Source organism: Pinus tabuliformis, chromosome Q (assembly GCF_031772625.1).
Source record: "Pinus tabuliformis cultivar Carrire ecotype Pingquan chromosome Q, CPIR1, whole genome shotgun sequence".
Taxonomy (NCBI): Eukaryota; Viridiplantae; Streptophyta; class Pinopsida; order Pinales; family Pinaceae; genus Pinus; species Pinus tabuliformis.
The window spans coordinates 565,422,644-565,494,732 of record NC_142296.1 but is presented as its reverse complement, the minus strand read 5'-3'; the positions used below and the strand labels follow the sequence as shown (position 1 = coordinate 565,494,732).

General features: G+C 34.2%; 2 protein-coding genes across 2 annotated transcripts; both read left to right on the top strand.

The window, feature by feature from the left end:
* Nucleotides 1-30,524: 30,524 nt before the first annotated feature.
* LOC149220701 (uncharacterized) lies at nucleotides 30,525-40,313 on the top strand. Its single transcript, XM_089384875.1, has 3 exons — nucleotides 30,525-31,575; nucleotides 39,687-39,736; nucleotides 39,822-40,313. Exons 1-3 carry the CDS (start codon nucleotides 31,473-31,475, stop codon nucleotides 39,978-39,980), a joined length of 312 nt encoding a protein of 103 aa, XP_089241001.1. The 5' UTR covers nucleotides 30,525-31,472; the 3' UTR covers nucleotides 39,981-40,313.
* Nucleotides 40,314-54,645: 14,332 nt separating this feature from the next.
* LOC149220700 (L-type lectin-domain containing receptor kinase VIII.1-like) lies at nucleotides 54,646-57,439 on the top strand. The gene has a single exon (XM_089384874.1). The coding sequence runs from the start codon at nucleotides 55,063-55,065 to the stop codon at nucleotides 57,193-57,195; it is 2,133 nt and encodes a 710-aa protein (XP_089241000.1). The 5' UTR covers nucleotides 54,646-55,062; the 3' UTR covers nucleotides 57,196-57,439.
* The last annotated feature ends 14,650 nt before the right edge of the window (nucleotides 57,440-72,089 follow it).

Here is a 72,089-nt window from a genome sequence, read left to right as displayed (position 1 = left end):
CATTGAACCGTTTTCAAGCCGTGGAGTTTAATAGTTATGGACAACATTAATCAGTTCATTTTTCATGCTTCAGATTCCAGAGTAGTCATTGATTCTAAGAAATTTCCTCACAGTCACATAAACTTCACAGTTATTTTTTTTTTTTTGTGATCTTTCACACAGGGCGTGAATTACCTTATTTATTTATTTATTTATTTTATATAGTAAAATCTAAACAACGGGGAAACTGCTTATACTATATTTAATTAAAGTCCCATCACTGCGTTACAACTATACGAAAGCGACCACTAATGAAAACTTTGCATTATCCAATGATATTAATGTTAATTATTATAATGCGAAGACTTTAGTCTTTTGGATAAAATTTTGACATAAATATTAATGGAGGTCCTATGGACATGGCATCCCATTATTTTTTCCAAACAATAACGTAAATACAAGCAGTCAAAGGCAGCATTATTCCTGTGCGCGTGCCTTCACGTTAGTTTCGCACCAAATAATCCAAAAATAAAAAATTCCTCGTGAAAGGCTCTCACATTAATTTTTCATCTAGATTTTTGGTAAATTGATGCAGTAAAATCAACGGAATTTAAGAGCAAGGAATAAGGTCGGTGGACCGCGGGGCACTTAACTGCTGAAATGCAGTGCTTCACCTGTTTCACGCCACTCAAGAAAATATTTATAAATATTTATTTATTTTGGAGCCTGAAGATGTTTCTATTTTCACCCACACCAGAAGGAAAAGTCCTTTGATAAGGGCGATAGAGCTTCGCCTTTGTTCATATTTGAGTGTGCATGTTTAGAAAAAACTCCCTCTAGCCGGAAACACCCAATGACAATGAAACCCTTAGTCCCTCCGCTTTCAAATAACAGATTCAGATTGGCCCTGTCGAGTCAAAACACTCCATCGCCATCGCATAAATCAAGAGGGGAATCATACTCCCCTCGCCTTGAGACGATAAAGCTACCAGAGGAAAGGACAGGCAATCCGGATTTTGCTCCGTTGGTTTTGAATCTGGATAAGTATAAGGAAAGGATACTGCGATTCGAATGCAGGCAGATTGTTGCCCTTTGGTTTTCAAAAGGGCTTCAGAGCACACGTTTGTTCGAATCTCTGGAAGGAAGCTCTGTGGGATGCTATTGAACCCGCACAGAGAGAGAGATAGAGGAAAAGCACCATGCCAAGATGCATGCACTGAGGGAGAGTGACAGAGACCCGGTTCGCAGTAGCAGCAGAGGGGAAAGCTCTAGAGAAGATAAAAACCTAGACCCCATTTCAAAGTATTCGAATCGCACCAAGGCAGAGATAAATAAATAGCTCTGATACCAACTGTTAGACATTCTACAATTTTAACAATGATTCTGCATGCGGAATAAACTCAAAGAATCATTAAACCTTGTTGCCCAGGGATACGAGTTACCTCCAGCCATCGGTGATGTATTGATGCAGGCCACAATCCACAAGCTTCTCCTTCAGCACTCCAGCTTCTGTCCAAGCAAAAGAAAAAGAACACAAAAGATCTGAAGGCACTTCCGAGCTCTGCTATCTCAGCTAGATGGTGTAGAACTGAAGGGGGTTGAGAGAGGAGCTTGGGGACCAAACAGATGAACATATAGCTAAGCTTCCATCAAGCTTCTAAATGCTATGTGTTAGAAAAACCACAAATCAAGGTAGAGATGAGATCAAAGTAATGGACCACTTTAGTAGCTCCCAATTATTAATTTAGTAATTGCAGTTGATTTTCTTAACTTAAGGAAACTACTGCAGTTGGTTTCCATAAGTTAAGAAAAGCTGCAACTCCATAAATCAAGGTAGCTTTTGTGTTAAATTAATGGAGCTTAACAACAAATGGCCAGCAAATTCTGGCAGAATCAATTTCTCTGGGCTTCGCAGGTGAAGGATTTGGCAGAATGGCTACAAATGGTTGGTTAAAAAAATTTCAAGAAATTTGACTGTTTGAATCATGTTTTTCATTGTGGAAATAGATTAGCATAATCAAAAATATGTGGGGCAACCAAAATCTTAAAATTTGACTGCTATAATATGGATTTACAAAAATTTCTACTAAATTTTTTCAAAATATTACCAAAATTTCTTTGATTTTCAAAAATAATAAACTTATAGTTTCATGCAAGGGCAAGACAATTTTATAGTTGATAAGTTTCCTGTCTTCTTTTTCAGCTCTCTTTCCACCTATCCATTGAATGCAGTCCATGTGAAGTTCAATTTTGGTCTATATCCTTGTTGGTTCTGAAGGCTTCTATCTTTCGGTATTTTGTCCTTATCCTTTAATGTCACTGTTATGCTGAATTCTTCAATCCTTCTCAAGCGATCTTATTATCAAATCCATCAGAACATTTTGTATATATTGCCTCAATATAATATAGTGCTTTTCTTTCTGAAAAAAAGTTTTATAGTTTCATGTAAGGGCAAGACAAATTTATAGTTGATAAGTTGATGACGATTAAGTGGTTTCCAATCAATATTCAAAAGTCGGTTTTACCATTTTCAGCTTGAGCCGCTTCCTTCTTGTGTTCTAGTAATTTTCATATCATATATGTTCTCTTGGCAATATGGGTAGTGATTTTCGACCACCTATTTCTGAAAAGATTTTGCACCTGGATAATGGTATCTTGTTCCTGCAATTCGGAACCAATGCGTTTGATAGTACACTGTACTTTGTTATTGAATGGGCGTAGAGGCAAACACGTTAATTTTGGTTAAACTTTATTTATTTCAATTTCATAAGTAAATTGATTGAGAATGACCTAAATCAAACATGCCAAATTTTATTAGAGCCTTAGTTTTTCAGATTGCAATACATACATTACAACAAATTCATGGACCAAGCCTTAAATGTATAGTGAAACAAAATCAGATTAGTACCAGAGTTAAAAGGAAACAAGGAAATATTTTGCTCGATCTATTTATAATGCATAGTAAGATTTGCTCATTCAATTTGTCCTGACGATGAACCACCACACTGGTTGGTTCGGAATGCATCGACAAAAATTATCTCTATGTAATTTTCGCTGAAAATTTTTCTTTAAATTAATGTGGATCACAGAAGCTCAAATTCAATAAATAACCAGAGAAATTGTTGTTAGCGCGCTGATAGACAAATTTATTTATATAGTGGCTGACACAATCAATATCAATATCAATATCAATATCAATATCAATATCAATATCAGTTGCGGAGGTTATAAATTGTCGTGTGGAAGCTTTGGCAGACAAAGCCAATAATAACATTAACGTTTTAAATAATCAAAATTCTAATTTTCAACGTGTAATCCGTAAACAGATGATTGCGTAAGCACGTCCATAGTTGAAGGGGTGAATCTCAACGTTATGCAGAGCTTTCTTTGTGCGGAGGAATCTGCACAGCTGGAAACTTTTTCAGAATACTGTAAGCTCTGCATTCATGATTCTAATGGGAGATTTTTTCACTTCTCTCTGTTTATAATGACTTGTAATTGGGTCAGTTCTGATATTATTGAGAAGAGTAGTAGCATAATAATTGGGTCAGTTTTGATATTATTGAGAAGAGTAGTAGCATAATAATTGGGTCAGTGACATTCACTAATTAAATTGCTACTCTTAAAATTAGTTTTTTTAATAAATTGTTATACATTAAGAAATAATTAATTTTAAATATAAGGAAAATAAAAATATTCAACATTTTTCTAAAACTTTAATAAAAATTACAAAATATGCAAAATTAATAACCATTTCAGCACTTCTGTTTTGGTAAAGATTACTAGTTGACCATGCAAATAAGATGTTGAAGATTAAGGAAACCTATTGAAATCTCTCATCGAATTATGATATATTAGTAATATTGAGGTTGTAAAAAAGTTTAAATGTTTAATAATTATTAAAAGAAATTTAGTGATCTGAATTTAAAAATGGAAAGCTGAGAGAAATATAAAAATTGGTATTAAAAAAGTTTTATACAAATTATTTAGTGGGTAGAATTAGTATGGGAAGAAGGGATAAAATGGTGAAATAGAAATTTTCATGACTTAAGATTAGCTTTTAAATAGTTGTCACAATGTTATTTATTATTTAGTTAATTTTTTTTTTCCACTGGAAAAATGGTAATCTTTCATTATGATTGAAAAATTACATGTTGTAGATGCCTTCCGGCATATGCAATAAACAGATTTCAAAAATGGTGCTCAGAGAATATGCAAAGATCCTTCATCACCACGCAGGGTGTACGGATTCAAGAAATAACATGTGACACAGAAAAAAAGAATTATGTACAGGTGGAGAAAAGTCAGACTTTTCGCCATTTTTTCTTCTCAACTTTTTTCCAAACCCCCTGTGGTTCTGTTGGAGTTATAATTGCTAGTGTTGTTTCAACCACAGGTTGTGGATTTTCCTTATCATAATCTGGCGATTCTGATATGTGTTGACGTTTATTTCTTCCCATATCCATAGTATCTGTTGAAACTGCCCATGCTGTGTCTATATGTTCCTGTGGATTTATGTCTTTCTCTGTTGGTTCTTTATTCATCTGATTAGTCTGGTTGAGGTTAGCAAACTCCATCTCTTCTTCCTCCTCGTCATCTGAAGCAGGTGGGGGAAATTGCCATCCCTTTGCTTGCTTTTCTGCTTTCTTCTTTCTGCGATTATCTTTTTTGGCTGCTGGACACTTGCTTTGAAGATGTCCTGTTTGTCGGCATATTCGGCATCTGAAGGCAGTGTTTTCATAGTCTAGAATCTGTGTCCAGCTCCTCTGTTTATGCTTCAGCTGAATCTGATCTGGCAGGCCTTCGCTGAGATCAACTTCCACACATATTCATGCAAAAGTATAAATTCGTTCTTCCACTCGCTAGGTGTCCATTTTGATGTAGCGTCCAATAGTATTTCGAATTCCAGCTAGTACTTGATCATTCCAGAGATGTATTGGGAGATTGTGTAATCTCACCCAAACTGGCATCTTGGAAACGACCATTGTGTTTGCATCAAATTCTGGGAACCAAGGTGTGATGAAGAGTCCTGTGGATCCCCAGAACCAAGGTCCTTCCTGCATTACTATGTCTCTGTCGATTGCTGATAAGAATTTTACTATGAAAAATCCTTTGGAACAGAGATGTATTTCGCATTGCATGGTCCAGTTCGTGAAGATCCAGTGGAATAGATCCATCGGTTTGGGCCAAAAGCTATTAAATCTGCATATTATTGCTTGTCTTTCATATGTATTGCAGTGCTCATCTATTTCTGGTGTATCTATGTTGTATTCTGGAGTATGATTCAGCTGTTCCACAATGTAGGGCTTGGCATCCATACCTGATTGATTTGGTGCTGCTTCTTCTGTGTTTTTCCCTTGTAGGATGTTTTTGAAGGATATGCTACCTGGTTTTTTCCCTGAACCAGTACCACTTCCTTCAGCCCTGTAAGGATTTCTGTCCTTGACGGATGCGCCCCCTCTTATTCTCAGATTGAGAATGATTGTTGACAGAGGTACAATTTGGTATTCCCAGAGGTATTTTGTATCTTGAAGTGCTCTGCCCCCATGTATCAGATTTTGTGATCTGATGGGGTATCCCAACTGTTGCATTATAATTTCCTGCATTTTCTTAACAGTATCATTTTCTTTTACCCAAATTAGTTTCGATTTTCCTTCTGGGAGCTTTAAAAATACTAGGTATCCTCTTATTGGGGTTCCAAATCTTGTATATGGCGGATCTATAGCAAAGGTTTTGCACCGCGCCTTTTGTTTACCCCTAATCAGTGGTTGGGCTTCCGGATCTGACCAGAGATGGGGTCGATCTACCATGCGGTGGTCAAGATCGGAGAGCCCAAGGCTCGATCTGTGCATAGGCAGGATAAATGTTGCCCAAGAGAGTCGATCTGCCACAGGATTATCCAGATCTAACTACCCGGGACTCGATCTATACATGGTGCCACAGAGCGATGGGTATGGTGCCCAATCAGGGCTCAATAGCAGCTGAATATCCAGATCGGCGTCATAATAAAATAGATCATCAATCTGATATGCAAAGAACTGGGATTTTCCTTCATACCTTTGACAGGATCTGCGATTTACCATCCTGGGGGCTTCATTATTGCTTGAGACAGTTCCTCCGTCAATCATGTTTTCGCCAGCAGCTGCGGCTTTGGGGCGGACTGTCCTATGGCCGATCCATTTCATAATCTCTTCCCTCTCGCCTGCACCAATCAGGGGTTTACCGGTTATCTTCGCCTCCTGAGGAAGACCCTTATTCACCAGATCTGGGCAAGATCATGCCTCCGATTTCCTTATACTCCCTGACTGCTGTAGATAATAAATAATCCTTACTCTCTGTGCTCCGAGTATGGCCCAAGCAGCACCAGAGGGTTGTCGACGCGAGAGGAAGCCATGGTTATCGCAGAGATCCTTGGTCCGTCTCTCCTCTCCGAGTCAGTTGAATCCTTCTGTCCTTTAGTTAATTTTATGTTAATAGGTATTTAGATTTACTCATTTTTTATAAAGTGTATTAGTGTATGTAAATAATTTTAAAAGGGATTTCATTTATGAATATGGGGAAGTATTTATTGGATTTCATCGTAAGGTTTTTAGAGAGATAATTTGTTATAAAATTATTTTATTAAAACTATATCTTAACAAGATGCATGGTTGTTACAATGTGGTTTCCACCTAAAACTCTTCTCTATGCATGGTTGTGTCGGATTTACTAGAATTAGGAATGTAAATAACATGATCATTTGATGACAAAGACATTTATAATAAATCATGGTGGAAGTAAGCCCAGTGGATTAGCTCAATCAATTAAAATAGATTTTTTCAAGGTAGAATTCATGGTCAATTCTTTAGTTATACTTTGACTTAGATTAGATTTCGACCACGTCTTACTAGCTTACTAACCACTATTGTGGTTGGGGGTTGAGCTACCCTCCATCCAATTATTGCATAGAAAACAGAGGGATTTGGTGATTTCTTCCTTGGAAATAAAAAATAAAACATGGTACATAAGATTCCACATAAGCCTTCCTCTCTACTACTTCTAACATTTATTAAAATAAAGGAACAAAACATCTATCCATCATAACACTAACAAATTTAAAATATATGGACATACAATTGTGGCAATAGAAATGGTTGATAAAATTATAACTTGGATTTCTCAAATCTAACACACCAACTATAAGAAAATGGCAATGACACTTATTTGATATTTTTTCTTCAACTTAAGCATAAAATTTAGAGAAACATATAAGTGAAAATATCATATGGGAAGCTTTCGAGATGGTGACACCCTTAAACCATCAAGGATTTGGTCATTCTAATTAAGAATCAAGTAAATAAATTCCAATATTTAAGGTATATAAAAGGTTCATTAGGCTACAACTTCTAAAATGAAATTGAGGAATGTAGAGAAAAGAAAGAAAAAGAGAAAGAAATATGGAATTTGGCATAATGAATAGAAAGAAAGTCCATTATAGATGCTAGAATAGTGTGGAAAAAATGAATAAAATAGTAAAAGAGAAATTATCATGAATTCATTATACTCAAACTATATCTTAATAAGGTGAATAGAAAGAAAGTCCATTATGGATGCTAGAATAGTGTGGAAAAAATGGATCAATTAGTAAAAGAGAATTTGCCATAAATTCATTATACCTAAACTATATCTTAATAAGGTGCAAGGTCATGTCCTGCATACTCTAATTAGGATTATAAAGAACATGATATTATTTAATGACAAAGAAATATGTAAAAAAACATTGTAAAATATATACAAAATTCCACAAAGAATTTTATAAGATTTTTAATGTACATTAAATAATGGAATGGGAGATTCATTCATAGTAACACGAATGAATCCAAAACATGTGGATGTATAATAGTGAAAATTAAAATACTTTGTATAACACTATTAGACTATTCAAATTCATCATTAAATTTAACACAATAAGTTGAATAAAATAGAACTTATGTTCTTTTGAGATTATTTCATTAGACATATAAAAATAAAATAAAAAATAAAAATTCATCATTTAAATAGATCAATGAAAAGTTTGAAAAACTTGAGTACAAAAAAATCATGATCAACAAGATTAAAAATACATACTTTTCAAATATGACAATTTTGAAGAATAAAAAGTTCATTAATCTTAGTAGTGTAGATTGGGACAAGTATACCAGAATTGGAAAAAAGAAAGCATTCATTACCAACAAAGATTAATGACAAGCTTGAAAAACTTAAATAAAAAAGAAATACAACAATCAACAGCACTAAGCAAAATTAGGAATACATACTTTCCAAATATGACAATTTTGAAGGGAAAAAACTTAATTAAATATAATGAATTTGTACTACAGATAAAGACAAGTATAAAAAAGTTGGAAGAAAAGACATTCATTATTAAAAATAATATATATATATATATATATATATATATATATATATCCCACACACCACAATCAACCATATTAATGAAGATTAAGAATATATACTTTCCAAATATGACAATTTTGAAAAGAGTAAGAAAAAAAAACATTATTTACTAAAAATGATCCATTAAGAATTAAAAAAACTTGAATTAAATAAATTCACAATCAACATTATTAAGTAAGAATAGAAGTACATACTTTCAAAAAAACAATAACTTCATTAAATGTATTGAGCTATGATATAGATAATTACAAGTACAAAAGAGTCTGAAGAAAATACATAAGCTAATTTTAACAAAATAACAAAATTATTTTATAGATAGATATTGGTAATTTTGCTCATAATGTCATAATTAAATATTACTAAAATATTATTTAAATAATTTATTAGACAAATAAACTAACCATAGCATTGACAAAAACACTAACCTAAAATATAATGTATTTTTATTTCTCTATTCCATTTTTCTAAATAAGATAATAACTTAGAATGCTAAATAAGATAATAAATTAGATTTACATTTCTGGTTAAACGTTTAAAAGACCTTGAACTCCCATATATATATAGATATAACTATAATAGCAACTAAATAATGAAATGTAATTCATAACAAAAATTGTTAATTATTTCACATTCTTTTATTTCTTATTACATGCCAGCATTGAAATTGGTTTATTCCCTTATAAATAAAATTTATAAAAATATGGATTCCAAATTAAAAAGTACAAAGGTACAATCTGTACTGTAAAAGGTTTATTTCTTATTACATGCCAGCATTGCAATTGGTTTATTCCCTATTTCTTATTACATGCCATAATACTTTAATTTTTATTTTAGAAAAAAGTTTAGTTAAATATAAATTTTAAAAAAAATCATTATATTTAAACACAAAATTTGCTTGAAAAATAAAGCAGGGTTATATTCAACAAAGTAGTGTTGGGAAGACGACGACGATTAATTTAAAATAACCCTACCGAAATTATATTTTTTAAGAGTAGTCTAAAGAGGTTACAAATTTATTTTGAAAATAGTAGAAATTTCGGCAAGATTTTGACAAAAATTTGGCAGAAATTTTGGTAAATCTGCTTTACGTGGTCAAGCTTAAGGATTTTGGGTGCTCAAGAGATTTTTCTGGTGTTGAATCCATTTTGACCATCAAAAACATGTTTAAACTATCATACCATTGAATTTTTAGAAAAGAAAAATGACTAGATTCTAGCAAAAAATCAGTTTCTAGATAAAATTGTGGTCTTGATAGACAAGGCCTATTTCTTACCTATAAACAAGAATGAACTTTGGCTAAAAGTACAATGAAAAATAATGTAATATAATATATAAAGTATGTTAAAACCTTAATAACAACAAGGGTTGCATGGCAACGTAGTCCCTACCACACAAGTTTAGAAAATAGATATGGAGAAAGATATTACTATTTACAAAGAACTAAATGAACTTGAACCATGAGTGATATAACTACTTATAAGATTATTATGATATCATAGTGAAGCATGCAATCCAAATCTTTGCTCCTAGATATGTGTATGAAATGATTACTATGTTGTGTCATTCAAAGGTTTAGTTGGTGTTGGCGGAAAAAGTTGTACCAGAACACAATCCTAAACCGTGCTTGGAGACTCTCACTAGGATTTGTCCTGTGGACAATATGGAAAGAACAAAACAACCTGATCTTCAAAGAAGAAAGAAGAGCAAAAGCATAAAAATGGAACCAGATAACCCAAAATATATGAGAGACTATACTGGCAGAGAAATGGTTCGAGGAGGATTGGAAAACTAATCCACAGGAAGAAAAGGTAATGACACGCCTGAACCTGAAACCAAGTATGCTGAACACATCTTCGTGGAAGCACCATACCACCAAAGGAGAGGAAGAAAACCAATTCAAAAGGCCTCTGAAGGAATTCATCAAACTAAATTTCGATGGGGCTGCAAAAGGGAACCCTGGAGAGGCGGGGACAGAGATGACAGGGGTAAGACTCTTAGAGTCTACTCTATGGACTATGGCAACGCAACAAATAATGAAGTAGAGCTTCATGCCCTGAAAAGAGGGCTGGAAATTGTGATAAGAGAGCGATTTCAAAAACAACAGGTAGAAGGAGACTCAAAAATGGCGATCGAAATAGTGAAGAAGCTACAGCAAGGAACACAGTAGGAGAAGATCAGCCAAAGCTGGAGAACTGCATGGCTGGTCCAAGAGATCAGTGAGCTAATCAGAAAAATAGACTACATCATCCCTACACATGTCCAAAAGATGGGCAATGTGGCAGCAGATAATCTGGCAAACTGGGGATGCGGCCAGGTAGGCAGAACTTTAGATATAAAAGTGGAAGAGCTATCTCAGATGGAGGAAATGGAGAACTTAGTGAAAATCCTAGAAAAAGACAAGGAAGAAGAGGAGAACCCCCAATCGGGGTGTAGCAACGTGGAGGAGGTGGGTCAGCGGAGATGGGACTGGGAAGTGGTAGGCAGTGTCCACACAAGTGCAAGGACAGGAATAAGAGTGGGAAGTGGAGGGAGAGGACAGGGGGAAGGGCAGGTGGACGGATAGGGCAAGGAAGGAGCAGACCCCAAGAGCAGGCCAGTGGAGATGGGAAAGGAAGATAGCGAGGATGGCAAGGGGCCAGCGGGAGTGTGGGCAGGAGGATGCCAACAAGTGGCAGGACGAGGGAAGAGGACACGTGGCAAGAGCAGCCAGGAGCAAGCGAGAGTTAATGAGAGCTAGTGTGAGAAAGGACGGAGGGTCATCATTCCAAGGTGATGGCGTAGGGAACAGTGTGGGGAGTAAATTCAATATACAGGTGGTAGAGAAGTGCAAGGACATAATGGGAAGGGGAATAAAACATAAAGGAAAAGAGACAGTAGGTAGTTGTAGAGGGCGAGAACGAGAGCAGGAGAGAAGAAAGGTGGCCGAGGAACGACGACGCAGCCCGGGGATAGCAGCGGAGCCAGCTCTGTTAGTCGGTATGTTGCTCTTCTGGCCCTGAACCTCATAAGAATTAGGATGCCTTTCTTCATAAAACTAGGGAAAGTGTCCAGGATAGGTAGGGATTCTGTTAGAGATGAATCCAGGAACTCCTGGAACCCTGGATGGGTGAAGATTATAGATTTCTTAAGGAGAGATGAGAGAATGAAAACCCTGGCGCCGAAGAAGGAGCCCAGAGAGAAAGGAGCAAGTAGAGGAAAGACGAGCAAACCTAGTAAGGATACTAGGCTGGGGAAGCTCGCTTTGGCCAGGTGGTGCCTACGGCTAGGAGAGGATGGTGCAGGTACTAGGAGTGGAGAGGATTCCACCATGGTAACCTCAAGAAATGAAATTCGAGAGATTGCGGCCCTTGTGATTCCTATTGGGAACTCCTCAAGTAAAACAGAGGGAAAAAAGGGAGAGTTACATAGAATAAAGAGGATAGAGAAAAGAGGAAAAAGAAGGAATTTACCTGGTGCTGTGAAGAATAGGGCCAGGGTCCTGCTGTTTAGACCCCCGGATAAATTCTCCATGGCCAAGCTTCCCTGCGAAGTACAGAATAGTAATTCTGTTTACCCTGGTGGTAGTCCTATGTGGATGCCTCTGTCGCGCTGTCTGAGTGACGGACGATAGAGAGAGACTAACCCAAGGGTAAAAGAAGAGAGGGCCAGTAGAACCCAAAACCACGAGACGATTGGGGGAAAGCTAAAAGGAACCTTAAAAAGTCTCAGGTCTGGCCTTGAAAGGGATACCAAACATGGCTCAGGTAAATGGAAAATTGTTTGGATGTCAGTACAACATCAAACTGATACTTTTTATGGTTATGTGATAGGTCTCACCACAAACTACGTCCAGTACAGAGTGGAGGCTAGCAAAAAGAAAGAAGCAAACAGTAACAGCGACGAAGACAACATGGCAAGAGATGGAAAAGAGGCGACCAGGAAGGGTAAGAGAGACACAGGAAAAAATATTGTTGAGGGGGTGAGAGGCCCCAACAGAGAGCAAAGCAAGAGAGGGAGAAAGACAGGATGAGAACACATGAAAACCCTCATCGACGCATACATGGCAGGGAACCCACCGGAGGTCAGAGCCCAAATAGCTGGCTGGGAGCGAGAACTAAATGACAACATAAGGAACCAAGACATTCCCATGGAAGAATGGGAGGACATGGTTCATGACCCAGGGAACTCCCGCGGACGGCACACTCTCTTCAGACAGACGATCCAGCAATACTGGGTCATGAAGAACATGGTGGCCCGGGCTATGACTCTCAATAGGGAACAAGCAGCAAGTAGAGGTTTGGAGGCAAAGGAGGACACCAAGGAGAAGGATCCCATCAGAGTAGAACTCCTCAGGGAGATAGCAGCAGTCCAGATCCAAACTTATTGAAACAACTTAGCACTGGGGAGAATTGAACAAACACTGCAGGATATGAAGAGGAGTGAGATGCTGGGCTCCAGCGCCAAAGCACCAACCCCAGTAATATCCTCAGATGAGGAATGAATCAGAGGTCCAGCTACATTTTGTTTAAGTTTCATGATGAATAGCTTTTACTTGTTAAACTTGAATTGTAGTATAGATAGTATAGATAATGTTGTTAGGCTGATAGAGAAAGACTTATTTAAATTTTGGACAGCTTTTAATGCTGACAGGTGGCTACCTAGTTTCCTTCGGGTAGGTGAGGCCACCTGGAACAAATGGAAAATTTGATTTTGGACAGATAATATAAATATAAAAAGTACCACCAAGTTCACAAAAAAAAAGGTTTAGTTGGTGTATATTTTTTCTTCACTATCCACTTATATTCCCTGTAAATTAAAAACTAAAAAATCAATTATATTTCTTGTGGATTAAGAAATTTAATATCAACTATGCTACTATCTTACCTATGCTTCCATGATATGTGGTCTCTATTACATTACATGCAGAGAATTTGACTTAGCTCCATCAAATGATATAAGAGTCTGCATTTCTTTTATTAATTAAACATTTCTTTTATTAATTAAACAAAGTATTGATTAAAAATAGGAACATGTTTTACAAATAATTATTTTCATTTTTAATAAATTATTACCTACATTTTGTAGATTCTTGAAAGTATATGGGATTAATAAAATTAAGATGACCATGAAGGTGGGTGATTTTAGAAAAAAATACAAATTTGGAGATAAATAAACTTAGCTAAGCATCTAGGAAACAATTCAACAATAACCTATAAATAATTGTCCATAAAACCTTTGTAGAGTCTATATGCTACTATAAGAAATCAAAAGTTCATTTTATAGACCAATCATATTTTTAAAAAATATTTTTTTTATCCAGGTGGTTGGTTAAAACGTTTTATGAGTGTATTAAACATTTTATTAGCGTATTACTTAAAACAAATAGGATGTGTAATTATTTCCGTATTTAAATCTCTCAAACTATAAAATAAAAATTCAAAATTGGCAAAGTTTACACTATTAAAAAAATTTATGTTTTAAGAAATAAAATCCCTCTAAAGTGAATCTAAATGGGTTAGGTAAATTTTTTAAATATTTTTCCTTTGGAAACCTTGTTCATGAAATTTCTTTTCTTCTATTTTTTTTTTTCCATAAACTAAATGATACAAAAATTTCTTCTCCATAAATTAAATATCTCTTTATATGTGAAATATATCTCCATAAACCAAATACTTCAATTTCTTATTTTATTTAACCTCATTCAAAATATGCTTGAATTATACATTTTTTTCACTTTCTAAACCTTTGCATAAAATATCTCATTCTTCTAATTTTTTATTTCCAAAACTAAATGGTATAAAAAATTTCTTTTCCATAAAATATCTCTTTATATACCAATGACTTCAACTTTTATTTCACTGCACTTCATTCAAAACTCTTGTGAAGAAAATCATTAGTTCTTTAAACAACCATTGACAAAAAAAAAAATATAAATATAATTGAGTGATTCTGTCACTTTAGTTTTTTTCTCTAATATGAAAGTAAAATTTTTATGGACTGAATTGTGATTTTTTATTATAATTAAAATATGTTTTTCTTGAACCACTCAGATTAAAAACTTTTTGATTACAACTAATAGTTGTTAAAATAAGGAAAAACATATATTAAATCAGTATATTATATATGTAGATGTTGATAAGTTTTTGTCCATTTAATGAAGATAGCTTAAAATGGTAAGTCTTAATTTAATTTGCACAATATATATTCAGAAACATATTTTAAATATTGAAAAATCATAATCTCATAAAAATCCATAGCACATTCCAGAAAAATAAAAAAGCAATTTAAAATATACAAACTAAAATATAATATATATACCAATAATAAAATATCCACCGACAATGCATCTATTTTTAAGAAACATTATTGTATTATCTGATCCACAACAATAACAACACCTCCAATCCATTGTACAAAATACACAATTACCTTCATAGTATTTTCTATAGTGCATTTTAACTTTATCAATTTTAAAAAACTAAAATGAAATTAATTTTTCAAATTGAAATGTAATCTTTTATTTTTTATTATACTTATTTGTTTGTAATTCTAAAAATAAAAAATAAAAAAAATATATAGGAAATATTCCTAAAATATTTTGAAACAATCAAATTTCAATGAAATAAGTAATAATTTAATTATGAAATTTTAAATTTTAATACCCATGAGAACTCACTCTGAAAAATTACAATCCAATTTAAGTGAATTGTAAAGCCATATAAAGCACAATTCTAAATTTCAGAGCCTCATAAGTTGAACTACAAAACCGTATATACCTTCTCTTCATTATCAAGAAGCAGTTTGACATTATTAAGATGGGAAAAAAATCAATTCAATACAACAGAGATATCATTTCATTGGAACAAAAGTGGAGCTCATTTTCGAGTCTTTTCTTAGGGTCATGTGATTCTATTAATTCGTTAATTTCTAGAGTCGGTTAATGATTAAGCAGAGTAATGATTAAGCAGCACTGAGTTGAAAGAACCATTAGAGTAATAATAGTGATGGAAGTTAAAAAAATATTTTATAATTAAGATATTTTTTATTTGATTCTTTAATATGTAGATTTCTAAATAATAAAGATATATTAATTCAATTCAATCATATTAATTTTATATATTTATTTACTTTAAATATGTATCATTATTATGTTATTATTTAGTTATTAATTTTTAGAATAGTGTGAGGGGATTTCTTTTTTTATTTAATTAAAATAATTTTATTTATATACGGTTACTATTTTTAGGATCTCCTAAGTTTTTCTTTCTTAACTTTGTTCAGTGTGTTATATTTACCTATAGCTTTTATAATTAATAGTTATTAGAGAAATTAGTTTTTAGAATTTCTTTCCTAATTTTATTTAGAGAGTTTTATTTATATATAATTACTAATTTTTAGGATCTAATAAAAAGATATGTAACTCAAAACAACCATATTAATGTTATGTTATGTTTATATTTACCATTAGTAAATATAAAGAGTTAATTAATAAAAATTATTAGAAAGTTTTATTTATATATAATTACTAATTTTTAGGATGTAATAAAGATATGTAACTCAAAACAATCATATTAATGTTGTTATGTTTGCATTTACAATTAGTAAATATAAAGAGTTAATTAATAAAAATTAGTTTGAGTTATCAATTTGTTTGATGATAATCATGTTAATGTTATGTTATGTTTGTATATACAATTAGTAAATATAAAAGAGTTAATTAATAAAAATTAGTTTGAATTATCAATTTGTTTGATGATAGTTTATAATTATATTTTTTGAAAGTATATCTTTCTCTAATTTAACTTTAATCAAAAGTAATACTAGCTAATTTGATTTAAATAAATAATATAAATATATATTTTAATTAATATGTTTTCTTTATTTGATTATAGATTGCTAAATAATAAAGATATGTTTCAACACAACATATTAACATATATGTAACTCAAAACAACCATATAAATGTTATGTTAGGTTTATATTTACCATTAGTAAATATAAAGAGTTAATTAATAAAAAATATTAGAAAGTTTTATTTATATATAATTACTAAAAAAAATTGATATCGGATGAGAGACCCTTACGAAACGAGATTTTCTCGCGAGAGCCAGGTGACTGAACCATGAACTCTTGCGTGCCCTCACATGCATTGTACCTTAGCTACAGGAGACGGGAGGAAATGAACAGGAGCAGATCTAATGGTGATGCAGCACCCAGGCCTACCACAGTGAGGGCCATTACATGACACCTCCAGCGATTCGCAGCAGCACCAGATTCTTGGAGTAACAAGAAATGCTAGAGGAGAAAAAGGAACATCGACGAAGACAACGTTAGGTTTGATGGCCAATATGCTACCGGATCTGAGGTCTGGGACAACCTGTCCTCCTCGCACCTATACTATAGATCAGAGACAGATATTGCTACCCTAGTAAGGCATTTGCATGGATCCGGGTTGGCCCCTCTCACCATGGCAGGGCATTTTAATCTCAGATCTGCCATCAATCCTGTAGATCCGTAATTTAACAGACAGAAGGGCCCACATCAAGCCCAGACCTGGAGACCTGCTCACACAAAGTCTCCCTTCTGCCCTGGATCTCAACCCCAAAAGGCAGCGGAAGATAAAATACGGGTAGGGCTGTCGGAATTCTGGCATTTAAAAACGTTGTCCCTTACAGCTCATGCACCAGATCCGACTAACGAGGAACTCAAATGCCCAAAAGATCTGAGGGACAACCGGATCGAAGGCGATCAAGAAGGTTGGTACGGGACAAAGCACCGTGAGACAACAACGGGACAAACAGATCTTTTAAACTCAAGAAGCTGGGCAACAGACCCTGCAAGAATGCAGAGGGACATACACCCAAAAGAAGAGGATCTAACACAAATCTTCATAAAAACCCTGGAAGGCAAGTGCATATGCTGGAGGATCTAGGATGGGAGGAAAATCCAAGAGCTAAAAAATAGAATTCAGAACCAGCTAGGTATACCAGCACATCTGCAAAATCTGATCTGTTCAGGGCACAACCTACAGGACAATCTTACACTCAAGGATTATGGCATCAACACGGATACAACCATAACAATCAATCTGTGACTGAAGGGGGGAAGTGTCGGAGCCAGCTCTAAAAGCACAGGTTCCTTCAAGGAAGCAGTCAAAGGCAAGGAACAAACCAAAACTACAGCATCAGTGGAGCTTCCTCGACCCTACATAATAGAACAAAAATCTGAGAATCCCACACTCACCTTCGCCATGCCTGAGGTAAAAAATCTGTATACAGATCTCTATTCCACTTCTATCATATGTAGATTTAATGGGTTTTTGCCAAAATTTGATGCTCTGCACCAATGGATTTATGAGGTATGGTCACCAGAATGTGAAATTTACTTATGTCCAAAAGGTTTTTTCATAGTTAGATTCAGACCAGAACAAGAAAGAGAATATATTCTCAATAAGGAGCCATGGTTTTGTGGCGATGCAGGACTATTTATGTCCGCATGGTTTCCGGATTTTGATGTCAATACTATGGTGGTACCAAAGATGCCAGTCTGGGTCGGGTTGCACAACCTCCCGCTACACTTTTGGCATCATAAAGCATTAATAGCTATAGGGAATGCTTTGGGGAAATACCTCAAGTCTAATGAGGACAGAATCTCAAGGGGGATATTTACCTTCGCTACGCTATGTGTCGAGGTAGATCTAAGTGAGGGGCTACCAGACAGTATCAATCTGAATTTTAATGACACATAGTGGATACAACCACTGGATTATGAAAACATAGCTTTCCACTATCGTGGATGTCTACAAACAAAACACCTCCTCAGAGCCTGTCTTAAAACAAAGCAAACCCACAAGGGAAACAAGAAGCAACAGAAACAACCAAAAGGATGGCAGTATACAGGCCCCCCTGGAGGAAGAAATCGATCATGCAGAAACAACAGTACACCAAGCAAGAACTGAGGAACAAAAGAATCAAAAGAGCCCACCAAAGGAGGAGGATGACCACAGCAAACAACCACAGCATAACACACTTCAACCAACAGGAAAGGAAATAACGGGCACCAAGCGAACTCATGGATCAGAGGGATCCAAATCTGACAAAGATACGCCCACGGAAAACCAGCCATCCATCGTAATGGCCACTCCCAACATTGGAGGTTGGGGTAAGATGGAAAAGAAGAAGGGGACAAAAGAACCATAGTCAACCTTCTCATATTTTTTGTTTATTTTTTACTTTTTCACTTTTCTCTTTGTATGTCTCGTATCCAGTGAAAATAGGTACAGGCCATATGCATATGCTATTAAGCATCTACAAAATGTAATTTTGTCATTATGAATAAAATTACGACTTTTTCCACGGGAAAAAAAATTAATTACTAATTTTTAGGATGTAATAAAGATATGTAACTCAAAACAATCATATTAATGTTATGTTATGTTTGTATTTACAATTAGTTTATATAAAGAGTTAATTAATAAAAATTAGCTTGAATTATCAATTTGTTTGATGATAGTTTATAATTAATTTTTTTTAAGTATCTTTCTCTAATTTAACTTTAATCAAAACTAATGCCAGCTAATTTAATTTAAATAAATAATAGATATTTTTAAATTAATATATTTTCTTTATTTGATTATAGATTGCTAAATAATAAAGATATGTTAATTGAAAGAATAACTTCGGCGTAAATCACATGTAGACAGACATTTGTCGACGCGTTTCGAACCAACTAGTGTGGTTCATCGTCAGGACAATTTGAAGAAACAGATCCAGCTTAGCATGTTATTAGTATTATGTTAGGTTCATATTTACTTAATTAATAAAAAATAGTTTGAATTATTAATTTGTTTTATTTTGATTACTTTATTATTCTTATGTTGATCAAGGTTTTTTACTTTATTAACTTTATGTTAGGTTGGTATTTACAATTAGTTATTTACATTAAATATATTTTTTTGTAAAATTTATTACTATACAATTTAACTCAACACAACCATATTAACATTATGTTATGTTCGCATTTATAATTAGTTAACACAAAGTGTTTCATGAGTGACATGGGATACATGTCAAAAACTCTAAAATAAGACACTCAACTTTTAAGTCAATCATATATAACAAATTATTTTTTAAAATTTAAATATAAATATATATTTACTTTATTACTTTCTCTTTTACAAAACTAATAAAAATTCTCTTAATATTAAGAGTGAATATAATAAAAATTTAAAACACATGGTAAAACCTTATTTAAAATTCTCGTAATGTTACGAGTGAATCATAATAAAGAGTTAAGAATTCTCTTAATGTTACAAGTGAATTACGAGTGAATTATAATAAAGAGTTAGGAATTCTCTTAATGTTACAAGTGAATAATAATAGTTTTTTTTGTTTTTTTTTTTTTTTTTTTCAGAGAAAAAAACCGACATAGATTTATATTAAGAAAATATGAAAGTCTTCAAATACATATGGCTGTAATTGAGCTTGAAGAAAAGCCCCACAAGATTATAGAAAATGAATACAGATAGTCCGAATCAACCATATCTGAAACAGGAAAAAACCTATACATCACGTCAACAAAGCCCGCTTGTCCAAAAAAGCCACAGATTATACAAATACTAGAAGGAACAACCCTTCCATGATTACATAACAGCTAACACATAGGAAAAAAAAGGAACAGATCACTCTGCCTTGAAACAGAGATTCAAAGGACTGGTACCAACTTGCCGGAGTAGGACATATAAACCCAAAATCATATAGCAAGGACATTTGGCTAAGAGGCGTTTTGATGAAGAGATTCATGACAAGCCAGGATTCGTTGAATAATGACATGAAGGGGTTCGTTTGAACCCTGGAAAATTTGTGCATTTCGCCAGATCCACAAGAACCAACAGGAGATGATAAACAGCGACCTCCAAGATGAGGATTGCCTACTCCACCATATAAAAGCATCCTGTACAGAAGAAAAGATGATGTAAGGAAACCCAAAATGTAAGGACAGATCATACCAGATATTAAGGGACGAGGCACATTGAAAGAACATGTGCAGATTTGATTCCGCTTCATTGAGGCACATGGCACATCTGCTCGGCCCCTGCCATTTCTTCCTTTGAAGAACCTCCCATGTAAGGTTTTTGTTCCAGAATAACAACCAGGAGAAAATAATCATTTTGAGAGGACATGCAGCCTTCCAGAGACGGGAAGGAAACAGCGGTTGAGAACTCCTTCCAATAATAGAGATCATATCAGCATAAATAAGCTTTACGCTCACAGAGAGATTGGATCTTTTGAGAGCCCAAACCAGAAGATCTTTTGTACCAGATCGAACTATTCCCATGCTACAAAGGCTCGCTTTTACCGAATTCCAAAGAGAGAACATCGAATGGGGCAAGTGCAAATCCTCTCCTTCTTTCCAGACCGGGGAGGAACCAAACCAATCTTTTATCAGCTTATCCCATGTGAAGCATCCCTGCCTGTGTAAAGAGAGGACCAACGGCAAAGGAAAAGAGAACTCCCGGGCGCAAGAAATATGATCATAACCAATGAGCATGCAGGAACCCGAGCAGAGATTCCAGCAAAAATATTGCATGAAGACATGATGAACTTTCCTGAGACTCTACCAAATCGAAGATCCATTCCTGATACCAATGGACCGCCTCCTGTACCAATATTCAATACTCTTGCCTCTTAGATATTTTGCCTTAATAATCTTACTCCATGGTCCATCACCAAAAATACCTCGATGGAGAGATTTGCAGAGGAGGGCATTTCCAAAGGTGCACAAATCTAAAAGGCCCCATCCACCAGCACTTTTTGGTCTTGATATAGAAGCCAACTTGACAAGATGAATTTTGTTCTGAAATGTAAATCCTCCCCAAAGGAAATTTGCAATCAATCTGTTCATATGGTTTATAGTGCTAGCTGGGAGATAAAAAATATGAGCCCAATAGACTGAAAGTTGAGAGAGGACGGCCTGTACAAGGATGAATCTGCCAGCCAATGAAAGGAATTTAAACTCCCACCCTGAAATCTTTTTATAAAACCGCTCCAGAAGTCATTGCCAATCCCTTTTTGAGTTTCCTTTTGCCTTTAAGGTGAAACCCAGGTATTTGAAACCTTGCTTAATTGAAAAAGGAGCAATACTCATCAGATCAGATATCCAGAGAACAATTTCCATATTTGAATCATTGTGAAACAAAGAGGATTTTTCCTTATTGATAACCAGACCAGTAGCTTTCTGAAATTTAGAAAGAATATCATTTATGCATATCCATGAGGCCTTACAAAGCATAGCAAAGATAAGGACATCATCCACAAAGAGATTATGAGAGAGGGAGACGTCCTTACAAATCTTTATTTGCAAACTGAGAGAATTCATTACCAGAATGAAGAGCAGAGGGGAAAGGGGACATCCCTGTCGGAGTCCCCTCTCCGCTTGGAAGAAAGGCGACGGAGATCCATTAACAATCACTGAATATCTGACATTCTCAACACAGCACATGACCCAATTGATACTTTGAGACTTCAGTCCAATTTTTGCCAACAGGATTCTTAAAAAACCCCAATCCACACAATCATAAGCTTTTTGTAAGTCGATCTTAAGGATGGCCGCATCCATATTCTTTGACAGCATTGTGAACAAACTTTCTTGAGTCACGGCCACTGCATCCAAGATAAAACGACCCTTTAAGAAGGCATGTTGGTCCCCCGAAATAAAGGAATTTAGAATAGGCTTCATTCTTCCCGCAATAATTTTTTAGGATAATTTGAACATGATGTTGCAAAGCGAAATAGGCCTAAAGTCGTGGAAAGACTCAGACCTGTGCTTTTTTGGAATTAGAGCAATAAAAGTAGAAGAGGTGGCCCAATGAATGCTTCCAGACATCCGAGATGCATCAACCATCCACAACAACTCTGTTTTAAGAAGGTCAAAGAAATGGGAGAAAAATTCGATTGGACAACCGTCCGGCCCCGGACTTTTATCCTTTTTGAAAGATTTAATAGCACTAAGAAGTTCATCTTCCGAAATTGGCTTAAAGAATTCTTCATTTGCAGCATCATCGAACATTTCTGGAACCAGCTCTATGCCCCACATAGCATCTTGAAAGAGAACCTCCCTTCTTTTATATTGGTTTTGGAAAAAACTCACGACCTCCGTCATGATCTCCTGCTGAGATATGAGGACATTCCCCTTTTCATCATTTATGCTCCAGATAGAGTTCCTTTCTCTCCTTGCATTTGCGTACTTATGGAAGAATCTCATATTTCTGTCTCCCTCCTTGAGCCAAATGGCTCTACTCTTGAGACGCCATGTAGCCTCCTCCTTTTGCAAGAGCAATTGTTTCCTTTTCTCCAAAATCCTTATCATGTTTTTCAGTTCTATAGAAAGACTGTTGGGATCCGCTGACTGTAATAGGGAGTCCAGTTCCTTTCGAGTATTTTCCAGCTCTTGTTTATCCGGCCTCCTTTTTTGATTTTGCCATTTCTTCGTCACGGCCCGCAAATGCTCCATCTTTACACGGAAAGGCATATAAGGCGCCAGATCGGATTCAAGGAGGCTCTTCCAATTACTGGAGATAATTTCATTAAAGGATGGGTCTGTTAAATGAATCCTGTTGAATTTAAAAGGATAACCAAGTCTGATAGCATTTTCTCGCCATTCTAAGAGTATGGGTCTGTGGACCGAGGTGTGTTCATTCCCGATGGATAGAACTGGCATTCCCATTTTGTGGATAATGCTAGCATGCATAATGATTCTATCAATTCTCTTTGCAATGTAGGCCTGCCCGGTCCTACTGTTGTCCCATGTTGGCCTCATTTTGTCAGGGGCAATGTCCACCAAATCCCTATTTAGTAATTCCTTCCTTAATCTGTCAGCCATTGGGTCAATTTTCCTGCAATTACCCCAACATTCATCAGAACTGAGAATGAAATTAAAATCACCAGCCATCAACAGAGAATCGATCTCTAGAATTCGGGATTGGAAAAGCCTTTCCCAAAAAGAAAGTCTATTTTTATATGGAGCATAGACATTTAGCAGATTGAGAAAAAAAGCTTGACCCCTGATATTCTAAATAATATGTGTTTGATGGAATTCATGAATTTTTAGGTATGATGATAATATTTAAAAATATGTAAAATAAATTAATAGGATAATAATTATATTATAATTTTAATATTAATTGTATTTTAATTTTAAGTTTTAAATATTAAATTAGTATATAAGAATTTATTTTTTATAAAATATAAAATTTATTTTTAATTAGCAGTTTGATTACTGAAATTTCATCAAAATTTGATCTTATAACCTTTAACTTGAACTTTTTGAGGAAAAACACATATGGTTAATTATTAAAACTATACCCTAACCTAAAAATCCAACATTCTAACTCAATTGTTTTGAACAAATGTCTTACTTTTTGTATGAATGAAGCAATGAGTGACATAAAAGGAAATGCATTGCATGTTAAACCAAGAAATGAGAATTCATGAGCCATCTGCACCGCTCAGATGGCAGTGTCGGAATGGATATCTTCACGGATCAAAGCAATTAGACCCCTAAATTTAGGGTTGTTTGGCGACATCCTAAGTTTGAGAAATACAGGAAGCGATTAAGTAACTGGATAGCCTGGGTATATAGACGGGTCACGGGGTGGTATGCAGCACCAGTGCTAGTGCTAGGGTAGCAGAGGCATAAGGACACAAGCTAGTTTTTGGCGTGCCAAGCTCGCTTTTGGAGGGATTCAATGGATAGAATGAAAAAAAATAGTTACAAATAGTGATTTTGCAATTAAGATAAAGATGTTTGATTTCGTTGTTTTTATGTAAATTGTAAATTTGGGAAATTTATAAATTTCTAAATGAGTCGTCTATTAAGGCGGAGGAATTGTTCGGATGGCTAAAAGTCGCTGGAATCCGGGAAAAAAATTTCAAAAAATCTTGTAGAGACATTGTTTTGAATCATGTTTTTGATGGTGGAAATGGATTCAGCACCATCAAAAACATCTAGGACACCTAAAATTTTGAAATTTAACAATTATAAGTTGGATTTACAAAAATCCCTGCCGGATTTTCTCTAAATATGACCAGAATTTCCATAACTTTCCAGAGAATTCCTCCGACTAATTAAAATACGGCTTTTTAAAATTTGTAAATTTTGGAAGTCTATATGATTTAGAAATATTTTAAAATTTACAATTAAAATAAATTCATTATTTTTACATCATATTATAAAATATTCACTAAATCTGAATCTACAATAAAAATAAAAATAACTCTCAAATTTAAGTCGATTGTGTATTCCCAAAAAAAGTTGTCTATAATGCGACTTTCTGGAGATTCTGGTGACGGAATCCGGTGGAAGAAATTGAGGTTAAATTTTGATTTGTTGCAGTTAAAATAGTTTTTTAACTGCATATTTGGATTCAGCACCCTAGGAAACCCCTGGGACGCTTTGATTGTGCAGAGACTAGTTATCAAACTTGCCATTCCAATAAATTACTGCTGAATTTTGACCGCAAAAACCCACCGAAAAAACTTCAAAAAAATCGGATTATAAACAACTGCTTCCCAAAACATTCGACAGTGTCAATCAACGTAAAGATACCCAAAATTAACCATGTAAAAGTCATTTTCGATTGTTTCTCCCTAAAATATTAATGCTATAATTGGAAATTTGGGCCCATACCCATGCGCATGCGCAGGCGCAGGATATTCCTCACGCTCAGGTCCAGCCCCAGGCCCGGGCCCGTTGTTGGGGTATTTTCCAGGGTAATCTTCAAGCTCTTTCCCACATATTCGCCAAGATATTATCTTATCTGCTCCCACATCTTCTTTTGGCTCTTGGAAGGTCTTTAGAGTAGTATTTTAAGAATGAATTAAAATTTAATATATGATTTAGATGAATTATTAAAATTTAATATATATTTTAAGTGAATATATTTTTAACAGTGACATTTAAATTTGTATTAAAAAATAAAGTTGTTAAATTGAAAATTTTGTAATATATAAAATTGGTATTAAAAAAATAAAAATTATTATAAAAAATAAAGTTAAGTGGAAGAATTTTCTAATATATTTATTAACAGAAATATAGATCTCCCTGAACTACTAAATAACATTTTATAAAAAAAATAAATTATTATATATTAAATTATAATGTATTAAGTATAAAATTTTACTTATTGCATTAAAATTTAATAAATTTTGTCATTAAAGATTTTTTGAATTTTTAATTAAATTTGAATGGTCTTTTTCACATTAAGGTCAACTATCCCTCTAATGTGTCCAAATTGCTCTCTTGTTTAATTCCTCAAAGTATGAGGGACTTAACTACTAAAGGAAATTGAGATTGAATGCCAAATAGAGCAACATAGTATGAGTATTCTATGTTCTTCATGTTGGCTACCACTATCCCCAACTATTTAGTCCTTATTAGATAATCTATGAATTTACATGTGGGATTTTATGTCTTCTTTCATCTCTCTTAGAATATGAATTTAAGCTCCCATTTGAGCTACAAGCTTTACCCACTCCTAAAAATTAATTTGTAAAATATTCTCCCATGCAAAATATCAAACACTCTAATGCAAAATTGACTTAGTAACATCTCATTATGCCTCCAGAAGACCTCTCTTAATGTCCCACATGTGCCTTCAAATCTCAACTAGCACACACATTACACAACATCTATCCCTAAACTACGCCATAATCACTAGAGGAGATGCAACAATGTCTCCTTTCACTACTTAGATTGCTAGAACACACCCCATCCATGTACAATGAAATATAATGCACCATAACCAAATTGTAAACCTAAATAATCACAACCATCCCACACTATACTAAAGAGCCCCGTGCTAAAATTTGCATTAACTTCACTATCGACAAAATGAGACATGTGAGGGTAGGAACTAAAGGGAGCTTTAATTCCCCATCCTTAGCACCAATCAAATGTGTTCATGTGTCAAGCTCTACCAAAGTAAATTAATCCCTATTGAATTCATGTGAGGGGTGATAATATCAAAGCCCCCCATATTATACTTAACCAACCTTCTTCTAACGATGTCTCGAATTTAGTGAATTAATATTTGCAAAAAAACATTTCTAGAGATAAAACAAGCCTAAAGGATAAAAACAATGATGGATGAATCTCTTACTATTGTGGTTTCTTAATTGTATTATCCTGGTTAGATTTATCTCTTAAAAAACCACTCAGAGGTTTTGCTTAATTATTAGAAGTCCCTTCAAATCCTAAGGAAAAGCTACTTTCATGTTTTCTTCCAACATGGGAATCAAAAATAAATGGGGAATTAGTTTCAATAACCAATTTTTATGAGCCAAAAAATGTTGTTTCTCGCCTCAATTTGTGGAGGCCATTATAGTTGTATTTATTGGTTTTTGTTGATTTCAACTCATGCTTTTATATCATTTTTAATCTAATACCTTTTGGAAAATTAGGTTGGATTGATGTTACAAAATTCTTATAAATTATATTATTAATACAATGAGAAAGAGATGTGGTTTTGAGCTTGTTGGTTTTTCGAGTTAAAAGTTTTTAGGGTAAATATTTATGTATATTGTGTATGTAATATATTATTTATTTTTATTTTAAAATTATGTTGGCATTATTTTTTTTGAATAAGTTTATTAAACTCTCAAAAAATAAATGGATAATTAGTTTCAATAATCTTAGGTATTGATTTGAACAGGAAAGTGGATAAATGAGTCATGGTTTCTATTCATAATAAAAATGTGTTGATTAAGACACTTGTTAGGGTAATTGAAACCAGAGAATCATTTTCTTCCAATGTTCCTTGGTGGTGTACATGGTGAATTTTTATGTTTAAGTAAATATTTGCATAGTCAAGTAGAGAATCAGTCAATGTTGAATATGTGTAAAACCAAAATTGACGTTTAATTTTAAATAATCCAAAAGTCAACTGATGACACTCATAAAATATCCCACCACAGATATATTAAAAATGGTTAAAATCAAACGATTGTCTAACTTTGGATCATCCCAATTCTCTGATTAAAACCCGAATATAAAATGTTCAAAATTTTGTTATTAAGATAATTTTAATATCATAATTCATAAGATAGAGGACTTGGAGAAAATTGCACATATATTATGTCAAACCAAATGGATTGTTTATTTCCATAGTAACACTAGTACAGCTCCCAGGCATTGGAAAGCACATACCCCATGCTCCCGCGCTCCTGGGAGATTGGGAGCTAGTAGGAAACAATTGTCGTGAGCTTCAATGGGTACTTTGGAGCTTCTCAGGAGCTTCACTACAACATATTTTGACGTTTCAGGTACCTATTTTGAGCAAATTTTCACTTTTCGGGTAGTTATTTTGAGCAGAGAAGGTCCCATTTGTTTATTTTCTAAGTGATGCATGTCATGTCAGGGAGATGGACTGCATAGGCTCTGTGAAGTGATAGAGACGTGAAGATGTAGCAAAGGTTTCAACAAAATATAGACAGTTGCCAGTCATTCCTTGGCAACTTCTGTTGCAAATCTTGAAGTTCAACAATTGAAAATAAGTCTACTTTCTTGAAGTTTATCTTGAAACTTTGATGATAAGATTCAACAAATTACAGTGATGGTCAGAAAAAGAAAGAGGAACGTGTTAGTCAATTTCATTTTATAAAGTTCAAAACTTGAATTTCGAGGTTGAATATAATATAGTGTTGCATGAAATCACATAAAACCATGTGTGACACATACTAACTCATCGAGAAAAATTAGACAGGCTTGATCAACAATGAATATACATCAAAACGCCAATTTATTCACATTCCCCAAGTACAAACAGTGAAGTGTGTGCGACTGCGACCTGAAAGTGTCGTTTTACAACAACAAAGGTGTTATGACCATGAAATGCATATAAGGATGTTCTAATCAATGTGACGACACTTGAGAACATTCAAGAACACTTGAGACATATCAAACAACACAAAACAACACTTAACGACCAAGGAAACATTTTATACAATAATAAGGTAGGCTCCAAAATGTGAATGTAGTGAAATTTTGGAGGGTGTTGTAGCATCGACAACACATCTATAAAAAAAATCATCAAAGAAGAATGTATTAGAAAGGCATGGAAGGAAGAAAAGGGATGCCCCTACCATCAATGTTATTGAGAAACTCGCTGAGATAATTCTTGGGCAAGTACTCATCAATAAGTATTTGGATCTTGGAAGTCTACTAGTAGATGTGCATATAAACAAGATTGTATTTCCAAACAATCTCCTTGAACTAGGAGCTACAATCAATGTCATGACTAGGGAAATTATGTTTAAAATTAACCTCTGAGAGTCCTCGAGAAAGACCACTATTGTGTTGTAGCTTGCTAACAGATTCACAGTAGAGCCAGAAGGCATAATAAAATATGTAATGGTCTCCATAGACTACTGGGAGTATCCCATAAAATTCCTTTTCCTCCAGCCTAAAACCAAGTTCAATGGTTATCCACTCATTCTTGGGAGACCTTGGTTAGCTACTTTTGATGCATATATTAGTTGTAGGGATGGAAACATGACCATTACTAAAGGGAAATCTTGAAAATAGCTTGTACTATATCCCCTAGCTCTACCTCTTGTTGAAGATGATTTTTCTACATGGGTGAAAGAAGAAGAAGAGGATTTTGGCCCCTCATCACCCTATCCTATATGTACAATAAAAGCCACCCCCAACAGCAAGCAAGTTAATGAAGATGAATTGATTGACAATCAATATCCTATTAATAGTTTGGAAATATGTGGGAAAATAGCTTTAAGATGTGAGACCACATAAGGTAATAGCTTGGCAAATATGTGGGAAAATAAATTGAAGATGACCTTGGAAAATAGCCCAACAACGACCCTGGGCCTGAGCCTAAAGAAGAGCTTGGGCTCAGCCTGAGGAATGGCTTGGGCACAAGCCCAAAAGAGAAACTCCACGTATCATTTACACTAGGTGAACAATTTACCTCGCTAGTGTGTTGATAGTCTCCTCAACAAGTCTAGACACTCGATCCTTTTCTTCAAGTCTAATTGATCCAATTATGAAGGGTGACATACGAGCAAAGGAATTGTTTTTAGAGGGTGACGTATAAATATTTGCCCTTTTCGTCACACTCCAATATCATCTATCCTTAATGGCATGGCAGTGCTTTTTAGTATGATTCACAACATGAGTTTTTATCCTTTCAATCTACTTACCCTTTCCATGAAGGGTTAAATATATCACTTTTCCTTCTCAAATTGATATCTCTTATCGTTGGCGTTCATGATTGCCAACAAGAAAAGTCGTGCCTATCCTTTTCGAGCCACTCATTATATCTTTCTATCTAGTCAAGCTCTTAGGAAATTTGGGATGCATCTTAAAATTGTACATGACTCGATCTAGCAGGCTGAGCTTCACTTGCTACACCATTACCAATTATAGATTTAATATCTCAAGGAAACACAATAAAAAAATGAATTTCATAGAGTCATTCTTATCTTCATTGCAGATTCCAGATTTGTGAGTATTTTGAAATCTGAAGGATAGGAACAAGGTCAAATGTTGAAATCCTCATTTCTCGATTTAACATGTAACACGTTTCCTTCTCCAATACTCATTCCTTCATTCATATAACATGCAAGACATTTTTAAAAAAATTTGAGTTAGAATGTTGATTTTTGTTCATTATAGAAATTTAATAATTTTTTTATAAGTTCGACAATGGTGAGGCTACATCATGGTCATGTCCAAAAATAACACTCAAATACAGCGGGGAATTGAATTGGTGTCTTAACGTCAAAGAGTGTCTTAATAATGCATGTGATCACCATCTATCCAAGATCATGTAGACTATACAAATTTAATAATTAATAATATGTGTTTTTTATTTTTTCAAAGTTATAAATTCAAATTATAAATTATAAATTAATTAAAGATAATAGTTTTTAATTTAAAAACTATAGTACTAAATTTTAAAATATATAAAAAACCAATAAAAAGTCAAATCGTAAAACCCGCCCACCACTTTTTAGGCCGATAGGCCTTCCTTTGGAACAGACTTTCGTCGTTCCTTTGGCTCTCGTGCTGACACGTGGCATCGGATTCTGAATAGCTCCTTTGTTCCTCGTACTGACACGTAGCATCGGATTCTGGCGGGACAGTTCTGCGAGGGAGTGGTTCTGCGAGGGAATGGCGGGTCGTGTTAACTTCCTGCAGTTATCTTCCACCTTATGCACGACGTTCAAGACTCGCAGCGCTTCAAGTTCGCCAAGCTCCAGGGGAATTTTTCCAGTCAAACGATTAGAAGAAAGATCCAAGATCTGCAGATTATGCAACATACCCAACTCCTTCGGAATAGAACCCTTGATAAGATTCACCCGCAGTTGAAGTGCTTGTAGCTCTTTAAGCTCACCAAATTCGGGCGCAATTCTTCCAGTCAGACTGTTACCAGAAAGATTGAGAGTGCGTAGTAAAGACAGATTGCCAAGAGACCGAGAAAGGGTACCTTCCAAATTGAAGCAATAGAGGTCTAGGGCGACTACCCTTCTGCTGTATTTTCTGCAGCAAATGCCAGACCAGGAGCATATATTCTCAGAATTATCGGCCGTCCAGTTGGAGAGCTTCTCCAGTGGATCCGACGTGATGACCTTCCGGAACGACAAGGCAGCATGGAGGTCCCTTTTCTCGTGGACGTCTATTGATGATAAATTGAAATCAGGCTCCTCAGCCATGCGTTCAGAATCGGAATGACGTTGAAGTGAAGTTAATCCAGGGGGCATGGTGTCATACACATATTGATGGGCATGGGTATGGGAATTATATGGCTTAGACATTGCCGCAGGCAGAGAGGCAAGCATGCACAGAAGCAATAATATAAGAAGAAAAGGAAAAGCATTGTGATCCATTTTTCCTGATTGGATTTGAGTGTGTTTCACACCCTTGAGCTATATATATATATACACCATGCGCAGGTTTTCATATGAAGTCGACACAGCGAGTTTTCCACGATTGATGGGGAGTATAGATGAAAGAAGAGCGCGCCGAAATTATTTAAGACGGCAGCCCTACTATTTTTCTGGGCTTGTATGCCCCAGTCCAGTCAAGTCAGTCAGCCTCTCACCTATATTTTCACCTCTATTTTTCCAGTTCAGTCAAGTTTTTCGGCCGCCCACTTTACGATGTTCACAGGTATTTAATAGAACTGTTCTCTGTTGTATGAACAAAGAGTATTCAAGTACGTGGTCCACTGCTCTTTGTTTTCGGTTTTATGATTCAACCAACAACTTTTTTTATAAAGAAACACGTTTCTCACTTTAGATAGGTCGATGTTTACAACAACCTATTAGGGAAATTTTCATTCAGCTCTTTAATTCTTTCTATTAGTGTTGATAGGGTCAAAATCTGCATATTGTTTTTTATCATTTACCCAGTTGGTGACTAGCTCTGTCTCTCCCAGTATCTGGATTTCAGCAGTACCTTTCTTACTTGTTAAATTTTTCAGTATCGAAAATGCACTTAACTCTGCCCAGTAGTTGGTACCTTCTGCCAATGCAGCTTTGAAACAGAAACTATGGTTTTCCTTCAGAAATAACACACGTCCAGCACCACAAATCCCTGGAATTTATGGGAATTTTATCTCTCATGCATTTCAGATTCATATTTGCAATTAAAATAGTAGATGAGGATAGTTCTTGACAGTAGAGGTGTTTTCTTTATAATGAACTATTTCTTTTATTCTGGGCTCTTTACATGCTTGGTGATGCATGTTAGAGTGCCAAGTATTGTGAGTTTAGTTATTTTAGTTTGATATTGTCTAGATATGGCTCTTGGGCCTTTACTCCTTGGATTTTAGAAGTGCTATAATTTTCATTTTGGAGGACAGGTTTGTTCAGTTGACATTCTTTACTGTAGATTACAGCTGCTGGCTTATAATGTGGATAAGTTTAGGTCCTGTTCATCTTTTTGAAAGGTAAATGAAATGGTGTCATTGGTTGCCATATGAAAGTTTTTTATCTCAATTGGATATGTTTCTCGAATGAGTTCTATAGTTTTACTGCGCATTGGTGCTAAATATGTCCTGACATATGTAATATCGTTAGGGTCTAAGATTTGATAAGCCCTACATTGTACAAAAGAGTTCAAGAAGTTGGAAGATATCACAAAACTTTTGTTTCATGAATAGGATAGCAGGAAGTTGCTCATCTAATAATGCACTGCCATAAAATTTAGCAAATACTACTTTGATTAATTCTTCCACTGATTTCTCGGAAGTCATTATTCTGAAATACTATTGAAATCTTCTGATATTCATATGATATGTCAGTGCTCTCTTCGCTTACTTGTCTGTTGAATACAAGACATCTCGATTAATGACACTTGGAGGGATCTAACTCCTATCCAAAATGTTCAGCGGTGGAATTTCCCTTTGTTTAGTAAATACCTTGCTCACTATTGATAGTCAATCGATCCATCCTTGTTCGCATGTATTGTGGGGTCAAAGCTGATAAAGGCTCTGGCAGAAGGTGCTCTAGCGAGAAACAATGATCATTATAGTTTTGAAGGATTAATGTATCAAGAAAATCTTCAAAAATGAAGACACTATGTATATAGAAAGATCACAAGTTCTAGTAGATTGTTCAGGACCACACCGGATTTAAACCATCGAATTCAACTTGGTCTTACTGGCCTCAGTTTTCACATAGTTATCTTCAGTTTCAAGAAAGTTCAGCAGTTTCAAAAACTACATGATTCTAGAGTCTTCCCCATCCTGGCTGTGAGAGCTGGACAGATTAGTGGTTTAGTGGGAAATTTGTGGGGACAATATCCACAAGTCAACTTTTTAAAAACTCACACTGTCCAGAGGCACTTTGAGAATTGGCCTCCATAATTTCAATTCACGGTTTTCACATTTTACTTAATGCATGTCAATATAGTCTGGATGAAATTTTCGTATTCAAATTGTTCCAACAGATTTAGATTCGAAGGAAGTGAATCAGCTTGATCGAGATTCATAATTTGCTAATCAGATATAGGTTATGAATTTTGGGCTCGAGTTTCATTCCAGAATATGTGGCAGAGTATAACGCATATGTTAAGGTATATATCCCTAGTCTTAAAGGCACAAAATATAATTATGAAGGGAAGTCTATTTACAGAGTCATCCAATGTTTGCTTTATAGTGAAGGATCATTGGCATATTCTCTGAATATATGGTCGCTTAGTAGATTGTCTAATGTATTTGCATATGCTTTGAGCCATGCAACAAATTCCCAACAAAAGTGGCAAAATATTGTAAAAGATATTTGTGGCAAAGGATCAGCAATCAAAGGGTGAATTTTAGAATACAGGGTATTTAGTAGATAGGTATTTTAGTAGATCTAATGTACACCCTTGCCAGCTGGAACTAAGAAACACTTACCTGTCAAAATAGCGCAGACAATAATGTGAGTGCTATTTTGTCAAGCAGTGTTTGGGGTCTCTTGAAGATCAATATTCAAGTTTATTACAGGATAGGGTTCACTGCTGATCGGCATTGTTTGAAGATTGCTCCTTATAGGTTCATCTTATGTTTGCATAGAATTGGCATTGTTTGATGAACTCTGTCTTATTTGTTCTTTGGAAAGATAGGGTTCACTGGTGATCGGCATTGTTGAAGATTGCTCCTTATAGGTTCATCTTATGTTTGCATGGAATTGGCATTGTTTGATGAACTCTGTCTTATTTGTTCTTTGGAAAATTAAGTGCATGGCTATTTTTGTCCATGAGGATAGTTCTTTATGGCATGATAAGGATGGTGCTCTATATTTCACAAACTATATCTGGATGTGGATCCAAAAAAACAATTATATTCCTCTTTTGCCAACACTTACTAGATACTCAATTGGGTCAAAGTTTAAGGGGCTAGTGAAGGTTGGGATTACAGTCGCAAATGATCCTGAAGGAACCCCATCTTCAAGAATTCAGTATTGTAGGAAATGCAACCATATGAAGCCTTCAGGCTGTCACCATTGCTCTGTTTGTGGAAGATGTATTTTAAAGATGGATCACTGGTCAAAATGTATTCTAATAGAATAACCAAACACCACGGATCATAAGCATCTAGCAGCTACATTATTCCAAGTGGTCATTTCAGTTTTGAAGACAACTATTCCAGCCTTTGTTGAGATTAAACATGCCAGCTTGGTATAAATATGGAGGGTTCTAGGGTCCAAAAGGAGATTCCATTCTATCTAATGGATATGATGGCTACATCAAACAAAGCAACTTTCTTAGCATGTTATAAGGAGCAAGAAGAGACAGCTGACAAAATACTTAGCAATTACAGATTTCAAAATATTTAATCCACATTCTAAAGCAGCAGTCGAGCATATCTTGGGCAAAGATCATCTCCAGGTTTCTAGGCAGGCAGTTGAGGATTAATCCCATATTTTTAGGCACATAATCAATAACCGAGGATTAGGTGGTAGAGTTTTGAGCCAAGAAATCAGTAGTTCCATATTTCAAGAGGATGAATCATTAATCAAAGAGACACCTAGCAGCAGAAAATTCAGCAGTCAAAGGCACACGTGGTATTTAATAAAAATGTAAAAAAGGGCAGCTTTTGAGCATTTCTATTCCAAAAGGGATTTGTTCTATCTCCGAAACATTCGATACATATGGTAACCATATTTAGATTTAGTTTATTATTTGAAGTTATTATTGGGATCTATGTTGTCATGGGAAATAATATTGAAATCTTCTGAGTTACTAGGACCATAAGGATTTTTTATATTAGATCCAAACTTTGTTTGGCACCATTTTTCCATGCATATTAGAAAGGTTTTACTACTACATCATCCTTTATAGATCTAGGAGGACGATTAATAATAGAAGACTCAAGGAAATCAATATTCAATGTTTTAATGAAAAACGTATTCAAATTATCTACATTGTCTTTCAAATTTTCAAATTGAGATTTCACTAAAGAGGCATTTTCTTTTGCTAGATCAGTAGCAACAATTACTTTCTTGCAATTATTTAAGTTGCTTTATAGAGCATTTTGAGCTGCAAATATCTATGTTTTTCTCTTCCATAAGTAGATTTGGTAAATTTAGCAAATTGAGAATCCATTTCCTTTATTGTATGAGGAGACAAGGATAAGGATCTTTCTCCTTTTAAGATTCTTTGTAGTCTGTGTATTTCTTTTAAAATTAGACCAGAGTTTTCATTAAGCTCATGGAATGACCTTTTTAACTCCTGTGTTCTTTCTTCCATCTCAGTGGATTCTACGTGTCTACCAAATATATATTGTTTCATTTCAAGGATATCTTGTGCCATATCATCAAGATTTTGTGTTAAACAAATATCTTGGTCATTTGACTAATTTTGCAGGCACAAAAGATTTTGAAGCTTAACTGTATTATTTTAATAGCTCAATGGAGACCGCATTCGTAAGTGTTAATCTGAAAGCAGTCATAAGCAGTCATTAGAAATAAACTAAAACTTGATGCCCAAAATCACAATCCTAAAATAATCTGATAGCCAGCACAGCCGAACTTCATAAGATAGTATGGCCAAGGTCTACTAAATTTAAGGCATCCACAACACGCTGCATTTTCTGTTCTCTAAAGATGAATTGTTTTTCCATTGAATGCAGTATACCCCAGAACAGAAACTTTGTACACAAACTACATGATTTCTCACAACTGTCATTTTCTGCAATCCAGTACATGGTCCACTGCTCTGTGCTTTTTGTTGCTTAAATGATCTGTGTTTTGCAATACGAGAGAGCAGGTTGGGCTCTAGAGCCCAAATGGCAAGATTCCTTCTACATTAAACAACAAAAACATGTCAGCATTTTACCCTTCCATCACATTCACAAACTTCAGTTTTATATCATTTGGATGTTCAGCTTTCGAAGATGCTCCAGACACTCACAATGGGTTGCACACTGCTATTACTCTGTTTTCTAAAACTCTCAATTGCTTAGAAATTTGCAGATATGGACATAAATCCAATTCCAATATCAATTTACCATGTCCAATAATCTCAATTCATAACTTTACACAGACTTACAAGCAGAATAGCTCCTGTTCATCACTTTACACAGATTACAACAAGCATTGCTTCAAACGCACCAAATGCCCAATCTCTCAGCTATACAACAGATTATAAATCTATAAAGAATTTAGTTTTACTCCACCCCAATAAGGTGTGGAATGTTATATGCACAAGCCAGTACAACTGTTTATAGTTCATCACTTGAGTTAATTGCTCAACGCCATGATTAGTGTGAAATGGATGTTATTGTTAAGATGCTATGCTGAAAGAGCTCACTTTCTTTGGTGTTGCAACCACAAGTGGAGCTCCTGGAGAATTTGTAATAGCAAATTTGTCATGCATAAATTTGCTATCCACACTGGATTCATCTTTTGGAACAATCTTGTAGCAATAGTAGCTTTTTAGCCCATTCTGGCCTTTGTAACACACATGTCGCTGTTTTTTACTTGCCGGAAGTTCCAGATGACAGAAAATTTACCAACAGTGGCAACTAGATGGCACTCCTGCCTTCCACTCTCAGTAACCTGCAGTGATGAAGAGAATAGATGTCAGAAATTAGTACACTTGAAGAGCTAATAAAGGTTATATTGCAGGCCAACGGTCCTGTAAGGTTCAATTGCTACATGTTATGAAGTTGAAGTCATTTTCTGTGTACCTTATCCCTTCATAGACAATTGCTAACTTTTAATACATTATTATTTGTTTATAGTGGTGATATTCAAGAAGCATATGGCCAAATTTTTGTGTATCTGTAAGGCCATGTTTGGAATTTGTGTTTGGGAGAATCGAATGTAGTGGAAGTTAGAGACATAGAAACTTTGTACAGAAAATAAATGATTTCTCACAGCTGTCATCTTCTGCATTCTCTGATTATCGCTACTTATACTCAACATTCAATGGTTATGGTCAGTTGTTTGATGTGGAGTAGTCTTTTCATGACGGTACAGCTCCAACACTTCTAGTGTCGAAATTGGTTCGCGCTATTTCTCTTTTGGAAGGATATACGCAGATTACATAATTGATCTTAGTTAATTCGAATCTATATTATCTGGATTCGTAAGCCCAAATACAAGACCTAATTGCTTTTACAGTAATTTGAATCTACAATTCCTAGAGTAGTATTTGGCGGTTCTCTGGTTATCTCTGTTCGCAATTTCATGACTAAGCGTTACTGCTGTCTACAGATACTTGTATGGTGTGATGTTAATAATTATTGTAGACAAGTTGGTTATACTACCAATTGCATTCCTTATTTCACAAGATTTCCCAAAATACTTTGAAAAATATAATACATGAATTTAAAATCGGTTTCAAAATTTTAATAACGTTAATGTTTTAGTTGTAGTGTCAACGTTGTAATTTACTTTTTACTTAAAAAAAAAACGTGTTGCCAATAATCTTAGTAAGTATGAACGCGTTCTACACTTACTATATTGATATGAATGGTTTGGTTTTGGTTTTGTTCTTTTAATATCAAATGTACTGGTACAGGATGGTCAACGTGGTTATTGCCTTCGTCACTACTCAACTTTATATATGCCTGACTATCTATAGAACTCTCTTCCTTTTACTAATCCTATCGGCCTCTCTTTGTACCTTTTGGGACAATTGCTAGTCATGTAGCCCACCATAATTAGGCCGATAGGCCTTCCCTTTGGAACAGACTTTCGTCGTTCCTTTTTCTCCCGTGCTGACACGTGGACAGTTATGCCATTCCCTTTGTCTCCCGTGCTTCTTTTTCTTTGAGAGATTGACACCTGGCATTCTTCAGACGAGAATGTACATCTGACATCTGTGCACAGTTTTTTTAGGGCCGCTCTCTACTGACATCTGTGCACATTTCGTGATATTCGTCACGCTTTTCCTCCTTCAGTTACTCGTCATGGCCTTCATCCTTCAGTTACGGGCGGAACATGGCGGAACATGGCCTTCATCCTTCAGTTACGCGCGGAACATGGCCTTCATTTCTGTTATGGGCGGAGAGCTCGAGAACCATCGTCCTCATTGTTACAAGTAAACGAGTGTATGTTGTTGCAGGTTTCTTGTGAGTGCGAGAAATAATGGCAGGCGCAGGAAAATACTTATCTGTAACCCTGTTGGTCATTGTCATGATGGTGATGGGAGCAGCAGAGGTGAAGGCAGCTGCGCCCAGTCCGACAATGGAGGCAGGGGCTGCTTCAATGTGCGCCCTTCCCTCCCTATTCTCTGCCCTCGTCTTCCTCTAGCTCTCCAAAACCACAACAACATGCAGAACTGCTCCCTCCATGATTTTAGCAGTGGAGGAAAACCAGCAGAGTGGGGCTTGGAAACCCTGAACTCATCTCCCCCTGAACGCATTTCATCCTAGGTTGATGATGAATCGTTTGGTATTTTTAGTACTTCCCAGATAGTTTTTATTCATTGTTTCGATTTCACACTGAGGACATGGAAAATCCCAAATGCTTTCATAGTAGAGATTACATTTAGATTGTTTGGCCGTTCTTGCTTAATCGTTTTGACCTGCTTAAAAAATTTGCTAACAGGGGAAGAAAGGTTCCCCATGGACGGAGAATATGAGAACTTAAGCTTTGGTTTTTGTATTTGTCTTATGTTTTCTCATTCATTTCTATATTTTTTATTCGCCAATTTATTTTAAGGCAGTGCTTAAAAGTTTTGCAGAGACTTTTGTGAGATGAGAGGAAACTCAGGACAAAAATTTGAACATGCCAAAGGATGTTCGTATACCTTTTTGCCTCCATTTCATTAAGTTAGTTAAGGACAGATTTCTCTTTCTCAGTTTCTCAGAAAGAGAGAAATCATTCAGTCATTCTCATTATACTCTTAGTTCTCAAAAAGGGAGAAATCATTTCGTCATTCTATTTGCGGGTAAAAATTCCGTCAGTTTGTCAGCAAGCATTTGATAATTTCTCTGTTTACATACAATTGAGTTATGTCCTGAACCTATAATCGATCGATAAGGATGCCCAAGGTAAACAGCTAACGTCGTGGAGGATGAGCGTTAATTTATTCTGTATTTTCCTATGCGCATTCGTTGGCGGGGAATTTTTATTTTATTTTGTTGTATAAAACCAGAGTAGTTTTATTGTATTCTTGATACCATACCAGAGGTTACCTGTTTTAATATATTATTTCACACTCGCAAGGGTTTTAATTTCTTGTCTAGAGCAACAGTAGTCGTCCTACGGTATTATTGATATAGAATCTGCAGGTTTTCATATTTCTTGGCAGTTGCTTGCTAATTGGTTAATTATTTGTAACAGGGAAAGCAGTGAAGAATGGGGATCACTACAAGGAATTGAACATGAAAGAGGTTAGGTTTGTTTTGGTTTATTTGAGCCGTGATTATATATTTGTTTCTCCCGCGCAAAAATCATTCATTTACGCTGGAATTGCAGGAGAAAGGACAAAAAGTACTTGTTAGGTTGCAGAGGAATGGACAGAGAATAGTTACTTTGGTCGATTGGAAGAAAAAGGAGACACGAGGGTCGAGGAGAGGGTATGAAATCGCTAACTTCTTCACGGTCTACATGTGGTCTCCTACTCATTTTGTGTGAAGTTGAGGTAGGCATGTGCCATATCACTGAATGGTCGTTCGTACGGCCTATTTCTTACTTTCCATTTAAGTCAGCAGCTAACCCTGTCCAAGATGGGGTTAAGTTTTTAACCCAACGAGAAAGTCTTCCTAAACAGTAGTGAAATGACCATATGGTAAAATAACCATATAGAAATATGTTCTGCCAACTTTCAAATTAACTGTTCATTAACTTTATAGTATCTGGCATAACAATGTGTAACGAATCAACCATCGACGACAATATTTTGTATTAGTGCTTCTGTTCTCCCTATGTCCTGCTTCAATTCGTAGAAACCAAGTTTTTCTTCTTCAATCCGTCGAAACCATGTTTTTCTTCTTCGAATATGATCATTTGGGTCGACTTACCGTAATTTATAAGAGTCTCGTAGCATGACTTTGCATAGTATGCTTTGTCTCACAGCATGTCCCATCGGCGAAGGTTGAGTAACCTTGAGAAACCTGCATAAGTGTTCACAAGATCATGTTACCAAAAAATTGGGAGTTAGTTTATTGTTACAAAGGTTAGAACATGGCATAGACATATTGCACTAAAACTTCCATTGCATTCAAATCAGAGTGCAAACAACCTCTTCAAATTTTATCTGAAAAATAGTCTTCTTTCTCAAGGTGCCAGAATAAAATAGATCACGTGTAGTAGATTTGTTCATGTAACATGAGACCGGTCATGTTATTGTTTTTTTTCCTTCCAGAACAAAGCATTCAGAAGCCAAAATTAAGGCCCAGGTTATGAATTGAATATTATTCCAAAATCCCACTTTCCAGTAGCAGCGTACATGTTTGAGAGCATCACATATGTTCTAATGTTATATGGTTCCATATCAATAAGGCACTCTGCTGCAGGTTTGCCTATCTCTATATTGTCATACCTTTGGCAGGCACTAAGTAGTATGCCCTTATTATTGTTTCACCATGGAAATTTAGCCTTGTTAGATTACATTCCGCATTCACATTGCTTTAAGTAGGTTTTCTTTCATCACAGCTGGACTATATTATTGCCTAGGTTAGATTACATTCCGCATTCACATTGCTTTAAGTAGGTTTTCTTTCATCAAGATAATATATAGCTAAAAGTAGTTTCCTTCTAGGAAATCATTAAATAATACTAATAAATAGCTTTAAGTTTTCTTTCATCAAGATATATAGCTATAGGCTAAAAGTAGTTTTCTTTCATCTATAGCTAGGAAATCATTAAATAATACTAATAAATAGTTTGTGGTATCGTTCTGCACCCAAATAATTTCCCTACTTGTATTTCGTTAATGTATCCTCTCTTTCAGGACCATACAAACTGTTATTTGCCTCATATATACAAATACAATAGGAAAGAGAAGGTTGTACTTGTTTTTGTAGCTATGTTTGGTTCCTTATTTCAAACGAGTAGATGAGATATGCAGTTGTTAAGCATTGTATGCGAGGCAGACTGTAGATGTTCCAGAGGCTCTAATAGATCGAGCTCTGATAGGGTTTGGCTTTGTTGAGAGAGTGGCATTGAGCGTGTATCCTGTAAAAGAGGTTGAACTGGAAAAGATGTGCTATAGTGTGTAGCATAGTTTGAGTCAAGAGAGAGGTTGAACCATTGAGGAGATGTCTCATGGTGGTGGGAAAGGAAATATGAGTTGAGTAGGTTAGACTTAGATTTAGGCTAATTGTTTGGTTTAATTTTTTTCTTTTTTTTAATAGAATGAATATCTTTCATATGTGGTGCAACTCAAACGTAAAATTTGATGACCCATCATAGTTGATTTTCCGTTAAAATTTCCCAAATATTAACAAATTTCAATGCCTTTTTTCAAATTTGCCCACTTTTGAACTTCATTGTTGAGATTTGGCGAATCATGTGATTTAGGTTGCATGGGAAAGTATACACTAGAAATGAAGCTATGATGAAGTGCAGACTGAAAAGTGGGGATTAGATGGATGATAGTTCAACATTTCTCTTTTTATTATGCTTTCATTTGTTTTCCCTTTCACTCTAGGATTGATGCTGGAAAACTCTACTTGCAGTGGAACTTGTGGTATTTACTATTTAGTGCTGCAATGTTCCTCCAGACTCTATTGTTCTTTTTAAATTTGGAATGATTCATTTTATGGTGGGATTCCACAGTGTTTATTTCATGTTTGATAAATTGTGACACTGTTCTTTCCCACAGCCTTTAGTTTCATTTTGATTATTTCTTTTATGACCTGCCAAACTGTTCAATAAGTCCATGTGAATATTAATACAATTCTTTCAATTTAACATTTCTATCGGCCTCTCTTTGCACCTTTTGAGGCAATTGCTAATATTTATTAAATATCATAAAGTGGGATCAGGTAGACAGAGGAGTACATAATTGTTTTATAAACCATAAGGGGATTGGGGCGTGATTTTACTAGGAGGTTGCGCTGGCAAATCGAGTGGCTTCTACATGACAGCCCCCGCACTTGAATTTCGTTAGGCAAGCCCTCTTGATGTGATTTTTTACAGCAATGATTTTTAATATGTGCACAAATTAATTACTTAATAATTTAATTAAAAGCTAATACAAATAATTTAAAATAATTTGTAAAACAATAAATTTTACTATTTTAATAAAACACAAATAAATTAATTAACTAAAATAAAATATATAAATTTGTAATAAATAAAAATAAAATAAAATTAATTTTATAGAAATAAAAATTCATAAATATATTTATTAAAATATAAATAAAATTTGGGTTACCCATAAAATGCATTTGGCTCTTAAAGTAAATTTGTAATAAATAAAAATAAAATAAAATTAATTTTATAGAAATAAAAATTCATAAATATATTTATTAAAATATAAATAAAATTTGGGTTACCCATAAAACGCATTTGGCTCTTAAAGTTCACTGGTGGATCAAAGGAAACTTGGTATATTTTGCTATTATTGGATAACAATATTTTTTGGTGCAAATTTTTTTTCAATAGCCTCATCATCAATTTATTCATAGTATTCAGTTTCACAGTTGAAGACATCATTTCATCAACATAAATAAAAGAGCTTAAAATGGGAAGAAGGGAAAAGAGGAGTAGAGAGGAAGGAGTTTATATTTTGGGCACAAGGAAACTTGTATCCTGTGAACAATATTTCTCGAATTTCAATCAAGAGATTATTATTTATGCTATTGGCAATTAGTGTTCTTATGTTTTATTTTTCTTATATGTTATGCATCTTTGATTCATCTGTGTAAATTTAAAGTTATATGGATGCTTTGAGAGGCTAAATTGATTATCAATTTCCTTTATGTCACAATGTAATGTTATATTCTACACAGAGAACAGAGACTAATGATACTATCATCTTGTTTTTATTATACCTCTAGTTAAAAGAAAGATTATTGCCCTGCATTACATATAACCAGGATTTGTTGTGTCTTTGAACCATAGGAATATTATTCTTGTTTGTTATCTTGAATGTAATACATTTGTTAAAATTTCTTCTAATTTCTTCTTCAAATCATAAACTAATTCAATCGTAATTATTTGCCTTGTGTGGAAGGTAGCCTCTTGATTGTATATTTGAGTATATATTGTTTCATAGTTCATTGCACAAGAATGAGAACATAATTGAACCTTTGTTTAAGTTCTTCAGATATTTTGGTATGATTGACTCCATGCCCAATGGATAGGCTTTAGATTAAAGAGATTTACAGACTTTCATCTAAGTATGTTTCCAACTCTCTTCAAATCCTTTCATCTAATTTGGGATCTTCCCTTTGTGCATAATAAGCTATTGTAGTGACAATGAACAAAAAACTTTATTCAAGTATTGAGGGAGCACCCTCTGACCCAAGGGCTAGGTTGAGGTCGAAAGTAGGTATAGTTCCTAGACAACTAGCAAACTATCTCAAGGAGTTACAACACATTTGCTTTGTTGTCGGGGAGCTAAGATTCAAAATATTTTCCTTGAGGCGTGACAATGATCAAATCTTATTTTTCAAGGTGGCAAAGATCATACACAGGTTGTGGATTTTCACCAAGTGGCTCTGAAGTTTTGAAGACTTTGATGGACAACGAACCATGTTCATAAAGAAATGGAGGACTCTTGCAAAAATAATCAGGCATAGATGATGACTTTGTTTCAACAAATTTTAGTTATATTATTTGGTCCATTGCCAATTCTTCCTATAAATTTGAAAAAAATGTCTTCTACTTTGTATAAAGAAAGAATGATATATTCAAAGCTTCACTTTATTTACTGGAAAAAGAAAGCTCAATTTCTTCTTACACTTTCAGTTAGAGAAGCCCTCTTTGTTTATGCCCTTCGAAAATAATGATGAGTCTCCTCCAAGTTCTCTTGAACAAAAGACTTTTATTTCAGCTCCTAAAGTCAGTGGTACACCTTGTGGCTAGCCTGTAAGCATTCATCCATGGGTTCTTAAAAGATATGGGCCTCTTAAACTGCCATCTATCCTTCATGGGATGCCTTCTAAGTATCTCAAGCATCTTCCTAGGTTTAATGGAGAAGATATTATTTCAGCAATGCAACATATGATTGTTTTCCAATACTTTATAGACTCATTTGAAATTCAACATGATGACATCTTCATGAGGCTATTCACATAGCCATTGTAGGGACGAGTTAGAAAATGGTTCAAAGACTTACCAACAAGTTCTATTAGTTCTTGGGTTGACTTTCACAATATTTTCTTAAGCAAATGGGATGAAAATAAATCATATGATTATTACTTTTCTGAGTTTTGTGATATGAAAAGAAGGAAAGGTGAAAATATTACTATATTCAATAGGAGATTTGAAAGGATTTATAATGATATTCCTATCGAAATAAAACCTTTTGAACTTGTTGCTAGATTATATTAATTACAATAACTCATAAACCTAAATTTTCATTTTATCTCAGAAAGAGGAAAGCTCCAAGCTTAGAATAAATGTTTATTGATGTTGAGGAAATAGAAAACAATTTTTGGGCTTGTAGCAAACTAGTTGATTGCATAGAAGGAGAGGCGTTGATTTTAAATGAGTAGCAAATTGAAGAAAAGTCAGATGTATATCCTTTTGCAATTCAGAATTTTGGAACTCAACCAATGCCTTGCAATTTCAGAGGAAAGGGGATGGAAGATGTTCATATTTCAAAACAAAAAACTCCCATTCCTTTTACAACTGAAATTTATTTAATTATTGATGATTGCTTCACAGGTTTTATTGTTAATTTTTATGACGGAACTTATATAAATATTCTTGATGATGGAGAAGGTAATAATCATAATGAAGGATCTGAGCTGAAAGAAAATTATTTTTAAGACTCTCAAGGAGAGATAATTATTTCTTCCCAACCTATTGATTAAAATCAAGATTGTGTTGTTGAAGAACGTGTAGATCTGCTTCAAGACAACATTGTTGAAGACGAATTCAAAAACTCTCCTGTGAACAAAATGTTGCCGCCTATTTTCTTAGATAATTTTCCTCTTTTGAATATTTTTAGAGACTTTATTGTTCATAAAAACCAAATTCAAAACCTCTTTCAACTCCAACAAAAAATTATTCTTCTAAGGAGATTATTTTATTGAATAATATGAAGAGTTTTGAAAGTTGGTAATGTTCCCTTTTGCAAATAGTTTATATTAGCAATCTTGTGAAAGCAATGAATTAGTGTACAACAACTATAAAACAAAGTTTTGGAAACACAATTAGGGAATTATTGATGAGCTGGTCTTAGTCAAAGAATTCAAACGTGAGGAAAGCAACTTATTTTCCTTTTCATTTCTTTCATCAGATTTTCAGAATGTGGAAATTTGCATCACCAAAGGAGCAACGAAATTAGAGAATATATAGAGGAAGTTCAACCATGTAGAAGATGAAGAGGTGCTTGTTATCTCTTGTCAATTTCGTGATCTTGTAACAACCTACTTAAATATTTTTTTCAACTCAAATTTTGCAGATTTTCTTCATTGCCAGTATGAGTTTCAACATCATGATCAATTGCCAGTATTTAAAGTTTTTTTTTAATCAATAAAAAGTGAAAGAAAAGTGCGCTCAAGAAATAAACGACTTTCATGCTTGCACTAGAAATATGATTTTACTTAACCATAGTATTAGAGCAGATTAGTATAAGATATTTCTACATGAATAAGCTCGCCAAAATGAACATTCAAATTTTAGCTTTGAGTGGTAGTTTGAACAATTTTCTTTCAACAAGAGGAGAATAAAATAATTCATATTCCAAAATTGGTGTCAAGCCTAGATTCTACAGTTTTAGAAAAGGTTAAGGTGCAAAGATTGTTTTGCAAGGCAATAATAAAGGCAATTGGTCCACTTGTTGTTAGCACCTCACAAAGAGATGTTATCCCCCATGAAGCCAATGTTGTAATATAAATTAACTCCACTAAAATCATTGACCCTATGCAAGCCTAACTCATTAACCTTGTCCCCTAAGCCATTTTTCTACCCTAAGTCTCATTATTCAAATCCACTTTTAATTAAAATAAAAAATAAAAATCAATCAATCAAATATATACACACATAAATACATAAAATGATTCATATTAATTATTAATAAATTAATTAAAATTAATAATGTTTATTTAAAAACTATATTAATAAAATTTAAATTTAAAATATATAAAAACCAAACGAAAAGTCAAATTATAAATCCCACCCAACATTTTTCATGGAGCCTGCGATTTTTCTAGGGGAAATATAATATAATTTTTTATTAAATACACTGCCAAACATAAAGTGGGATTAGGGTTACATAGTTGTTTTATAAACCATGTGCGGGGGGTTGTGGAAGGAGGGGCATTTCATTGGGAGGTTGCCACGGTAACACCCAATAAACCGGGTGGTTTCTACATCAAAACCCCCTCCTTAAATTTGAGTAGGCAAGAACCCCCAGATGTGATTTTTGACCACATTTTTTTTTTTTAAACAGAGAGAGATTTTATATTATGTCTACCATAATCCTTATAGAAAACTCCTAACAAAAACTTGTATTTGCAAAACATCACAAAATATTAAAACAAAACATTTTATATGGCATTTGATGGCCCCGCCTCAGTGGCTTCTGCCTACTGCTTAGCATCAACATCCTTGACTTGTTGCTCTCGATCTAGTGCTCTTTTGGTCCTTTTCTTTTCTAGTTCCTCTCTGGTATCTGGCTTTGCCAAGGTACCTTTTTCTCCACTGCTAATATTTTACTCCACCTTTGCTAGTCTAATGTCCATGGAAGTTAACTCATTCTGAAGTTCTAATTGCACCTTTTCATACTTCTTTTGCATCATTTCATATTTCTTGTCTAGTAGTGTTTGAGGATCTCTTGATACATGGATATAGTTATAACATCTATTGGCACATATATCCATGAGGTAATGAGTCTATCAAGAAACATACTAAACCTCCATATGCATAAGATTTTGGTCATATATTCACTCAATAAAGCAAGAGTCAAAGTCTGGTTGAAGATTGATCTGAGGATTGTGTTGGGACTTGGAGAAGTAATTAAATGCAGAAAGCAAAGACAACGACTTAACAAACCTGTTGTCATTACTACAGTCATTGACATAAATCACATAAATTCAGCAGTCTCATAAATAAGGCCATATTCAAGAACATAATTCCTCTATTGACCAGAACATACATAATCTCATTTGAGAACATACATAATTCAAGGGTGGTATAATGTTTTGACATGTAGTCTCAAGATATGACCTTGGAGTACATAGATACAGTATGTGCTAAAAAATAAGAATGGTGTGGCAATTTTTCTTCACTTATACATTACAACAATTGTTGTCTTCCATCAGAAATGCTAGCCTCTTTGAAACACTTGATGTTCCAGCAATGATTACCTAGGGTTTCCTTAAAGTGGCCCTTCTCTTTGGCAAAACTTGTGTGGCTTGATAGAGTGGAACTATGTTGCATCTACAAAAGAGAGAAATGTTAAAGGTCTCTAATATATAATTGGAATTGAGGCCTTTGATAAGGCCATGTTGGCATTATTGAACATACTTACCAGAAATATTGATAAGTTTTTGAAGATGTTGGGGATTGCATAAATATGCTAATATTAAGGTCTAAGGGCATCATTGCTTGATCCTAGTTGTTGTTATAGAAGAAAGGGTGTAAATGAAAATTCTAGGGTTTGTAAATTGTAGCATACTAGAAGGCCTTGGGGTTTGTGGATAAAACCATAGAGTTGGACCTAGATTAATGTGTTCGTTTAAATCCTAGGTTATGCAAGGAAGGAATGGCAGCATGTTAATGATGAGGATGAGATTGATAAATTTACAATATGTATGCAAGAAGGCCAAGATCAAGAGGAGATGACATTACCATATAATCCTCAAAAGATAAGTACTTTATATCGACTATTTTCTTAGTTATTATTGTTGGTGGCGCTATATTATTGGTTAGCCTCTTGTCTTTGTTTCTTTTGTTGGGTTGTAATTATTCTTCCATAGCCTCCTAGTGAGGATTGTAGGTACATAGTGAAGGTTTCTAAGGATCTAACAGCAGATGGAAGTAGTGTAAGAACGAAGGAAATCTTGTGACAAGAGGACTCTCCCAAATCTGTGATTTATGTTGAGAAAAAATTGTACTAGATGAGATTTAAGCTCAGAGGGAGTAAGAAGATTAGCAAGTTTAAAATATACCTTGATTATGTCGAAGGGAAGTCAGTGGTGACTTCCAAATGGATCTACAATATCTAGCATGAAGCAGGTGGCAACATAAACAAGCAAAAAGCAAGAGTTTAGACTAGAAGGTTCTCCCAGAAAGAGAGAAAGGATCATGATAAGACATTTGCTCCAGTTGTTAGGTACACTTCTGTTAGAAATATTATCATTTATATTACTTTGAAAATTTCACCAATTGGATGCAGAGATTACTTTTCTCAATGGAAGAAGAAGCGTACATAAACCTACCTCAAGGCTTTGAGGTACATGAGAAGAAATATCATGATTGAAGAAGACTTTGTATGATCACAAGCAGACACGTTGGGCTAGGAATTTTTGGATTAATGGATATATGATGATTCTTCATTGATATTATTATTATGTGACTTATTTTTTATGGGAGTTGAAGGACTCAAGTGACAGAGGGAGAAGCAATGGAAGGAAGATTTGCTTCTATTATAGAGGGAGTTCCAGTGAAGGAAGCAGTCATAGGAATATACATATTGAGATTGGGTAAAGAGTGTTGAAGACAGGAAGAACACATCAAGATGATGATTAAGTTTGGATTTTTCTTAGGCAAGAAGCAGACATCTATCACACTCAAGACTGCAAAGGTTGAGTATATTACAGTTAGTTAGACGAGTTGAGACGTAGTGTGGCTTCAGTAACTTCACGTTTGATTGTTTGATTAGGTGTAGGATAATATCATGATGATAAGTTGAAGAACATTAATATTTACCAGGCATGCTACTGAAGGGAGAAGTGACGCTCACAAAAATCCTATGTTGCAAGCCAAAGTTTGTACACTTTAGGGACAAGCTTGAGAAGTTTGTACACTTCAGGGACAAACTTGAGAAGTTTTTACACATCATAGACAAGCTTGAGAATTTTGTACACTTCAGGGAAAAGCTTAATAATTTTGTATACTTCAGGGACAAGCTTGAGAAGTTTGTATACTTCAGGGACAAGTCAGAGTGGTTGATAATATTTTCCTCAATTAGAGGGAGTGATGATGTTGTTGCGTCAAGGGTAAAACATCCTCCCTAGGTCAGATAATAGATAAGTAAAAATATTGACCAGGGGCAACAAAATGTGGCTAGGGAGAATGGTCCAGAGTGCTCCCCAAGTGGGCGATTGAATGCCTCTAGCACTGGGCAAGAGAGTTACCATTCAATTAGCATGCAGGGATGGTAATATCCATTTTCGATTGTGTTTCCTTGAGATATTAACTTTATAACTGGTAATGGTGTAGCACATGAAGCTCATCTCGCTAGATCGATTCATGCACAGTTTTAAGAGCCATCCCAAATTCCCCATGAGCTTGACTGGATAGAAAGATATAATGAGTAGCTAGAAAAGCATAGGCATGGATTTTCTTGTTAGTGATCATGAATGCTAACGATAAGAGATATCAATTTGAGAAGGAAAGTGATTTGTGTAACACTTAATGGAAATAGTAAGTAAACTAAAAGGATAAAAACTCATATTGTGAATCATATTAAAAATCATTGTCGTGCCATTAAGGATAGAGGATATTGGAGTGTGACAAAAAGGACAAATCCTTATACGTCGCCCTATAAGAATAAGTCCTTTGCTCGTATATCACTCTTCAAAACCAAATCAATTAGACTTGAAAAGTATTGAGTGTGTAGACTTGTTGAGGAGACTATCGACATGCTAGTGAGGTAAATTGTCACCAACCATTTTTATCTGGATTTTTTAGAACATTTTGGAATCAGATGAATGGGCCTCACATTTTTCTATCATATTTCAAAAATATTCTCCAAATCAACAATCAAATTAAATTCAATGTTATTCACCCACTCCAAATTTTTCTTTGTGGGGTTTGTGCCCAGGCTATTCCTCAGGCTTAGACCCAAGTACATCGTTGGGTTAATTTCCAGGGGTGATCTTCAAGCCATTTCCCACATATTCCTCATACTATTATCTTATGTGGTCTCACATCATCTTTTGGTCTTGGAAGGTCCGCTAGTAATATGAGGAATCCAATCGTACTTTATGTATATTTTATAATTTGATTATACATGAAAATCCAATATCGCCAGCAAAATATTATAAGAAATTGAGGGAGAAATAAACGTAAATTTAGGTTTTATCTTAATAATAGAAATATAAATAAAATTTAATGTGTTGTAAGTGTTTTTTTTGCAGTTAAATGTAAATTTTTTATTTAAATAATTCAAATTGAACAGTTTTATAATTGAAAAAAAAAAAAAAAAAACAACTTTCATTTAGCATCAAATGTCTAAGTTTGAAATTAATATTATCATTATAAAAATTCATCAACTATTATATATTATATTATACTAAGTGTATTTCTTTACATACTGTCCCAAAACTAAAAAATGTTAAAATTTAATAGATTTTACCATTTAAGACCCTTTCTTGAACCCATGAACCTTAAATTGAGCTTGAAAGTCCCCTTTCTAAATCTAGGTGAGCTATCTGGTGATTTCTTGCCTCCATTGCTTCCAAACTATTTTATTGATTAACTTTACAAAGCATGACGGACTAGACTACCAAGGGATATTGAGATTGAATGTCAAACAAAGAAACACACTATGACTACTCCATGTTCTCAACCCTGGCTACCATTACTCCCAAATATTCAGTCAATACTATATAGTCTATGAGCCTATATGTGGGTTTTTATGCCTTCCTATGTCTCTCTTAGAACACAAATTTGATCCCCCATGTGAACTACAAGCTTTACCCACTCCCAGGAACTAATTTGTAAGGTATTCCCCCATGCAAAATATCAATCACTTCAATGCAAGGTAGACTTAGTAACATCTCTTTATGTCTCCACAAGACCACACTTAATGAGCCACATGTGCCTTCAAATCTCAACTAGCTCACACATTACGCAACATTTATCCCTAAATTACACCATAATCACTAGAGAGATGCAACACTAAGTGTCCTTTCACCACTTTATATTGCTAGAACACAACCCATCCATGAACTAGTAATGAAATACAGTGAACCATAACCAAATTGTAGAGACTTTTTCATGTCGAAACCTCAATAATCAAAACATCCCACTCTATACTGGAGAGCCTCATGGAAAAAATTGCATTAACTCCACTATCAAAAAAATGAAATACATGAAGGTAGTAACTGAGGGGTCCTTTAATTCCCCATACTTTGCACCATGAAAATGTGTTCACATGTCAACCTCTACCAAACTAAATTGATCCTTATTGAATTCATGGAGTAGGTGCTAGTATCAATGCCCCCCAACTTATACTTAACCAACCTTCTTCCAACTATATTCAAGAGTTTTCTAAATATTTCGCCAAAGCATTACTTTCCCCTAGTACTTGGTGGAATGTAATGGACTCAAAATTTAGCACCGTGTCTTGAATTTAGTGAAGTAATATTTGCAAAAAACCATATCTATGGATAGAACAAGCGTGAAGGATAAGAAAAATGATGGATGAATCTCTTACTATTGTGGTTTCTTAACTATATTGTCCTTGCTAGATCTATCTCTTAAAACACACTTGAGATTTTGCTTCAATATTAGAGGTCACTTCCAATCCCAAGGAAAAGCTACTTTTATGTTTTCCTCCAAGTTTGAAAAGGGAACCCCCTACCGCTACCACCCCTGAATTTCCCTTTGAGGCTTCATAAAAAAAAAAAAAATGTTGTTTCTTTTTCATTCTCTATCGATGAAACTTATATTGGTTGAGCCTTATCTTCCATCCTTAATCTATAAATTGTCATGGATATTCCATTGGAACGATTCGTCATAATAGATCTAATAAAATACTAAAATATTTATGTTGAAGGTTAATTCCTTTAGAGTGCATATTTTTTAATTACTAGTTTTTCTCTTATATGTATGAAATAGTTTAAATGGAAAAATAGAGAACAAAAAAATATCACTCGCCATCTACAAATAAACACAAGATCTACCTTGGGAAACTCATTATGGGAGAAAACGTAACTAGAAGGTGACATTTCTCTACTATCTTTTCTCTAGTATGGAAAGGTGCAAATACAAAGAAAGAGGTACTCTATGTGGAGTTACTTGAGAAATTGATTCATATAGGATAATTATATTATTTTTCACCTGTCTCGGTGCTTTTAGAGTGGAAAAATATTGGAGGAATTAGCATGCAAGAGCAACTTTAGTGGCATGACCCAATTTGAAGAATTTGGTTCTGAAGCCTTCCAGAGTCATTTTGAGGCCTTAAATGACATTGTTTGGAGGTAAAACATTCTTGCATAAGTGTTGGACCCTATGACACTATTTTAGACTCAAATACCTTTCCAATGGTGCAAGAATTGCATCAATCAGTTTTCCTATAGAAAAGTTATGCCTCCCAAAAGTTGACCTATAATACTTGACCACCATGGTTCGAGAGGATGACATGCCATCCCTCATTACTCATGCAAAAGGGGCTATCCATGTGGTGACTTAGAAGAAGACTTTAGAAGGGTCAAATGTGCAACTCTAGATGAGATTTGGAGTGAAACTTGACTCCTAGTTGGCTATCGAGATATCTTACAATTGGGCCACTAGGAGGAAAAGGGGTTCCATTCATTTTTAATTGTATCTTGTTCCATGGTAGAGTAGAACAATTGGGAGTAGGCATGAGAGAGAAAAACGTATGGAGTTAGCGTTCTATAGTAGCCTATCAGGCCACAAGTTTAATATGACTTCCTAAAGAGTGTCTTCTACTTTCTACTTGCATTATTACCATTCCAAAAAAAAAAAGAGCAAAGCAACCTCACCTTCTAGTTGGGTTTTCTTCCGTAAGGGTGTTCTGGAGCATATCTTGTGCTCATTGTGTTTATGCGTGATTGTATTTTATCATTCTCTAATTTCCGCATTTTTATCTATACATACATAAGCAGAAAATAACAATTAATAAATCTAGAATATAAAGAAATTAACCCTAATAGTATAAATTTGTCTATTTGTATCATATCTATTGTGATAGATTGTCTAATGGAATATCCATACCATTTTACGAAGAAAAAAATTGTCACATGTAAGGCTAGTACAAAATCTTAGACCCATATGTTTTTCTCTCTAACTTACCACTCCTAGTTGCTCTACTCAACTATGAACAAATACAATGGCATACAATGGAACCCTCACTCCTAATGGCCTGGTAATTAATGTAACCCAATGGTCGACAAGAGGCAAGTTTTCAACTTCCTCAACCCTTAATCAGAGTTGTGATTTTGAACTTTTTAGAATCTTCTTGAAAGTCTACATGTGGCTAGATCCACATGTGTGAGTAATGGGGGTTAATGTGGCATTCACTCGTAGCATGGTAGTCAACAAGGTAGGTCAACTTCCAAGAAGAAAAACATTCTCATATGAGCTTTGATTGAGACAAATTTCACACCATTAAAAGGGTCTTCATGTCTAGATCAATATCAAGAGAAAGTTCATAGGTTTCAAACCTAATAAGAAAATTGTTAAATTCCTAATTAAAATCAATAACTAACCATTAAAAACAAATATATTTATCCTAAAGAAGTGAAAAGATATAAAGGATATAGATGATATTATGTTATAAACATAATATATAATATTACACTTTTCTGTGTGGATGTGATAAGTAACGACTTCAAGGTTAGAGGACCTGAAGTGCTTCCACTCAACAAAATCAAATATAATGTGTGATCCGATCAAATTGATTAAGGTGGTTCCAGTCAACACCATCAAATCTATTTATTGAGATTACACTGCTTTCACTCAACACAAACATATTTAAATCTGGATGAAAATACAGATCCAATTAAATTGCTTAATTTAATCTCCTCATCTCATTTTGGAGTATGGTTTTTCATCTTTATGTCATTTTCTTGCATGGGCCATCCTGCACCAACCCGATATTTGATGCCATATGCAAATATCCAAAATCTTTGCGCACCGCAGCTGGGACAGAGATCTTTATGAAATGAGCATCTAGACAACAATTCATTCAGTCCTATCCAAATGGATTGGTATTTTCAAAAATGACAAAGAACAAGTCGGTCTGTGCCATGCTCTCGGCTGCAGAAGGACACCCACCATGTGCAATATTTCAGATTAGCACGGCACCTTCTGTCGCAATTGTGGCAGCCGTAGCCATATAAACATCACCACAGTTTCAAGATGAGCCAATATATTCCAATTGATAGCACTTGCAATACACTAGAACAGCTGTTTATAGTGCCAGTATAGTAGTAGTTTTAGCAATTGTTCTTGCAGTCTAAGTGGTTTCCAGTAGCAAGAAATCCCTATTGAAGCTGCAAGTAAAAGTTTATGAACTTGCAGAAACAATAGGAGATTGGGTTTTGGTTATTTTTATTGGGTATCATCAATCTAGAATCTCTGAGCTTCTGTATTGTAGTTCTTTGAATATTTCTTTTTCTCTATGGATTCTTTGATTAAATATGTGGATCTCCTTATGTTCTCAATCCTATGGTGGGTTATTAGTATCTCAGCAGCCCATGAGCAGTCCATGGAATTGGGTCCACCAAGTAATGTTTCAAAGCATCTGTTCTTTCCTGATTTCAAACCCCACAGCAAGAAATACCATGACATCAAGCTTCTGGGCAGTGCAAGTTTAGCAGAAGATTTGGGAATCATACAGATCCCAGCTCCGCCCTCTGATCCAGAAGCCAACATCTCATTTCAAGCAGGTAGGGCAATTTACTCGTCTCCGATCCGCCTCTTGGATCCGAAGACTGGTACACCTGCATCGTTCCACACTACTTTCTCGTTCCAGATAGACAGCACTGTATCAGCGAGAGCAGGCTTGGATGCGAATGGCCATGGAGGGAGTGGCCTCACCTTCATTCTTGTGCCTGATGAAGTAACTGTGGGCAGACCAGGGCCATGGCTTGGGATGCTGAATGATGCATGTGAAGATGACTACAAGGCCTTTGCAGTGGAGTTTGATACATACAAAAATGAAAAATTCGGTGACCCCAACGATAATCATGTAGGAATCAATCTGGGCAGCATAATTTCTAATACAACTATTGATGCTGCAGATGCAGGGGTTTCATTCAAGAATGGGACGTTGGTCAGGGTATGGATTAATTATGATGGGAACAGAAGGTGGATTGATCTGAGTCTTGGCAGAGAGAGAGATGATAAACCATCCAAGGCCATCTATGCTGCTCCTCTGGATCTCTCAAGTTTTCTCAAGGAGTACATGTTTGTAGGGTTTTCTGCTTCAACAGGACATTTTACACAGATACACAACATTATGTCCTGGAATTTCTCATCCACAAGTCAGGCCTACCTCCGCATGCCCACTGAAGCCACCTGTGAAAGAAAGCTATTTCTGTTGGGGAGGAGTCACAGAGAGCCTCCTAGTGTCTTTCTGATCTTCATAGCAGTTGTGGTCCTATGTTTGATTGTTCTGTTCAATCTGTACTGTAACCGAAAGCGGCAAGAGAAGCCCAAATTTGCAACTGCAGCATTGGTGGGAAAGAAGCACAGACCTAGACCTCCCCATAAGCCAGGGCAGTTCTCCATGTCTGAACTCTCTTTAGCCACAAGATCATTCAGTGAGGGAGAGATATTGGGGTGTGGAGAAAGGGGTATATTCTTCAAGGGCACCTTGCAGAATGGCTCTTCAGTTGCGATCAAAAGGTTTTCCCCTCACTTGATTCTCCATGCAGGTTTTGATAAAAGAAAAATGCTCAAGGAAATTAGGGTTTTGAGTAGAGTAAGGCATCCTAATTTGGTACCCCTCAGAGGATGGTGCAATGAGAAAAAAGAACTGGTTTTGATCTATGAATACATGCCTAATGGGAGCCTTGATAAATGGTTGTTTGCCAGAGGGGTTCTTCCATGGCCAAGGAGATTTAAGGTGGTGAAGGATATTGCTGAGGCTCTTTGTTTTTTGCACAGTGGGTGGGAAAAGAGCCTGTTGCATAAGAATGTCAAGATCAGCAATGTGCTCCTTGATGTCACATTCAGAGCTGTTCTAGGAGATTTTGGTCTCATCTATCCATATATGAGTCATCAGGACAGAAACCTGAGTACCAAGAGCTTGGTTACTGCTTCAGATGGAATAGATCACGATCAACTTCTTAGGCCTCCAGAAAGCATTCATCTAGAGATACCCAATAAGAAAATAGATGTGTTTGGATTTGGAGTGATGGTGTTGGAGATTTTATCAGGAAGGAGGTCTCTAGATCAAAATCTTCCAGAGCAGGAAGTTGATATTTTGCAATGGGCATGGAATCTGCAAGAGAACGACAAGCTGATCAAAATAGTTGACAAAAGATTAGAAATGAAGTGCAATCCAGAGCAGGTATTTTGCTTGTCAGTCATAGGCCTTCTCTGTACTCTGAGTGATCCCAGTTCCAGGCCTTCAATGGAGGAAATTGTTTCATATATCAATGGGGAGAAGTCACTGCCACTCTTGCCTTCAAACAGACCTACTACATATTTCCCCTATCCCAGCACAACAGAACTCTGCAACCTCAATTCCTGCTCATCTAATGTAAAGATCGATCTCCTTGGCAGCAGCAGCAGCAGAAGACAGTAGTTATGCACAAGTGCCTGGTGGTGCATCCTCCATCTTCCAATGTCTGTGACTATTCTTCCTCCCCATCTCCATTCAATTCATTGGTAATTTCAGTTCGGGTGTGTGAATGCCTTATTTTCCTGCAAGCTATGTCATTTCAAAGTTCATTTTAGGTTATTGAATGCCTCAGTTTCCTTCCAGTCTGTAAGTTCCTTTGTAGATGAACTTCGCACAGGGTAACAGCCATGGATATGTGTTCATATAACATTCTTCATCATTATTGCGCAGTACTGTTTATTCCTCTGATCCAGATAAATCTGGACCATCTTTATCATATCTAGCCCGCATGAATTTCATCACTACCACCCACCCACCATTCAAGTTTCATACGTTGTGGAATAATAGCTCAGTGATAGAAGCAACAGCTTCTCTTTCTCCGGAATAAATTTTTCGATATATTTTTACCATTCATACGAAATCAAAGTGTGTACTCGCGGGTGATTTTTCAAAAAGATCGTTCTTGAATTTTGGAATGGTTTTTATTGATTTTTATTTTACTGTCAACATCCCTCACACATTCAATCGGCTTAGAACAATTCTATTCCTTCTTCCTAACCACACCAATTCCTTAAAAAAATAAATGGTTTGTATTATGTTCAATTTATCCATGGTTTGTTTATGGGGGAGATGGCATTTGATATTGGTATAGATTATGTCACTGTAAATTTTTGTTGTGCTCATAGGCGCTTTACAGCATAGTACGTGAGAGATGTTTGTTATATTATTTTATTTTAATATTTTTAAATATATTTTTATTAAATAATAAAAAATAAAGATTATGAGTAGTTATTGTCTGGTAATATTATGTTAAATATATATATGGGATAATTAAAATGAAAAATAAAAAATATGAGAGACGTTGATATTATATTAAAAATAAAAAATAAAAACACATGTTATTGAAATAATGAAAAATAAAGAATAATATTGAATATATTGTTCAATTAAATTTTTTAACTAAAATTACATATATACAATTATATTATTAATCACAAAAGAAAATTACGTGTGGACAAAACTCAAAAAAACAAAAAGAGTATAAGGTTCTTTTAGGAAAGGAGTATTGCTGCAGAAGTTAAGGTGTGTTTTATTTTCAAAATTCTTAATCTATATAATATGTAATCTATAATGGTGAAATGAGATTATTTATTTGTAAATTGTGTCTTGCTTCACATTGGGACACAATAAATCTTACCAACACTTCATTCCTCGCTTTACTTAGATTAGGTTTTTTTTGTAATGTAAAACACCATATAATATTATTTGACAAAACCATATAATATTATTTGTCACTCTTATTACATGTAAAATGTTAGGTGAAATTGGAATACTTACAAAACCAAAATACCAACTCCTATTATACATTTAAAATGTTGCATGGGATTGAAATACTTACAGAACTAAAATATTGTGTATTATGTGTTGTCTACAAAACGTTACATGAAATTGGAATTGGAATAGTTACAACAACAACAAAATGTTGCCTTAAGTTGGTATGAGGTAAATTTTATCAAAATAAAAAATAATTAGTATATCATAGTTAAAAACACTTTTGTGTGAGTTAAATTTTTTCAAAGAAAAAAACAATAAGTATTTATGATATATAAATCAGCATAGATCTATCTTAACTCCGGATTTATCATGTGTTTAGAGGGATCAAATCTCTCAAGGTGCAAACCTCCTTTTTCCAATATAAAACTTGAGGAAAGGTTTGCACCTCAAGAGATTTGATCCCTCTAAATGCTTGATAAATCTGGAATTAAGATAGATCTATAATGGTTTAAAGAAAAAAGTAAATTTTATCAATAAACAATTTAACTATAAATATTAATTAAATTTAAATATATTTATTTATTAAATTATAAATGAATAATTAAAAAATATAATTATAATATTTTATATAATAATGAAAATATTATATATTTCATGTTTAATTTTACTATTAATCATTGAGTATTTTATTATAGATTTAGGATATATTTTAATTTTCATTTTTTTCAAAATAATTTAATTATATATATATATATATATATAGATGTGTGGTGTATGTTATTTAAAAAATATTAGATAAATAAAATTGATAATGGAATTGTGATTATCTAAACTAAGATATTGAAAATTTAGCTATGTTTATTATCAATAAACATAGTTTTCTATTTTTGTTGGGCCAAAACCCAATATGGAAAAGATATTGTAAGGTTATGTTATATTATGTTATGTAAATATTTTGATTCGATCAAATTACATAAAATAAAACTAGCCTAGATCCATTTTTACTCTGGATCCACAAAGTGCCAAGAGGAATCAAATATATTTTCAATCTAAAAGAGGTATGCACCTCAAGAGATTTGATCCCTCTAGACTTTTATAGATACCACTTAAAATGGATCTAGGCAAGTTTAATTATTAATTATAATTATTTATTTTGTTTTTGTTTTTGTTTTTATGTAATTTCACTGAGTCAAAATGTTCACATAACAAATAGGACAAAGTGCCAAGAGGAATCAAATATCTTTCCAATCTAAAAGAGGTTTACACCTAAAGAGATTTGATCCCTCTAGACTTTTATAGATATAAAGTTAAAGTGGATCTAGGCAGATTTAATTATTAATTATAATTATTTATTTTGTTTTGTTTTTGTTTTTATGTAATTTGACTGAGTCAAAATGTGTACATAACATAATAGGACAGAGCATTACAACATATCTTTTATACTAAACTGGACTATCAAGGTAGTGAATTAATAATTATAATTATTAATTAAAATATTTTGACTTTACTTAAAAATTAATTTTTAATTTTAATATATATATATATATATATATATATATAAACCAGCCTATGTGTATATCCATAGATTTATCAAGCATCTAGAGAGATCAAATCTCGAGGTTCAAATCTTTCCTCAAGTTCTTGATTTGCACATTGAGAGATTTGATGTCTTTCATAGATTCGGAGTTAAGAAGGATCTAGGTTGGTAATTATATGACTTCGTAAAAAGAGTCAGGATTGTTAATTCAATAGTAGTGGTTTGGGCATCTGTATTGGTGACAGTATGGTATTACATGTAGTTATATCCAATGGTGGTTTCAACACCTAGATTGGTGAACCTATGGTGTTACAAGTAGTTAAAGCCCTTAAATTGTTTGGGGATTCTCCATTGTAAGGTGTGAGAGTTGAGTGGGTGCCTCACTTGGATAGGTCCAATGCATTAACCACCTTGGTTGCATTTAAGTCAAGGATAACAATAGATCTATTCTTGGATGGTTTTTCAGTGGTTGGGGTTTTCTAGGGTAAATCATATGTACATGGTTTATGTGGCCCAAAAGGACTAGGGTAAATCATATGTACATGGTTTATGTGGCCCAAAAGGAGAAGTTGCTACTTCATGAAGAAATAAATATATTGTTTGGTCAAAGTGGCAACGAGGAGGCCAAGAACAGGATGGATATCTCGTCTAAAGATGACAGTACATGGTTTATGTGGCCCAAAAGGACTAGGGTAAATCATATGTACATGGTTTATGTGGCCCAAAAGGAGAAGTTGCTACTTCGTGAAGAAATAAATATATTGTTTGGTCAAAGTGGCAACGAGGAGGCCAAGAACAGGATGGACATCTCGTCTAAAGATGACATGAGATTGTTGGTTCAACTGAGAGATGCAAAGGCAAAGACGAAAGCCAATGTAGGCAAGAACTAGATGACGGTTTGATGAAGCGGCATAAGGAGAGCACTTGGTGTGAGCAAGCGTGTAACAAAACAAAAAAACTTTGGTGATGGACATTTTTAAAGTGCATGTAAATGGGCATATCCCAAAAATTACCCCAGAAAGTTTAAATGGGGGATTGTGCATATCCCAAGAATTTCCCCATGAAAGTTTAAGGGGGAGATTGTTAGGTAAATTTCAACTCAATAGTTAAGATTCTTAGGTCAAAAGTGGTGATTTTGGGCACCTACTATTAGTAACCCACGGTATTGAGCCTATGTTATTATATGTACTTAAATCCTTTGAAAGGTTTGGATATTCTCCATTGTAATGCACCAGAAAGTCTTGTTGGTCGACTTGGTTGTGTTTAAGTAAAAGATAATAATAAATTCATTGTTAAATGATTTTGCGTTGGAGTTTTCTAGTGTATTGTTTAAAAAAAAAAAAAATCTCACATCATTTTAATTACTTAAATTTTGGCTCTTTTGATATCTAATTTATTCTATAAATGATTGTCTATTTTCCATATTTCTTTTTATCTCTATTTCTTTGTCATTGTTCAAGATTCACCTAATTTTGATTAATGTGTTTGCTACCCATTTGTTAGATTTCATATAGGTTGCAATTACGCTGAGAGGCACTCTACAACTGAGTATAGGGATATGTATGTAATCTAAGTAAGTAATGTATTATATGTAAGCTTGTCAACATTTTTGAATGCCAACTCTTTTACAACTAAAAATAAATGTATAAATAAAAAATATACAACATACAATTTCATATTATATATAATAATAATTATTAGTAATTATATAAATTTCACATCTTTAAGTATTCTCATTTTTAATCATATAAATATTTTATTATTAATAGAACTAACATTCAAATGTTTACACTCATTTAGTGACACTACAATATACCCAATATATGTATTGGTTGGTTTGACCCAATAGGATTAACATTGAATCATGGTTTACATTACTTTATAACATGAAAACGTCTAATCGAACTGTGTCCCATGAGCATTAAATAAAACATAATAATATTTTGTATAAATTTTTATTTGGCACATCTTTAATTTAATTTTGTTTTTTAATTTTCGTTACTAAAATTATATTTTTGCTCTTATTATAAGTTTATTATTACCATTATTATTAATCTTTTTATATAAATCTCTTACATATTAATTATTAATATTAATCTTTTAAGATAATTTCCCATAAAATCTAATAATGGTGTTGACATCATCATTACATTATATAATAAATTATTTATATATCAGGATTTTCTTTATGAATTTTCTTTGTCCTAACTAATTAGTTAAGAATAATAATTTATTAACTATCAGCCTAGATCCATCTACTAAGCTAATAGAGATCAAATATATGTTCAATCTAAATGAAGTTTGCACATCAAAGGATTTGATCTCTCTCTATGTTTAGTAGATTATGAGTTAAGATGAATCTAAGTTGGTTGTATATTTAAGCAACATGGAAGTATAAGAGATTTTTTTATATAGATTATTCTTTTAAGCTGATAGGGGATTTGTTACTTTTCCACCTTTACTAAAGTTTAGGTTTTTTTTTAAGTCACTGATGTTTAATTCCTAATTCCTTTGCAAAGTGTAATCATTCTAGTGATTTTTTATTTGTTTTAAAAGTAACCAACCTAGATCCATCTTAATTGAGCATCTACCAATCATGGAGAGAGATCAAATTTCTTGAGATGCAAACCTTTTTAGAGTGAAAAGAGATTTGATCCCTATAGACACTTGGTAGGTCCGAAATTAAGATGGATCTAGATTAATTTAATTATTAAAAATTAATTTTATTTTATTTTTATTTTATTGTTATGTGATAGATCTAGATTGATTTCATTATTAAAAATTAAAAATTAATTTTATTTTATCTTTAATTTTTATTTTATTGTTATGTAATTTAATTGAGTTAAAATATTTAAATAATATAATGTTAATGTATCTCTTCTAGACTATTTACATAATATACTATCACATCACCTAACATAATTTTAATATATCTTTTCTATACTGAGTTGGTCAGGGAAAAATAAATAAATTATGTAAAATATTATGAATGTATGAATGAGGACTTTGGTAATTTTCTCAATATTTTGAAATACAAGTAAACATAATCCAAAAAAATAATAAATGTGTCCCTACTTAATGTTAATATTACTTTCCTTATTAAACTATCTAAAGATGCTTTGCAGCAGGCTTTGGGCTTTTGGAAAGTGACAGAGAAGCAAAATGACCAGCTACAGGAGTCTCTCCAGCCTCCTTATGTCTAATCTTGTGCATCCTGTTACGTCTTTCATCAGTTTTTGTTCCTTTTGGGTCACGGAAAGATGTCTTTTGAATATCATCTCTCTGTGTTTCTGCTGAGACAGTGACTTTTTCATCACGGCCCAAGTGTTTTGGGCGACGTTTATTTGTAAACAGTGGGTTGTTTTCCTTCATGGAGGTCCACTGTACTATACAGACGGTTTTTGTGTATGGTGTTTCGGCTACAGGCAGAGAATCTGCTGTGGACTGTTGGTTTCTTTTTGTTGAGAGATCAGTATTGCTCCCTCTTGCAGGGGATGTTTTATTTGGGTGTCTTCGGACAGTTTCAGAGTAGAGTCATTTCTCTCTGAGTCAGTTGAGGGTTCTCTCCTCACTGCAACTGAATGCGTTAGCATCTGCTTGTAACTTTTTATCCATTTTATATATAAAAAGTTCGCTTTTTTCTCCGGAAAAAAAATATTACTTTCCTTATAGTATAAAATGCAATTTATATTTTTTTTCAGAGAAAAAAGCATCATAGATTATATTGAGACAATATAAAAAACATCATAAGATACAAAAGGGTGGCATATGACAGCCACGATTCGAGACATCTCGAGGAAAAGCAAATGTCAGAGGTCCGAAAGGCACCATGTACAAAAAGACAAATACATCAGCATGAAACAAAAAGGGTTGTGTATACAGGACATCCATATTGCAATACATATACATCAAGTTCAGGAAAATAGTTAAAAGGCACCAAAATTAATAACCAGGAGTAACAAATTCCATAATCGAACAAGACTTCTCTTCCTCCATTACTTCCATAAACCAAAAGCCAGATTCATATAGCAAGCCCCTTCTTTTTGGGCTGCCTTTTTGGAACTGAATCGTAGATTGCAATAATGTGATGCAAAATGGAACTGTAGGGTTCCTTTGAGTCTCTGAAAAATTTATAATTCCTCCACTTCCATGCGCACCATAACACAATAATAATGAGAATACGTCGTGGCTCCCTTTGCCCGCACCACCATTCGAAAGCTGCATGGATAGAAATAAAAACAACATGAGGAAAACAAAAAAAAATGGCCAGATCGTACCAGATTTGCTGAGAGGATTTGCATTGGAAGAACATGTGGAGATTTGACTCCTCGTCTAATTCACACATCAAACACCTACTTGGGCAGTGCCAGCGTCTTTTCCTCAAATTGTCCCATGTCAGATTCTTATTATTAAACACCAACCACGCGAAATAGATCATCTTAAGGGGGCATCCCGATTTCCAGAGTACCATAGGAAACTTAGAGCTTGTATGCAGAACCATTGAAGAAATAGTATCAGAGTATATATCTTTTACTCGGGTTGGCAATTGTGCATTTGGCACAATCCAAATTAGGTGATCTGTCGTCCCACAACGTTGAATCCCACAGCCTCCGAGAGCATTTTTGACAATTTATATTAATACATTAATTTATAACGTAAATTTATTTTTGTTTTGTGAAATTCTAATTTAACGATTAATAATTTGAATTTTTTTTTTAAGTATATATTAAATTCTCAGTAAAAGTAAAATATGTATATATGAATAAATTATTTGTATATATTGATTTGAGGCTAGCAGATATTAATTAATTTTATTAAGAATACAAAATTTAATATTTAAAATTATTTTTTCATTCATATTATCGTTTCCTTATAGTTTTATAGGTTTATTATTACTACATGTTAAAATGTTAAGCATTATCTTATCGCAAAATCTCTTCATATACTACATTCTCTTTTTAATAGGATAAAAACATTTCCATCCAATATTCATATATTGGAACCACTTTTAAAGAATCCATATTCCAAAACACTTTTGAAGAATCCATATTCCAAGGATAATAGTCCACAAAATTTCTCAACATGAATTTGTAATCATTGTCATAAAGTTTTCTCACCGTACCATTATTATAAAGTTTTGTAAACATGAATTTGTAAACATTATTATAAAGTTTTCCCCCCGTAGCATTATTATAAAGTTTTCTCAACATGAATTTGTAAACATTATTATAAAGTTTTCTCCCCGTAACATTATTATAAAGTTTTTTCCACAAGGTAATCATTGTTTACGGTATATTAACATTATTATAAAGTTGGTTGTTACGTTGTCATGTTTTTTCCATTATATAATTAACATATAATCACTGTGGAAGCTATTTAATTTTTCAGTGTGGAACGTAGGATGCTTGTTTATATATATAAAATAAATTCAGTATCTTTATGAATTGTTAATATATTAAGTAGAAGACTATTAATATAAAAAGAAATGGAGATTGTGTATTTCATGTTTTGTATATTTGGTGAATTGTTAAGTAAATAATGCATGCAAAATTATTAATGAAGGTTTTTTTTTGTTGGTATTTGAATTTGTTGTTTGGAAAATTTGTTAGTGATCAATTCTTTTTGTGTTAATATTAGCAGAAACGATATAGCAATTATGGCAAAGGTAATAAAGTTTGAATGCGCGAATGATAAGCAGTGGTGTAGAAGGAGGTTAAGAAAAAAGTTATGGGTAAAGATAAGCAATTTATTTTTTTAATGATATTTTTAATGGTTTGTGTGGTGTAGTAAGAGGTTTAGAAAAAAGTCACGGTAAGGATAAGTAATTTAGTTTTTTTATAATATTTTTAATGGTTCTTCTTGCGTGAGCTTTCTTTTAGCAAGATATTCACAGGTCTAAGAGTGTTGATTTTTCATCAAGAGATTGGCTCAGTTATTACTCTTTCTCTCTAGTTGGGTTTTGGAAGGTCTAGTTATATTTAAGCATGTTCCTCTCATATTGTTTACTAATTCTGGTCTATGTTTGCTTTTGGGCTTGTATTTTGCATATGGTTTTCCCTGGGATAATATTTGTAGTTTCTCTATGTAGAGGCAAGTTGGTTGGTTTTTCTTCTTTTAGTTTTGTTCCAGTCATAGTTGTCTTTGTTGGTTTCCTTGTTCTCTATTTAGTTTGGTCAAGGCCCTTCTTGGGCCTTCCTCTAAGGACCTTTGTCTCTCTTTGTGTTCTTTGTTTCTTTGATGCAAGTGGTTTTAACTTGTGGCCTCATATTGTTAGTTCCCCTTGTCCCCTATTCCTTTCTCTTTGTCCTTGTTTCATCAATGCCTCAGATTAGTCATTCATCATAAAGGTTATCGAAGTGCTCAACTTTCCCCTTGTCCCAGAGCCCAATCTTTTGAGCAATCTATTGTGACTTAAGTAGCTATCACCCCGTTGGAAATTCCTAGGTAAATTCATCAGGTAGAAGAGGAGGCTAGGGTGGAGAGAAGGGTCATCTCTTATGCTAAAATTCAGGAAGAAATACATAGTGCAATTCCAAAAATGAGAAACATTTATACAAGGCAGGCTAGGTATATGCAGAAAGTGGGCCCATATTGGCAACTTAAGAACCATCATGGGAGAGGTGCTCGTGGAAAGGTCGAGACCCAATAGGAAATACTCCTAAGTACTAATGAAATCTAGATGCAAATTTGAAAACTTGATGACAAGGTTTCGATCCTAGCAAAGAAAGGTGTTGATTTGGAATTCAATTCTCCCACTTAGAGGAGGAAGATCAAGCAACTACCACCATACAGGTGGATTCTCCTACAAGTTAAACAATAATCTTTCTTGTTTTTTTTTTGTATTAGAGGCAACAACATTACCCATCATAAGATAGATAAAATATTTTTTTTAAGGCAATATATCAAATTCTATCAGAAATTTTTATAGTTTAGAAGTAAGGATATCATATGTTCCCATAGTGTAAACAAAAACAATTATTTTGTGTTACTAGGCTTGTTTCTCTTTTAACAAATTAATGGTATATCTATATATATAATCTTTCATTATTGTTATATAGAAATATAAAATCTTGTCTAACTTTTTATATATATAAAATTATATTTTATAATTATTTTATAATATAAATAAATAAAAATGTGTAAGTTGGCAGGACTACATTTTCATATGTCTAACATATCACCTGGATCAAGACACGTGTGACTTCACATCAAGGAATGCCTTGACACCCAATCACCATCTATCCAAAATCCATAAATATAATATAAATATTTTTAAAATATATCATTTATATTAATTCAAAAAATAAAAATAAATAATATATATAGATAAATTAATCACAAATGTTAATTAAAAGTAACACTTCTGCCATTATATATATGATAATACTTTATATATATAATTATATTTTATAAGTGTTTTATAATATAAATATTTTTAAAATATTTAATTTATATTAGTTAGAAACATTAATTCACGATAATATATAATAATAAAATTATTTATGTTAATAAATATAATTATAAAATTATTTATGTTAATTAAATATAATTATATTTTATAAGTGTTTTATAATATAAATATTTTTAAAATATTTAATTTATATTAGTTAGAAACATTAATTCACGATAATATATAATAATAAAATTATTTATGTTAATTAAAATCACAAATGTTAAGTAGGAGTAACACTTTTGGTTAATATAAAAGTTGGTTGATTTACTATTACCAATATAAATATGAGTTTTTATTGAGTTTTAAATAAAGAAATTTAGGTATTTATGAGATATTAATTTATTGTAAAGACATTATTATAAATTGTAAATCCATTCAAGCTAACCACACGTTGTGAAGGGAGTGTTCCATATAAACTCTAAGATAAAATTGACATTAGATAGATTTGATTGGTAAAAAGTAGGAAATTGTAATGTAGGTTTTACTTTGAATTGCAGAAATTAAAATTGTTTTGTTAAATGATAATTTGTTTTATTTATGCTTAATAATTGGATAAGTTTATAGTTTAGTTTGTCAATTAAATTTAGTTTAAATATTTGAGAATTGAAGGGTTATTTTTCTTATTTTTATATTTTTATTTTGTTATTATTGTTATTCTAACTATAAAAATTATCAAATTATTATTATTATTTTTAATTATCAAATTATTATTATTATTTTTTAATAACATGGTGAATTAGTAATTGTCAAATTTAATCTAAAAGAAACTCAAAATCAATCAAATTTAAACCCTAACCTCGGAGTTTCACCCAACAAACCCAGTGGTCAAAGCACACATCACTGTATAAGTTGTTATTATTGTTACGGTGCAATCATTGAAAAGCTTTAGAATAAGCATCGTAACTTTCCTTACACATTAGTGTTTTAGGGTTAGAACATTTAGCTTTTCTTTTTCTTCAATTTTCAAACCACTTGTTTAATTTTAGGGTTAGAACATTTAGCTTTTCTTTTTTCTTCAATTTTCAAACCACTTGTTTAATTAAATAAATCTATATTGCATATGACATTTTGGTATTTAAAATGTGGTATTGTAAATATTTCGATTTTATTGTAAAAACTTGTGAAATGGAATTTGTTGACTTAATAATTGATGTTTACCTATCAATATTTTAATTTTACTCGTGCACACCTATTTTTATCAATATTTTCTTTTTCTTTATTTTTATGATTTTTTGGATTTGAAACTCTTACCAATATTTAAAACATTATTAAAATGTATTTTTTAAAATTAAAATTGAATTTATATTAAATTATGATTCAACAATTAATTAGGAAAGTTTTTTTTATAATATTTTTAATTTTTGCATTTAGTTTTTTTTGAAGTGATGTCTTTTTTGGATTTATATCTCTTTTCCAATCTTTTTTCCAAAGGAAAAAGCGAAACTTTTTATTAAGATTTATAAAAAGTTTACATTGTAAATGCTGAGCATCACTGATCCGTCAGAGGGATTACCGAAACCTATTTTACAAAAAAACATGCTGACTTGTACCTCAGCTGTTTCTTAGTAAGCTGCTAATTCTGTATTGATACCTCTGAAAAGAGGTGCCATTCATATACTGCAAAAACACGGGACTGTTTGCACTAAAATTATAACAGAAAAAAATAAACACAGCATGCCGGGCCTCCTCAGCATAGAGGAAAACGGCCCGATACCTGGTATGAAAGTTTTATAAGCAGTTCTACCAAAAGCTGTTTTGTTTATATGGAATTACAAAAATTTGGAGCAGTGTAATGAGACAAAAAACAGCTCGAGAGTCAGGGAGGCAGATGGTATGGCGGCTAAACCGATCTTCTAATTTGTCCTTGTTCTTCTTCTACGATCGCCCAGCTGCCCAAATCCTGTTGAAGACCATCTTTAGAAAGCTGGTCTGCTGATTCATTTCTTTCCCTGAAAATGTGGCGAAGAGAGAAGCTGTTAAAATATGATTTTAATCTCTGAACTTCTCCCAAGATTTGTTTTAGAAGTTGGTTTCTGCACGTACTTTGTCCATTTACCCATCTGATCACTATTTGGGAGTCTCCAAAAATTTGAATTGTGAGGGTGCGCCTTTGAATGAGCCAACAGATGAGGAGTTTCAAGGCCATAAGTTCAGCATAGTTGTTAGAGCCAGATCCAAGTCCCACTGATGCTTTTAGAACAGATAATGGGGATTCATTGATGACTAAACCTGCTCCGGCTTTATTGTTCTGTGATGCGCCATCGAAGAAGGCCCAGGGAATTCCTTCTGTGATCTGCATTTCTGGGATGATTCTTTGGGCATGGGCTTCCTTAGGCTCGGGGATACTAGAGTAGATGGCAGTACTCTGGCTTGCGGTGATTGATATAGGAGTTTCCTTATCCTGGAAGATACTTCTGTTCCTACTTATCCATATACCCCAACTGAGGATGAGGGGGAGATTGCGCAGGTTCCCATTGGGATGGGAGTCCCACCATTTTTGCCAAGCATCTTGGACAGTGTGTCCGTCCTATTCTAACTTTTTGTTCATGAGGTTCCCTACCTCACCCCAAATTTTAGTGGCTTCTGAGCATTTTAAAAAGAGATGGTTTATTGATTCAGCTTCTGATTTACACAGTGTGCACCTCCCAGGCCCATACATGAATCTTGTCTGCAAGTAGTCCCAAGTTGGAATTCTGCTTTTAAGTATACACCAGAACAAGATTTTTGACTTTGGGGGGCTCTTAAGTTTCCATAGATGTTTTGACCACCACTCAGGATTCTCCCATCCTTTTCTTGACATAAGGAAACTATACCCACTCTTTGGAGCATATTCCCCAGTGTCTGCATGGGCCCAAATTAACTCATCCTGTCTATCATTCAACCGGACATTTGTTCTGGAGAGATCTTCAGTAAAGGTACTCCATTCGTTCCACCATCTTTGCTCCAGATCCAACTCTTCACCATTCTTCCACGCTTGTCCCCAGATGGATGATGATCCCGGATTTGCCACTTGGCTAAGATAGAGAAGCCCTTTATCCTCTAACTGCTGAATCAGTTCAGGGTTAAGGGCAAACCTTTCTGAACAGCCAACCCAAGGGTCCTTTCCTATCTTAACCTTTTCTCCATTCCCGATTTTCCAAGCTAGGCCTTGTTCAATTACTTTAAAGGACTCCAGAGTTGCTTTCCAAATTACTGACACATTCTTATGGCTCTTGACTGGGTTCCTGATCCAGACTTCCAAAGGAGTTGGATCTATATATTTCCTTTTGACTGTTCTGGTCCAGAGATTTTCCATCTTAATGAGGTGCCACCCTGATTTTGCCGACAAAGAAAGTCTGAAATCGGGTAAATTTTTTATCCCCCAACCGCCCCAGTCTTTTGGTCTCGCCACTTTCTCCCATGCAACCCAGGGGAGAACCGAGGATTCTTTGGATCCTGCCCACAAGAATCTGCTGCAGATCCTTCGAATTTTCTCCAGCACACCTTTTGGGACCCATGTTAAAGCTGCCCAATATACTGGAATGGCTAGTAACACTGATTTGATCAGGGTCAATCTCCCTGCTCTAGAGAGCCATTTGAAGCTCCAGTGTCTGATTCTGGCTTCAATTTTTGCGATTAGCCAAGACCAGTCCTCCTTCCTATAATTGTTTGGCTTCAACCAGAAACCCAGGTACTTGAAAGGGGATGCCATATTGCACATTTCATATGGAAAATACAAGCTGAATTGTTCCTTTTCCTGTCTACTTAGCCCTTCCATGATGATTTGTGATTTTCTGGAGTTTATCTGCATTCTGGTAGCTTTCAAAAAGAGGTCAAAGATATTTTTAAGCTCCTTTAAATCATTTGTGGATCCACTAGTAAAAACCAGAATATCGTCTACAAAGAGAAGATGGGATATGAATAGGTTTACTGCTACCTCAATACCTTTTATCTTACCTTCCCTTCTGCTTTTATGAATCAGCTGGCTTAGACCTTCAGCTACCAAAAGGAACAGCAGGGGGGATAAGGGGCAGCCTTGCCTCAGTCCTTTTTGTCCTTTGAAGAAAGGGGTAGTAGCTCCATTTATGAGTAATGCATAACTGACATCCGTGATGCACCCCATAACCCATCTGATGAAATCCACTTTGAAACCTAGGTGTGTTAGGAGCAAGCGAATATATGTCCAGTTTATCCGGTCATAGGCCTTAGATAAATCAATTTTTATTACAGCTCCCTTCATGTTTTTCATCTTTACACTATGAAGGACCTCCTGCGCCACTCCTATTGCTTCATGAATTTGTCTCCCATTCAGGAACCCAAATTGTTCAGGAGATATATGCCTTGATAGCATTGGTTTGATCCTGAGAGCTATCACTTTTGCAATAATTTTATAAATACTGTTACAAAGGGAGATGGGTCTAAAGTCCTCAAAGGATTCCGGAGCTTCCTTTTTTGGAATGAGAGCAATAAAAGTTGTATTGAAAGGACTATAAATTTCTCCCTTTTGTCTTGATTCCTCCACAACATCTGATATTTCATCTCCTATCTGCTCAAAGAAGTGTAAGAAAAGCTCTACCGTCCAACCGTCCGGCCCGGGGCTTTTCTCCTTTGCCA

Bases quoted from the DNA above. Each gene is read 5' to 3' on its own strand.
- LOC149220701 (XM_089384875.1), top strand. From the start codon at position 31,473: ATGCCCCAGTCCAGTCAAGTCAGTCAGCCTCTCACCTATATTTTCACC. The intron at 31,576-39,686 runs GTATTTAATAGA...TATTTGTAACAG, and splicing joins CCACTTTACGATGTTCACAG to GGAAAGCAGTGAAGAATGGG. The intron at 39,737-39,821 runs GTTAGGTTTGTT...CTGGAATTGCAG, and splicing joins AGGAATTGAACATGAAAGAG to GAGAAAGGACAAAAAGTACT.
- LOC149220700 (XM_089384874.1), top strand. From the start codon at position 55,063: ATGGATTCTTTGATTAAATATGTGGATCTCCTTATGTTCTCAATCCTA.